Source organism: Macrotis lagotis, chromosome 6 (genome assembly GCF_037893015.1).
Source record: "Macrotis lagotis isolate mMagLag1 chromosome 6, bilby.v1.9.chrom.fasta, whole genome shotgun sequence".
Taxonomy (NCBI): Eukaryota; Metazoa; Chordata; class Mammalia; order Peramelemorphia; family Peramelidae; genus Macrotis; species Macrotis lagotis.
In genome coordinates this window covers 92,698,546-92,770,634 of record NC_133663.1, presented here as the reverse complement: position 1 = coordinate 92,770,634, position 72,089 = coordinate 92,698,546, and the positions used below count along the sequence as shown (strand labels likewise).

Genomic DNA, 72,089 nt, shown 5'->3' with positions numbered 1-72,089 from the left:
CATTTTACAGAAATTGAAGTAGACAGGGTTGTGATTTACCTAGGGTCACAGAGCTAATATGTCTAAGGGTGATTTGAATTCAGTTCTTCCTTACACAAGAAATCAAATGGGATCTTGAGATAAATAATTAGATCAGACAATGTTGGTATTCTCCTGGACTACAAACTCCCAAGGTCATAATTCTATATCTCTTTTCTCCCCTTGGTCCCTCTCCTAGAAGCCTGATGAAGAATTTTCCCCTGAGATGAAGAAAATTTGTTTTATTTTTTTTTAGTTTGTTTATTTGAAATGTTTTCTTTGTCTTTTAAAATAACACCTGAATGACAAGATTTCCAATAAAAATAAACTGTGGGGGTATATTTTTATTAGAAATATAGTTGGAAGCACACAATTGAATAGGGAACATTGCCTTTCAGAGAAAAGGGAGAGTCGAAGTAACATTAAGGATACTATCTGAGGACTCAGAGCTTTACAAAAAGATCATTTTGCTCTATGCCCTTTGAAATATATCCATGGTGGCAATTTATAGATGAGGAAATCAAAGCAATCCATAGTCATATGAAAAATTGCTCTAAATCACTACTTATTAGAGAAATTCAAATTAAAGTTTCTCTGAGGTACCACTTTACAGCTCTCAGACTGGTCAATGTGACCAGAAAGGACAATGATCAATGTTGGAAGGGATATGGAAAAACCTGGGACACTACTACATTGCTGGTGGAGCTGTGAACTCATCCAACCTTTCTGGAGAGCAATTTGGAAATATGCCAAAAGGGCAATAAAAATGTGCATACCCTTTGATTCAACAATACCACTACTAGGTCTATACCCTGAAGAGATTATGAAAAATGGTAAAAACATTACTTGTACAAAAATATTCATAGTAGCCCTGTTTGTGGTGGCAAAGAATTGGAATTTAAGTGAATGTCCATCAATTGGGGAATGGCTTAATAAATTGTAGTATATGCATGTGATGGAACACTATTGTTCTATTATAAACCAGGAGGGATGGGAATTCATGGAAACATGGAAGGAATTGCATGAACTGATGAGCAGAACCAGAAGAACATTGTACACCCTAACAGCAACATGGGAGTGATGATTAATCTTAATGGACTTGATCATTCCATTAGTCCAACAATCAGGCACAATTTTGGAATATCTACGATGGAGAATATCATTTGTATCCAGAGAAACAATTGAAGAATTTGAACAAAAGGCCAAAGAACTTTAATTAAAAAAACCCCAGGGGCAGCTAGGTGGAGCAGTGGATAAAGCACTGGCCTTGGAGTCAGGAGTACCTGGGTTCAAATCTGGTCTCAGACACTTAATAATTTCCTAGCTGTGTGGCCTTGGGCAAGCCACTTAACCCCATTTGCCTTGCAAAAACCTAAAAGAAAACCCCAAATATCTTACTATGCAATTTTGCTATTTATTATACTTTATTTTTCTTCCTTAAGGATATGATTTCTCTCTCATCACATTCGACTTAGATCAATGTATACCATCGAAACAATATAAAGACTAACAGGCCACCAGAATCAGGTAAACTGAAAAGATAAACTCTGAATTCTCTTAGGTCTTTATTTCTGTAACAAAGTTATGTGGGCTTGGACTAGTTATTTGATCTTTCTGAGCTCTAGTTTTCTCATGAAAAAATGGATATAATAACATCTATATTACATATCTCACAGAATTATTATACAGAAAAGTTTTGAATACTTTAAAGTGTTTAAGAAATAGAAATCATTATTACCTCCAAAGACACTCTCTCACTCAACTTTTGGATAAATCTAATTATTCTAAATTTTTTCCTTTAATTGAGTTAATACCCATTCTTCTTCCCTTCAGTGTTGCTAACTTTCTGGGTTCAACCAAAAAAAAAATCTCATCTGACTTCTACATTACACCTTTTAGAATAACTGAATATAGCTTTCATGTCCCACCTCCGTCTTCTTGCCTCTAATCTAAACATTCAAAGTTCTTTGAACTGATTCTCAGATGGCACAGACTTCCAACCCTTCAATATTGTGGCCATCCTTCTCTAAATGTATTTTATTTTGTTAACATCCTTCCGAAAATGTAGTACCCCAAACCAAACACAGTCCTTTCACAATGAGTAGGGCAGAATACTATCACTTTTTTGTATTTTGCTCCTATTCACACTTCCAAGATAAAGTAAGATTTTTTGGCTATTGTAGTTTTTTAACTTTTTTAGCTGCCTGTTAGACCTTAGGGTTCCAAGGTTACACTGTTGTCCAATCTAGGGTCTCTTAGGAGAGAAGACTGCATATTCCTGGCCTAAATAAACACAAGGATATCACCTGAATCTGAAAGAGAATGAGAAGGCAGTATGTGGCTTTAGGAAGAAAGAGGGGAGGGGAGGGGGTAGGGAGAAGGAATAAGAAAGAAGATGGATTTCAGTCAGAGATTAGGGATAAAAAGCTGATGGAAGGCAGAGAAATGTAGAAGGAATAAATAGTACAGCAAAAAACAAAAACAAAAACAAAAAAACCAGAAAGAAGGCAGCTCCTGCTGAGAAACAGAGAAGGAGGGGGTGCCTATTCAGAGGAAACGGCTTCATCTGCCGTCAAGTGAGCAAGAAAGGAGGGGGGGGAGAAACAAGAGAATTAAGGGAGGACAAAGAGGAAGACAGCAAGCTCAGTATAAATGATATTACAAAGAAATAAGAAAAAGAAATACAGGTGGATGAATATCCAAGTTCTTGAGATGAAAGGGAAAGGGCAAAAAGAAAGTAATCTAAGTGAAAAGAGAAAGAGGGTCTTCAAAAGAAGCTATGAATAACTAATTAAATACATACCAGTATGATATATAGTGTAATTGAAAATAAGAACATATAATATGAGGAGCACAAAATTACAGAAGACCAGAAACAGTCTGAACAGAGTCATTACTATGCTGGAGGACTTGCCCTATAATGGAATGCTTAAATTAATTTATTATCAATTAATCTAAAATATTATTAAGGGTATATAAGGGTGAATGGCAGAATAGATTGAATACTAAACTTGGAGTTAGGAACACCTGACTTTGTGTCCTTTGACATCTAAGTACTAACTGTGTGAACTTGGGTAAGTCACCACTTCAATGTATCTTAGGACTTATCTATTTAGTTATAGACTACTTAATTCTCTGTGGAGGAAGATCCCTTTAATGACAAGATCATAAATCCATAAAACATTTATATACTCTGTGTAACCTACCACTAGACAATGAGGTTGAATGGGCATAATTTCATATCACCTTGGCTCTAAATGAAAGTTAGACATGCTTTTTGGTACTATATAATTATGTCTAGAATCCCAATAAGACAAAATTTCTATCCTAATTGCTTTACTTGCTCTTAAGGCAGATGAAATAAGATAAACAGGAGAAGAAAGGGAATGGGAAGGTGATGCTGTGGATACAGTCCTACAACTGAAATTATGAAGATCTGAGTTCAAATTCAACCTCAGACTGCCTTACCTGTTGTTAAATTTTTATTAGCACATCTTTGCCCAGGGTTGATATTTGAACCCAAGTCCTCTTGCTCCAGATCTAGTATGTTTTCCACTGTACTATGCCTCCTCCAACTGATGGTTTTATGAATCCAGTTATATCGAAAATACTCGTGGTTCCTGGGGCAGCTAGGTGTCGAGCGGATAGAGCACCAGCCATGGAATCAGGAGGACCTGAGTTCAAATTCAACCTCAGACACTTAATAATTACCTAGTTGTGTGATCTTGAGCAAGTCACTTAACCCATTGTCTTAAAAAAATTAAGAAAAATATTCCTGGTTCCTGATTTTTGCCCAATATGGTAATTGATTCTATATTCCCCTTCAGTGTCCCCTAAAGAGAATTTTGTCATTTATCAAGGTACAGTAATGGTGACCTTGGCCAGAGGAGGAGGAGGAGGAGCTGCCTATAGTCAACAGAGAATTGTTTGAGCCAATACCAATGAATCATTATAATAATTTGTCCTGATAAAGTTATTTCAGCCCCAATAGATTTGAAGATTTTTTCTTTAGTATTAAATTACCTGTAATCATAACATTATTGTAATAGTAATTGCCTCACTTAACTCCTTTACAGTTATTTTTATTTATTTATTCCTCTAGTTAATACCTCCAGTGATGCAGAGCATGATGTGTTTGAGCATTGGCAGACAACTGGCATGAGTTTCTGTGGCCCCTGTTATAGTTACCCCTCTACATACACACACACACACACACACACACACACACACACACACACACTCTAAATAATTCTAGGGCAAATTTCTGTTGATAAGTCTTTGCTCTCCTTCCTAAACTAGAGCTCAGAGTATATAATCTACATATTCAAGGCCTGTTGAGATTAGTTAAACTAAACATAGATTTTGTTCTCTGATAAGACAGTCTTTGAAAACCCAGATGCAGCTTTCATATCATTAATTCAGGAGTTCTCTCCAGATGTGGTTCACAATGCATCCAAGTTTACTTTCCCAAAAGTTCACCACAAAAGATCTCTTCAACTTGCTGAAAACTTTCCTCAATTTCCTCCCAGCATTATGAGGGTACCACTGGAGTATTCTGACTGCCCATCTGCATCTCAGTCCATCTTTTCTTTCTGTCATATGATTCTTTGTTGGCATCCTTTATTTTCATTCCTCTTCAGAGCTCCTCATTGATTAATTTTTGTATTCTTCTTGCCACATCCCCCAGGCACCTGTCCATGGTCCTCTGTGTGATTCTCCTTTGGAGGTAGAGGTATTCCAAGTCTTGATGTCATAGAGCAACAGCTAGCATTTGCTTGTATGAGAAATTAGGAATAAGAGGGCAGCTAAATGGTATAGTGGATAGAGCCCTGTCCCTGAGGTCAGGAGGATCTAAGTTCAAATTCAGTCTCAGACACTTACTCAATTGTGTGATTTAACTCCATTGCCTTATAAAAAAACAAACAAAAAAGGAATAAGTTAAAAGTATTTTGTGCTTTTCTGAAAGCTACTCAGAGATATCTCATTGTTCACTTATATTGTCTATTTCAGATAAAAGACAAGATCTTTAGGAAGTCTTTTCAGATATATATTCTTCATCCATTTTGTCTTTCCTGTGTGAATGAGGAGGCTAATCTCTCTTGATTGATGAGAAATACTTCCAAGAAATACTTCCATGTCCTAAGGCCCGATACAATTAGCATACACCCATGATCCATAAGAAATCCCTTTTGGACCTGTACTTTATGGTGGATTTACTCCATCTCAGTGGCAAATGATTTTGACTAGTTTATATTTTACTAGTTTACTTTTTGTCTAGTGTTTATTCTTAGGCTCAATGAACAGAGTTATTTATTTCTATTTTATTTTTCGAAGGGATCTTGAATTAGCTTGATATATAGAAATAGAGATAGATGGGGCAGGAGTCAACTTACGGTAAAAGAATATGTATCTAGTCAAATGCTTTTTCATAATCAATAAGAAGCACAATGGAATCTTATGCATTTTCAAGTAAATGTTCTAAAGGAAAATGGTCCATGATTGAATATTATTTGTGAAAGTCTGTGTTCCCTACTTAATTTCCTCAAGGAAAATGCCCTCAATTTGTGAATAGATGACTTTCAGGATGATTAATGCAGATAGGAAAGTAATATATAGATCAGTAGTTGTTGATTTGCTTATGATTACCTTTTTTGATTATCTGTGAAGTCTTCCCTCCATTGGATACCTTGTCTCCCAATTATATCATTTCCAGCTTATGTATCCTCCACATATATTTTATTCTGTCTGATTGCTTTTTCTCTCTTTGTTCCCTTCAGTGCTTTCTATTCTTTCTGTAAACTTCTCAAGGACTGTGATGTTAGGGTTCAGTTGTAGCAGTTCCACTACCCTGCATGGAAAAAGTGGTTTGTTGTAAATTTTTTTTGCCAACCTTTTTATTTTTCTTATGGTTGTGGACATCTTTGCATTTTTATCTTTGAATGCCCTGAGGATGACCTTGCTCAGTTGCATGTCTTGCTAAACTTTCTTTAGACTGTTTTTTACCTTTCACTATATTTCTTTGTTTTATGAGATCATATTGCTCATAATTATCCACCATCCTTTTTTAGTAAGCTTTTACAAAAGCTTGTATTCTGATGTTACCTTTGACAGTCATCTCTCTCCATTTAGCAAGTAGATCAACTGTTTGATATCTAAGATATTTTATGGATTCTTTTGGTCTCCTTGTGATAGTAATTAATTTTCATGTGTTTAACTTCTGAATAACATTCTAGTTAGTATTGGCATGATTTCTTTTGTCCATTTGTAATTTTAGATTTTCAATAACTTTTTGAAATAATTCAGTTAAATCTTATTAATTTTATATGATATATTTTTTCAACACTATATTTTCTTCTTGTTTATTATATATTCTGACATTAACTCTGATGAGTCAATGGTCTGATTTTATGTAGACAGTTGACTCAGGGATAACTCCCACTTGCATAATAAGTCTTTTCCTGTCTGTTAAAATATAGTTAAGTTCAACCCACTATGAATAGTTATGTGTAAGAAAAACTAAGCACAAAAGAGAACACACACAAAAAGAAAATTGCCTTTAAAAATAAAATATATTTTCTAACAAAATAATAAATAGAGATTATAAATAACCTGATCTTAGAAAAAGAAATTAAGCTAGCGTCAAAAAAGGCTGTAAAGAGAAAAAATGAATTTCTGGTCCTGATAGATTTGCAGGAATAGTCTATAAAACTTTTAAGAAACAATAGTTTTGCTACATAAATTATTCATAAAAATTGTGAATAAAACCACTCTAAGATATTTTATGACAAAAAACAATTTTTCTAATATCCAAACCAAGTAAGGATTAAATATAAATAGAGAACAGTAGACCAATATCATTAAGGAATAGAAAGTCAAAAAAATTTTAATAAAAATCTTGCTAGACATAATTTATCTAAGAAATCATTCCTTGGTCAGGTTGTATTCATATCAGACATGCAAGGATGGTTAAAAGTTAGGAAAACAATCAAGAAAATTACTTATATCAAAACTTAAAACATCCTAAATCACATATTTTTTTCCAATAAATGCTGAAAAAGCTTTTGAGAAAGAATAATATTCATTTATGCTAAAATCCATAAAAAATATTGGACACATTTTTGGACATAATGAAAAACAAAAGGAAGCATTAAAATTCAATGGGGATATACTAGAACTTTACTGAATAAATGTTCAGATAAAAGAAGAATGCCCTCTCTCTCTCCACTATTATCCTATATAGTCTTAGAAATGTTAGCAATAGTATGAAAACAAGACTGGCAAACTGATGCATTGGTGGTGGGATTGTGAATGCTTGATATTTTATGTAAATTAATACACTTAATAAAGTGTATCTACTCATTGATCCAAGGAGTCCATTGCTAGGGATATATTCCAAAAAGGTCACTGACAAAAAAGAAAGAATCTATACATCACAGCACTTTTATGGGAGCAAAGAATGGGAAATAAAATGAATACTCTTTGATTGGAGAATGACTGAAAGTATTGTAGTTTGTTGTTTAATTGATTAGTTGTATTCAGCTCTTTGTGATCCTATTTGAAATTTTCTTGGCAGAGGTACTAGAGTGATTTGCCATTTCCTTTTCTAGTTCATTTTACAGATGAGGAAACTGAGGCAAAGAGGGCTCAGTGACTTGTCCAGGTTTACACGGTTAATAAGTATCTGTGGTCACATTTGAACTCAATTCTTCCTAAGTCAAGCTCTGATATTCTAATTCTATAAATAGGTGGGTGATGCAGTGGATACCAGCCCTGGAGTCAAACAACACAGAAAAGTCATGTGGTGAGAGATTTTACTGAAGGTTGAAGTATTTGGTAACAAGAATTATTAAACAAAACTGCCAAAGAATTGCCTTTCTTCTCTTGTGCCTCAGTGCTCAGGAAATGACCAATTGAAGACTAAAGGCATGGCTGGGTACATCATTAGCCTACATTTGCCAAAAGATGGATTTCTAACAGTTTTTGTTGGTTTTTCTCCTACAGTTTAAAATATTCCTCTTCTTCTTACTAAAAAAAAAACCCCAAACAAAATAAAAACAACCAAAACTGTTTCTTAGTTAAGTCACGAAAAGTTAGATGTGACTTTTTGTCTGCTATGAAATCCTGGAAACTATTGGGAACAACTTTGAAGGTATAACTCAGTGATTTATGAATTTGAAGACCTATAACAAGTACAGTATTGGGCATTTAGGCTTACTCTGCCTCCAGATAAAATTCTTTCTTATTCTATTATGAGAAAAAGTCAATGAAGTCATCCCTCAAAAGTTTCAAGAAGAAACGAGGTCAGATTCATACACTTCTTTAAAAGCTTATAAAGGTTTTCTCCCTCAATGATCTGGTAACAAACTTATTACAATTTTTTTTCTTTTACAAATGAAGAAATTGATTAAATTAATTGACTTACAGGAGATCACAGAGCTTATAAATCTCACAGCCAGGCTTTAAGCTTCTAAGTCTAGTCCTTTTCTTGTTACATTATCTTGGAACAATTAGTGATTATCAGAAATATAAGGATGTGATATTGTTGAACACACCATTTGTAAAGTGATTTACACATATATGATAAATATAAATATATGCTTTTAACAAATGTCATTTGTAAAATGAATTATACCTATATGATAAATACAAATATCATATAAGATATATGGAGCATTTTCACTCATCAGTTTTAGAACTCTTTGCTATTCTAGGCATCAAATCAAAAGAGTATGCTGTCCTTCTCCCCCACCCCCCAGTTTCAATGCCATATCCTTGATTCCTATAGTCTTTAGTTGGTTCTTGCCACCTCAAATCTCACATAACACTTAGTTTGTACTACTTATGTATCTTTTGGGATGATTAGAATTGAGATCTATTCCATTTATAAGACTGTGGGTTCTGTAAGGGCAAAGACTAAAATATATTTAGTCTTAACACAATATTCTGCACATGGTAGGGACTTTGTAAATAATTGTAAATAGATTTTCAATAATGGACCATGTTGAAACTTGATCAGAGTTGAACATCATCAGCCTTGAAAACAGTTTCCCAAAATCTTTAGGTCTTCAGAAATTCTGTATTTCTGGAAAACTTCACATCTTCTCACATCTTCCTTCTCTCTTCCATTTTTTAAAAAGACTAGCTCTCCCTATCAAAACCCAGGCTAGAAATGCAACATACAATCATGGTTTTAATCCTAATACTGATTGGAGTGCAAGCTCTGATCTCCATTTTTCTTTCTTTCTTTCTTTCTTTCTTTCTTTCTTTCTTTCTTTCTTTCTTTCTTTCTTTCTTTCTTTCTTTCTTTCTTCCTTCTTTCTTTCTTCCTTCCTTCCTTCCTTCCTTCCTTCCTTCCTTCCTTCCTTCCTTCCTTCCTTCCTTCCTTCCTTCCTTCCTTCCTTCCTTCCTTCCTTCTTTTTTGCAAGGCAATGGGATTAAGTGATGTGCCCAAAATCACCTGCTTCATTTTTCTAACCTGAATTGGTTTTCCCTTCCTTTGTCCTCCACTCTTGTGGAGGTTCACAATATAGGTGCCTATACAACCCCCATGTTAACTCAGAGCTCCTGAATTTAAGTCATCCACTAGCCTCAACCTCTTTCTACACCACCACACCCAGTTGCCCCTCCTCTCTCTGGCCCCCATATCATTATGAAAGTCCTCAAAGTTAACACTCAACATCCCAACCCAAAATGTAGAAGAATAGATAAGAAATATATAGAATAGTATGGATGAGAAAAAGAGAAGAGTGTATATGATTGCTAAAATCTTTGCTTTAAGCTACTATGATTTGTTTATTTTCATAGCCAGCGTGGTCCATCAATGAAATACTCTAAACTATTTAATCACTTCATCCTTGAAATCTGAATTGAATTAAGGTAGAACAAGAAAGACAATAACCTATAATTAGCCAACATAACACTTTAAACACAACCTCAACAAACTGTGACTTTGTTGGAATTCTTCAGTAGTCATGTTGTCTTCCCCATTAGAAGATCCCTGAGGACAAGGACTGTATTTTAGTATACCCTTTCTAGTATACCCAACACTTAGAAGTTTCTAGTATTCAGTACACTTAATATTCAGACACTTAATAAATGCTTGTTGACTAAACTGCTATTTTGAGGGAAAGGTAGATAAGATGGTGAATAGAATTGATGTTTGTCCTTTGAAGAAGACCATGACATCAGTGAGGTGATGTCATGACAAGTACATGAATTGAATTTGGGTGAAGGGTGTTGTGCTAAATTGCCTGACTTATTTTCTGGGTCCAGTGGCCAGATGTGAATCAGGGCTACTGTAATTGGCCCTGGAATCGAGGCAATCAGGGTTAAGTGACTTGCCCAAAATTACACAGCTAGTAAAAAATCAAGTGACTGAGGTTGGATTCAGACTCCTGACTCCAAGGTCAGTGCTCTATTCACTGAACCACGTACCTGCCTTGAATAGAATCACACAAAATTAGTATGGGTTTGTTGTTCTTCCGTTGTTTCAGAATCTTTTGACCCTTTGGGTTTTCTTGGTAAAAATGCTTGAGTAGTTTTCCATTTCCTTCTCTAGCTCATTTTATAGCTATGAAAGAGGCAAATGGGGTTTTTGCTCAGGCTGACACAGCTAACAAGTGTCTGAGACTAGATCTGAATGCTTGAGGATCAGTCTTCCTGATTCTAAGCCCACTGCTCTATCCACTATGCCACCTAGATGTCCTAACTGGCTTATATTTGAATACTATCCCTAATATTATAAGGTCTTTAGAATTATTCATCAGAATTAAAAAGGGCTACATCAAAGGGACAAGAGCTGTATATCTAGAGCCAAGCAATAAATCTGGGAAGAAACATCAAAAGTATCTTCCAGTCACTGACCTCATTCCCTTCAACCACCACAAAAAGCCAGTTCCTCATTTATACTCTGATGACCTTTGCGAAGCTAACCAGTAGAATTCAAATCTTCCTGGTTTAACAAACAGAAATTGTAGTGGACAGGATATCAGAAATAATTAACATCCTATAAAATGTAATATGCTTTTCAACAACCTTCATCACCTGCATCCTATTGCACTAACAATATTTGCTTAGCAAATGTTTATCTTTCTAATTCATATATATATATATATGTATATATATATATCCATCTATATTCATCATAATTATTTGGGTGTTTCCTTAATATGGGAAACACCCAAATAATTATGCAGAAAGGATGTTGACTCAGAGTGAATTTCTCAGGGGGATAGAAAATTTAAATGGGAAAGATGGGGCCATTAGTACTTGTCTATGAATACTTGGCTTCTTGGTTACTTTTTTCTTCTTTTTCTTGGCTTCTTTTTGGTTTTTAGTGGTAAAGATATATATATATATCCATATATGTATCTTGTGAAGGAAAGGGAAAGGGAGAGATTGGGGAAAAGAGAAGGAAAGAGAGAGAATAAAGAGCAAAAGGGGAGGGAGAAGGGGAGGGAGGGAGGGAGGGAGAGAGAGAGAGAGAGAGAGAGAGAGAGAGAGAGAGAGAGAGAGAGAGAGAGAGAGAGAACATAAGCTCATCCTCATTGAGATTTTCCAGAGAATTGCTCCCTCCCTTTTCCTTCAGCCTGAGGTCCAGCCTTCCCTTTCTCTGCCTACTCAGCAAGGCTGAACTCATCCTGAACCAATCCCTTTCTTTCTTTCCCTTTAGTTCAGCAAGAAATTATTCTCCATTTAAATTATTCTTCATTCTCCTTTGTATATTAGCTAAATTATATATTTCCTTTCCTTTTGCTGTCATTCCAAGTTCGTCTTGGATGAGCCTTGGGATGGAATTGGCAGAGGTCATCTCTATTGCTTTATCCTATGTGCCTCTTCATAGACAGTTTTTGTGACTAACTTTTCTAGCTAACCATAAATCAAGAGTGATCTGCATAAACTAGTGAAAAGTATGCATGTTGGTTTAGGACTAGAAGAAACTGGTTCTTGCCAACATCACTTGTGTGTCTCAACTTTGTTCTGGTCATCCTATAATTGTGAACCAATCAACTTAAGGCTTCTGTTTCTTACCCTTCTTTGAGCTAATGAGTTCAATTAGAAGCGCCAATGACTATGTTCAATAGACCAACCATGGTTGATCAGTAGGTATGCTCATAGGAAGCACTAATGTTTTGCAAGAGTCAATTACCAAAAGAAAATAGATGTTAAAGTTCTTTCTAAAACAGGGAAACCTAGATTTCACATTTCACTGCATAGATCTAACATGCCTATAGATGGCCAATGAAAACAACTATATTAACATCTCTGTTAAGTTCAGACCTCAGTGACATACCCTTCATAATCACTGTTAAATAATTCATCGCAAACTATTTTGGCATATTAAAATATGTTTAAATCTCAATATTATGGGGGAAGAATTGTTGATCACTGATGAGAGTTTCTGGGTATTAAAATCAAACGAGAATTTTGTCTAAGTGGCAGAGAAGCCAATGTGCTACAAGGCCTGAGTTCTAATCTGATTTAGACATTTAACTAGCTGTGTGATACTAAGAGAGTCATCTGACTGAACCTCAGTTTCTTCTTTTGCAAAATGAGGGGCTTGGAGCCACTGGATTTCAAGGTCCCTTCCAGCTCCACACAATTTTAAAAGGAGTCATGAGACCAGATTAAATGCCTGTTTATGTGAAAAGGGGAAGGGAGGGCTGAGTTTAGAGCCAGAGGACTTTGATTTAGGCGTACCTTTTACAGTTTCCAGGCATGTGATCTGAGAGGTACAAGTTCCATGCAGTGGGGCAGGGAGGAAGCCCCCTGGATGTGGAATGAGAAGACGAGGGTTCACATCTTGCCAGGAGTCGTTTTTTTGTGTGACTTCATACCAATAGCTCAATGTCTCCACTGTTTCTTCCTCTGTAAGATGTTCGATGGAGATGGAGGGAGGATCACTTCTGAGGTAATGTCTGGGTCTAAACCAATGAAGCAATATTCTGATATTACCCTGCTCCCCACCCTCTCTCCCTGTTGTAATATTATAGCCCCTTCACTACTGGAGCTTTCTTTGCCCCTTTAGGGTTGCTAAATTAAGATATCATGGTACCCCTTCCATACCTGCCTCATAAGTTGGAAACATTTATTCTTAGGTCCTAAACCATCTCTAAACTCCTTAAATAAGAGTGAGGGGAAGAGGAGACCACCTTGAACCCATTTCAGCCACCAGTGAAAGTCCTATGTATGACCAAATTCCATCTCCACCTATCCTCATGTTGGCCTTTTCCCTGATCCAGGTGTTACTGGTTGTAAGCTTTTGCTAAAAAAAAAAAAAGACAAAACATTTGCTCCACTTTTTGTAATGTTCTTGGATATTCTTGACCTCTGAACCTGTATTAGAACAGGATCTTATACTTATAACAACTTATAAGCACCTCACATTTTACATATGTGTGTGTGCATATATAACTTACAAACCCTGGACAAGGGGGTTGAGACTCCCATACTTTGTAGATTCCTTTTAAGGTTCATCTAAGCAAGACCTGGGAGTATGACACATACCTCTCAAAGACCCCCTCAGTCTCTAATCTATAGATTCTCAAAATGTGATTCAAGGACTCCTAAGATTTGCCTATTAAAATACTCTTTCCTTTTCCAACTTCTTATCTATGTGAGGCTGAATTTTCCTCACATACTTTAACCAAAACAATGTTTGACTGGAGAAACTAAATGTTTCAGCAGATCTTGTAATGAACATGGAGTTAAAGTTAGATCCAGGTTCAAATTCAGACTCAGATACTTAGTCGCTGTATGATCCTGGGCAAGTTACTTAATATCTATCTAAATTTCCTCATCCATAAAGAGAGGATAACAATAGTCATCTCACTCCTATAGTTGTTGTGAGGATAAAAGGAAAGAATATTTGAAAAACACTTTGTAAATCTTCAAGTCTTATGCAAATGGTAGCTATTATGTGAGAATCCAGCTGTCTTCTATTAAACCAGACATTGAAGAGATCATAAAAATATGTAAAACAATGCCACTCTTCTTACTGATTTTTTGTTTTGTTTTGTTTTGGAAAATGGTTAAGATGTATGTTATTTCTAAATGATGTAATATTTTATGCATTTATCAGTTTACATTTCTGATCTGGTAGATATAACCCATATAAACAAAAGCTATTTAGGGTGCTTAATCATTTTTGAGAGGTTTAAGTGGTCCTGAGACCTTTAAGTTTTAAAACCATGGCTCTGACTAATGGACTAGGGTGTTTGCCCTGAACCTGCTGCTTCACCTTGGGTTGTCCTCATAAATATAATGGGAATATTTCCCCACTTCTATTATACTATGATACTATCATTCTATTAAACCATCATTCTAGTTTCTGTTATGAAGAGGTAAGGATATTTCCAATAGCTTCTAAAATATAATGGGTTAGGGGATTAAAACTTAAGCCTTTCTGACCTTTCCTATAATCAAAAGTAACAAGGGCTGAACCCTATCTTCTACCTCCCTTTCAGTCACACAATGAATGATGTTCTACATGGTGGGGATAAGCCATGAAGATAGAAGGTTGAAAAGGGACAAAAAAGAGGGAGAAAGAGGAGGGATCAGGATACTGACAATGAGTATTGTGGAAACCACCTTGACTTGCTTTGCAAGTTGGAGATTTTTTCAACTTTCTGGTCAAAAGAACAGGACTGTCTCCTCCCAAAGGAAGCACCTGGATGACTGAATTGTTCTCTTTTTTCCCTTGATGCTGGGCCAGGGCTGAAAGGGAGGTGAAAAAGTTCAAATTTCAGCCCAAGCTGGGCTGGGGCTGATGCCATGGTCCATACTCAGTCCAGAGAATCCATAGGCCTGGGGGCAACTCAGCTGGAGCTGGCCCTTTCTGAGCATCCTTGATTTGGTTAGTTCTCCTAGCCAGGCCCACAACTTTGAATCAAGGGTCCCAGGCTGAGCCAACCCTTTGATCTCTCCCCATCTCTCTTTGTTAGCACTGGGCTCCTCTCACAGCTTGGTCATATCCCGAGGAAAAAAAAAAACCTGTTTGAACTCTGGGGGCTGTGGGAGGCTAATAGGGAGTTTCTTCTTTCTTGGCCTAGATAATCACTTAACTTAAAGCCTTAGGCAAGGCTGCCAAGATGTCTTTTCTGGGACTGATCAGCTAATTATTGACTTCAATTTCAAGCTTCCCCCCCCCCTTTTTTGTCAGGATTACTTCTGAGGAGGACCCAAGTCACACTGTACTTCAATGAGAAATGATCAGTTCTCATTCATCGACTGTTTAAGCCTCACCCCCCACTTTCTACATGAAGAGAGACTTAAGTCACAGGCCCGCTGGGCAAAACAGCATGATCTTCCCACTGAAGCTGGAGATTTTACAATTCACAAATCAGAACGAATGTATTGCTGTGGGTAGAGAAATCCAGAATGTCCTGCATTGCCAGGGATCTATTGACATCTCCTCCTTTCCCCTTTGCCTTTGAAAAATAAAATTCGAAGCATTTAGGACTATGTAGTTTAATAATAATTGACATTTAGAGAGCTCTTTACAGATCCACCCTCTGAGTTCGTTTCTACTGGCATTATTTCCCCTGTTTTATAAACAAGGAAACAGGTTCAGAGTAGATGAGGTTGCTTGTGGTCATAGAACAATTGTCATAGACAGAATCTGAATACAGATCTTGAGGATCAGTCAGAGGGAGCTAGTTGGTATAGTGTACTTAAAGTGATAGTCTATAAAGTTCCCCCTACTCCCCCACCATTTATTAATTAAATGACCTGGCAAGTCACTTAACCCCATGTTTCTATTTCCAAATCTGCAAAATGGGTATAATAATAATAATAATAATAATAATAATAATAATAATAATAATGATAGTGATAATAGTGATAATAATAACACATTATCTCATAGAATTTTTGTGCCAAATGAAATAACCTATAAAGAGCTTTTGCAGACTTTAAAGTGTTATCTAAACGTGCTATATAAATACTATTATAGAAGCTGTAAATAGCATTTATATGTGCTAGTCACTGTGCCAAACACTCAGTGTGAGTTATTATTATTATTATTATTATTATTTTGTTAGATGTTATAGCTAGAATTGATATATTGCCTACTATGTGCTTCACAAACAGTAACTAATTTGAGTCTCACAACAATCCTGGGAGGTATTATCCCCATTTTACAGATGAGGAAATTGAAGTAAATAAATTAAATGACTTGCTAAGGTCACATAGCTAGCAATTCTCTAAGTTTGGATTGAACCCAGGTCTTCCTAATTCTTGAACCAGTACTCATATCTCTTGTGTCAGGGGCTGCTAGGTGCCATAGTGGGTAAAGCACTGACCCTGGAGTCAGGAGTACCTGGGTTCAAATCCAGGATCAGATGCTTAATAATTACCTAGCTGTGTGGCCTTGGTCAAGCCACTTAACCCCGTTTGCCTTGCAAAAACCATATCTCTTGTGTCAACTAGCTGCCCACCATGCTAAATCTCTGGAAGTATATAAAGTGTTAAAATCTTTTAATTTCTGTTTATCTTCCCAATTTCCTGTTCTATGACTCCTTCAGTCAATCAATAAACATTTATAAGTGCTTAGTATTGACCAGATGTTAAGAAACACCCCCTCAAACACTTGCTTATTCAATTAAATAATGAAAACTTTTTGCATTTAAATAAAATGAAAATATGCTTTCAACTCTAATAGATATACTCAGAGACAAAAAATGAAGAATGGGTCTGTGGAAACTTAATTCAGTTATATTTCCATGTTCCTTTTGTTCAAATTTGTGATTTTATTGGGGATAGGGAGCTTTCTGGGAAAGAAACTCTCTCTACCAAGGCAGTAGTTGTTCCTCTTTAAAGTCTTGCAAAGAGGTAAGTGATTATTGAGGTAAAAGATTATTAACTGTTTTTGGTGGATTAAAAAGGTAATTTGACTTGCTTAGAGTCACACATCCACTGCATTTCTCAGGCAGTTCTCAAATTCAGGTCTTCCAGTCTTTCTCTCCATTCTCATGGGGATTATATCATATTTCCCTGTATACTCTAAAATAAGAGCAGAATAATACCAATATGTATTGGCTAGCCACTAGATCACAGAGAAGAGTCTATATAAAAGATCCTTCCAAGAGTTGCTCTCCAAGTTTTTTCTTAGAGGACTGTATTATTGATTTTTTAGGATATAGCAATCAAAGATATTCATTGTGAATAAGATCCACTCTAATGGCATCCCATTCATAACAAGAAAGAATATTCCAGGCAACTTCTCATTATTGGTAGCCAACTACATGGGGAGGAGAGAATGAATAGCCAGTTAAGCAAGACTGAGTGGTCCTCTACCACATTATCCCACTCCTGTGACAGAAAAGAAAGGAAATTAAGAAACTAAAGTTCAAATCTGAGAAAGAATAGCAAAGGAGAGTCATATTGCCAAAGAAAAAGGATTGACTGCACTGCCACATAATACAAGAGGAATTCTTTTCCCCTCTGCCTCCTTTTACAGAATTACATAACCATGAGGTCCACTTTGGGGGACATTGCCTTCCTGTGAAGCATCTGTAGATGGGCCTTTCCAGGAAGCAGGATTCCAGACTCGATTAACTGGTACAGCAGACCAATTGTTTCCAATTGTTTGTGTCATGATTTAATTGTTGTAGGATGAGAAGTGCTCTGTTTTTCTCGGGGCAGTGGAGTGTGGGAGAGGAAGGAGGCACATAAGAAAAAGTTTATAGAAACAGCCCTAGGTTAGGGACGATTAATTTTATTTTTTTATGATGTGGGAGGAGGAGGGAGGGAAAACAGAAGATTGAGACAGACCATGTCTTCAAGGACATGGATTGAATCCAGCCTAACTGGGAAGCATTATTTTCTCCCAGCAGTAAAGGAGCAGGTCCTACAAAAACATTGATAAGGAGAGTTTTTGGCATAGTGGCTAGAAGTTAGACCTGGAGTCAGGAAGACCTGAATTCTAATCCTGCCTCAAAAATTTAGTAGCTGTGTGGGTTCCTTAATCTCTCTCTTTGTTTCCTTGTCTGTAAAAGGGAGCATTTACTTCCTAGCATTGTTGTGAGGATCAAATAACATTTAAAAACATCAAGAACCCTGAAGTGTGAAATTGATGGTAGTTCTTTTTATTGTTATTATAAAGGAGTAAGATACTTAAATCCCAATAGATTATCCTTCCTGTACAATTTTAGGTTTTCTTGGTGTAGTTCACAAGTTGTAGTCTAGTTCCATATTATACCTTTTTGGTCCTTTACGCTTTAGGGCTAACTTTTCTTGCCTCTGTAACTGTCATTGCATACATTTAGAAGAAGAACTCAGGTAAGTTTTAACAGCTGATGGAATAATGTTGGGGAGAGAGCAGGGAAGGATTGTGTAGCTCCTTGACAGTATCAAGATTCAAGACCTGCTTCTCACAAAAACAATTCTCTAGACAGTTGAAGTTGGGTCTATTAATAGGCAAGTCCATGATTGTACACATATATCCTATATGTTCTCATGGAAAAGAGAGAGGAAAGGGATGTCTATTGAAAAATGTGGAATTCAAAAGTTAACAAAAAGATGAATGCTGAAAACTATATTTGCATGTAATTGAAAAAACAAAGTAAAATAATATTTGAAAAACTGGCATGTCTGAGAGGTGGAGCTAAGATGGTGAAAGGAGAAGAGCCTCTCTTAGGTACTCTCACCATAATATTTCAAAAATCATAAAATTATAACTCTAAATAAATTTTTGAGAGACAGAACCCACAGAGGGTTCCAGTGAAGCAATTCTCCAGTCCAAAGTAACCTGGAACCTAGTGGAAAGGCTTCACTCCATAGGGTTAGAGGGGTGGCCCAACAGAGTTAGGGAACTTCAGCTTCCTGGAGGCAGCCCCTGGGTGCCTGGGAGCCGTGGCTCACAGCAGCGGGGGGCAGTTTCCTGACCTACATCCCTGGGAGCACCGGGAACAAATTGTAAAATCAGTGGGGGGACCTCTGCCAGAGCGACCAAGTGAAGTCCAACCTTCAGGGCACTCAGTGAGCAGAGGTGGCCGCAGTAGCCCACATCCATGAATGGAAGCAGGCACAGCTGGTAAGCAGGAGCCCCCAGGCAACTGAGCCTTGAGTGCTCAGCCTACCAAAGGTAGGGTAGTGGAGAGAGACTTCTGAGGTCTGTCCTATGTACCTGGAACAGACGCTAGGGCTCTGACTATATTCTGATCCTGATCACAGTCTAGGACACACATAGAACAGTAGCCCCCTCCCCAACCTCAGCCCCATGGCAGAGGGGTATGCTTGTGGTCATTCATAGACCAGGAGGGAAGACACACTGAGATCCTTGTGGGGGGTGTCCCAATAATACTCAAAAGCTCAGGAAGCACCCCAAAACCAGGCACAGGCTGGGGAAATGAGTAAACAGAGAAAAAGGAGGAACACCATTGAGGAGTCCATCATTGTCTATGATCCCAAGAAGGATCAATATACTCAATCTGAAGATGAGGAAGTACAAGCTCCTGCATCTAAAGACTCCAAGAAAAACTGAGATTGGGCTCAGGCTATGATGGAGCTCAAAAAAGATTTTGAAGATCAAATAAGGGAGATAGAAGAAAAATTGGGAAAAGAAATGAGAGAGATGCAGGAAAAACATGAAAAAGAAGTCAGCAGCCTAGACAAGGAGATACCAAAAAATGCTGAAGAAAATAACATGTTAAAAACCAGCATAAGTCAATTGGATAAAACAGTTCAAAAAGTTATTGAGGAGAAGAATGCTTTAAAAAGAAGAATTGAAAAAAAAATCCTTCATATGTAGAATGGAGCTAAAGGAAGCTGTTGACTTTATGGGAAGTCAAGATACAATATTCAGCACCAAAAGAATGAAAAATTAGAAGAAAAGGTGAAACATCGCATTGAAAAAAAACAACTGATCTGGAAAAACAGATTTAGGAAAGATAATTTAAAAATTATTGGGATACCTGAAAGTCATGATCAGGAAAAGAACCTTGACCTCATTTTTAAAGAATTCCTAAAGGAAAATAGTCCAGATATCCTAGAAGCAGAGGGCAAAATATAAATTGAGAAAATTCATCTATCTCCTCCAGAAAGAGATCCCAAAAAACCAAGCCCCCAGGAATATTATAACCAAGTTCCAGAACTCCCAAGTCAAAGAAAAAATATTAAAGAAGCAAAAAGGACAGAATTATAATATCATGGAGCTGCAGTCAGCATCACTCAGGACTTAGAAGCAACTAAATTAAGGGTTCATAGGGCTTGGAATATAATATTCTGGAAGGCAAAAGAGCTCGGAAAGCAACTGAGAATCAACTACCTAAAACTGAACATCTTCCAGGGGAAAAGATGGACTTTCAATGAACCAGGTGAATTTCAATTGTTTTTGTTGAAACAACCAGAACTGAACAGAAAGTTTGACCTTCAAATACAGGACTCAGGTAAAGCATATAGAGTGAAGGGACTTAATGATGATTGAGCTGCATGTATTCCTTCTTAGAAAAATGATACTGATAATACTCATATGAAACTTCTCATTTAATAGAGCAGATATAAGGAGCTTTTAGAGATGAAGCACAGGAGAGAGGGGAATTTGAAAATATAATATATTATAAAAATGGAGTGAATGGCTAAAAAGGAAATGTATAAGAGAGAGGAGAGGTGGAATAGGCTAAGACATTTCATATAAGATTTTTTTTTATTATTGCAATGAGCTATTGCAATGATATGGAAGGGGGAAGGCAAAGGGATATGAGGGAACCTTCGCTCTCATCAGAGGTGGCTTAGAGAGGAAACAACATTATATACTCAATGGGGTATAGACATCTAGATTAAAAAGGAGAGAAGGGGGACTGGGGAAGGGGGGATGTGAATGCTGGAGGAGAGGGTGGACCGTGGGGGGCAGTGGTCAGATAGAACATATTTTCTTTTTCACTTCTTGCAAGGGGCTGGGATTGAATGACCTGTCCAGGACCACAGGACCAGGTGGTTGCTAGGCCTAAGGGGTGGTATGTGGGCTTGGGGTCTCTTGGCCCCAGGGCCAGTGATCAGTCTGCTGTGCCACTCAGCACATTTAAGAAGAGAAATAGAGTGAAAGGAGAGAGAAAATATAGTTTATGGTAGTGGGGAGGTATGAATGGAGGGAGTTGCGATCAGTGGTGGCAGTGGTGGAAAATTATGGAAGTAGCTTTTGTGATGGACTTATCATAAAGAATGTGATCCACCCACGACAGAGCTGGTGGTGTTGGTACACCTAGTGAAGCAAATTTAAAAAATTTTAATTTTAATTTTTTCTCTTTAATTTATTGTGCATATTTTTTTGGGAAAGGGGGTATTATGTTTACTCTTAAACAAGAATATTTTAGTAATGAATAGAAAAACATCATTTGTACAAAAATTAAAAAAAAATTTAAAAAGATAAAAGAAAAAAAAGAAAAAATGGCATGTCATTTGGCAGTCCCTGGTTCCCTGCACACCTTCACAAAGATGAAGCCCAACTATGCAAAAGAGAAACACTTCCTGACTTGCCACATTCTCATCATAAAAAAATACGACATTTCTAGTAATACAATGAACTTGAACTCATTAAAAGATCTAACTCCTTAGTCAAAAGAAGATTGGGGCCCTTTGTCATGATGCTGGAATGGGTTTTATTTTTTGGCAAATATAGATATGCATCCAACTTTCATATTGGTGTGATGGCTTTCTAGCTATTTGGAGGGTGCCTGTTCACAGATTTTTCAGGTATCGGCTCACTAGATCTTCCATAGCTATATATGGAATCTTCTGTATCTCCCCTGTGTGTTAGCTCCATATCATTAACTTCCTACTGGATATTTCAATCTAGGCATCTTAGACTCAATATGTTCATAGCAAAACTCATCATCTTTCCTCCCAAACTGACGACTCATCTTCTGAGCTCTCTCCTATTTCTGTTAAAAGATACCACCAAAATTCAGTCTCTTAAAATTCAAACACTGTATCAGCCTTGATTCCCTTACTCTTTCTCTTTCCATCGTATCCATTCTCTTTCCAGATCTTGCCATCTCTACAACCACAACAATCCTTGCATTTGACCACTTTTTAACAACTCACATGGCTCCTACCCTAACGCAAACCCTTATCACAGTGCTGCATATGTGATATGCATTTCTTGACTGCTTTGTCATCTTTCACCTGGATGACTGCAATAGCTTTATAACTGATCTTTCTACTTTCAAATCCATTTTTTTAAAAAAAGTAAAACTAAGACTCCCTATTTCAGCTAGGCTGGAGGTGAAATTTTCACTCAACTAGCTGACCCCACAACTGATTGTGTCTCCTTAGGCAGTCTGGTATCCCTTTCTCCTTCCCAGGGACTCACCACATTGAGGACAAGTCTTAGGCTGCAATTCTACAGCCTTAGCCTTCCTAATAGCAGGTGTTTATTATTCCGTACAGTTTCAGATCAATTCTTCACACAGTTGCCAATGTGAATTTTTAAAAGCCTGTATCTGGTCATATCATTCCCTTATTCTATAAACTCTAGTAGCTCCCTATTGCCTCTAAGGCAAAATGAAAACTCTTTTTAAAGTCCTTCATGACCCACATCCACCCTACCTTCCTAGACTTGCTATACATTATTCACTTTCACTTACTTTACAGACCAGCCAGATTGACTTTTCTGTCTTTCAAAAAGCACCTCCCTCTATCTTCTCCATCTCCCATTCCTAAAATTCTCTCTGCTTAGCTCTATTTTATGGAAGAAAATGAAGCACACTCTCTACTTCTGCGTTTTTCCTTCAAGTCTTATCTCAGATACCATCTTCTTCACAAAGGTTCTCCTAATTCATCCCAAAATTACATTGTAGTCACTTTGTATGTTTTCTGTAAATTCTTTGTAATGGCCAGTTATGCAATAGCAGAATGCCCCCCTCCCCCGGCACTTTCTAAAAACTTCACACCTTTCTCCTGAGGAAAAAAAAATCATTCTTTGGGCTGAGAGATTTGCTCACTATTGCTCACTTCAAACTGCCTTCATTCTGTTAAGTCCATCATCTTATCATTATACTCAGATTCTCTCAGGGTCAAAAGGATAATCCTGGTGGAAATATGTCACTTTAGCTCTTGGTCTTCCACCAAGGTGTTTCTAGTTGCACAAAACAGTTATTCATTGTAATGACATTTTTAAAAGATCTTAAACATTACTATTAAATCAGCATAAAACAAAATAATAACAGCAGGCTATATATTAAAATAACTGCAAAAACACATCATAATCCTGCATATATCTGAGTCCCCTTCTCCCAGTGATGTACTTAGTATTTGGGATAAGGGGAGGGAGAATGGATAGACATTGAAAGGAATTTGACAAGAAAACCTGCTCAAAATAATTTAATGCTCTGGACTTTTTTCAGGCTTCAATTTCATTGGTCCTTTTGAGGAACATCTACCACACATAATCTCTACTCCTCCTCACTGCTTTCCAAATTGTCTTCTTTTCTAAATGTCACATTTACAAGCTTCTTCAACTTTGTTGTTTTTAATGAGTTGTTTCAGTCATGTCCAACTCTTCACGATCCCATTTGGGGTTTCTTCAACTTATAAGCACCCTTAAAAGTACATTCGAGGGGCGGCTAGGTGGATAAAGCATGGGCCCTGGAGTCAGGAGTACCTGAGTTCAAATCCGGTCTCAGACATTTAATAATTACCTAGCTGTGTGACCTTGGGCAAGCCATTTAACCCCATTTACCTTGCAAAAAACCCCTAAAACTAAAAGTACATTCGAAAAATTGTATATCCTTAATTTGAATTACAGTGTTCTTTTAGCCAGAAAAACTGAGAAGCTCATCAGGCTGGCTGTCTTCTAAGCTATTAAATATTAGTCTATTCACTCAACAGGATGCCTGTCTTTTCCAATCAGAATAGCAAAACATCTTAGGTCAACACTCTGAGCAAGGCAAATAAGCTTAACCTACTCTGCTCACCAGGATGCTATGTCCTCTAATTAAATCTTATCATCAACTATAAAACCTTTCTTCTATCCGCTTTTCCCTTTTAAACCAGAGACTGCAATTCCTTACTAAGCATCCACTGGGCTTATTGCTTATTAAAATAGGTGACAGACTTGACTCACTTTGTAAGTTGGAAAATATTTCAGAATATCTGCCATCTGGTTCATTGAACTTCAAAGCAACAGAGTTTTTTCCCCTAAAAAAAATAAGACACAAATTTAACATGCCAATCAAAGAGAGGCACATTGGTTTAAAATTATGAGGGAAAACAGTTTCTTTAAAATTGCCTTCACAAAAATTAATGTTTACATAACATTATGTAAAGGAACAGATGTGGAATTCATAAGTTGTAGATGGAAAATTGCATCTCTTGATGTCCACTTTTTAATAACTTTGTTTCCAAAGGTGAAGATGAGGCAGATAGCTAAAGAAACTTGAAGCAATGATAAAACCTGGTTAGGAACAGGAGTTGTGATTTCATTAGCATAGAGAATTTCCAAGGAAGGAGACTGAGTGATTAAACAACTTGACCAAAGCCACAAAACCAATAGATGCCAGAAGTGCATCTTGGAGCCTAGTCTTCTCTATTTCATTTTTTTTTAGTTTTTTTGCAAGGCAAATGGGGTTCAGTGGCTTACCCAAGGCCACACAGTTAGGTCATTATTAAGTGTGTGAGACCAGATTTGAACTCAGGTACTCCTGACTCCAGGGCCAGTGCTCTATCCACTGTGCCACCTAGCTGCCCCCTGAGCCTAGTCTTCTCAACATTGGTGCTGGTTTTCATCATGCTGCCTTTCAATGATAAAATGATCAATGATGATGGTGATATTTAACAATAAAAACAACAATTTTATTTATATGTAAAGTGTAATCTTAAATTACTACAAATTAGGCAACAACCCAATATGAATATTAGATTATTTTACTAAGAAAAGACAAGGTGAGACAGCAAGTTCTGGGGTGATAAGGAAGTTGAAGAGATAGAATATAGGCTGGGGCACTGAAGAAACTAGAAATCATTGGTCTTGAGAAGACTTGGTGGGGAAGGGAAATCCATGATAATGGTTTTCAAGGACAGCCATTCCTCTCATGAAAGAAGGTTTAAACTTTCTTTATTTAAAGCCTATTGGGAAGAACTAGAAATGTTTTAAAGAATCAAGTTAAGACTTGATATATAATGTTTTTCTAACAATTAAAACAGTCTAAAATGAGTTGTTTTGTAGGAAAATGAGTCATTCTTCATGGATATTCAAATGAAGCCCTGTGACAACTATTAGGTGTATTGTAGAAGTGATTCTTACATGGGTCTCAGATAAACTAGAATGAATTCCCTTTCAGCATTGAGATTCTATAATTCTGTGACAGCATTATCGGTTTAAGCATTTTAAAGGTAAAGAAAGAAAACCAATTTCTCAAAAATATTCCCACCTTTCTTTGTATCCCCACCTCCCCCCACAGATCCTCTATACTCCTATACTTTTACTCACACTAATCCTTATCTTCTTTATTCCTCTTTGTTAAATTTTAGCCAATCCTTTAAAAATATTTTTAAATTCTCTTTTTTTTAAATCATGAAATTGACAAACATGAAGAAAACTACTGACAGAGTAACATGGAATTGATTTTTGTTTCTCTCCCCAATTTAAAGAAATAGGTTCAGAATTTCATGAAAGCAGTTTGACTTAACTAACAGGCTCCCTTATTTATTGACTTCCCAGTCTCAATTTGTTGGTAACAGCTGTGGATGTTGTCTCTTTCAACACCCCAACTGAACATTGCAATTAAGCCCATGATGAGAAATCACTGTGACAGGTACACTTTGGTTGGCACATCTGTTGAATTACCCATTCTATTTACTGAAGATTAAAAATAGAGAGAGGATAATGGTAGCACCATCATAATAATTTCATAATTTTGTTCATTTCCTTGAATTGTTATAATCTGAATGTCCTCTTCAGATTTAGACTTACAAAATAGCAGAATCTAAAGTCACTTTTCATAGAGTCAGTGATCAATATTCTGGAACCATTTAGTTGGTAGCTTTTAGTTGACCCTAATGTAATTTCATCAATATGGAAGCGCAGTTGATAGAGACCCAAGCCATATGGATGACCAGTGACAGCTTAAATTTGTAAAAGTTTCAATTGAATATGAAATATGAAGATACATTCTGAATTTAAACTATTTTAATTAATAAGGAACATTTCTCCAGAATACCTATTTGTTTTCCCCAGCCAAGGAATATTTCATATTTGTAAACAGCTAATGCAAAATGAAAATAATCCTAGATTTCAAATTTAATGATTGACCAGAGTTTTAGTTTCGACCCTGCCATCTGTGTGAGAAGTGTAGATATTACTCTGGTGAAATGCAGAGAGAGTTGATGATTGGTTGACTGGGATGGAAAGAGATGAATTCTTTTTCAAATGAATTACCTCTCTCTATAGTGTATTAAAGCTCTCTTCTGGATTCCTTCATCAGGTCTCTCCCCCATGATAACTTCACTCTGTAAAATAGAAAAAGACAGAGAAGATGGGATTTCTCTCTTCTCCCCCACCCCTCCCATGTCAGGAATGAATAATGGCTTCCTTGACATAAGAAGACACGAAGGTTGCATGTACTTGCTTATAGTTCATTGACCACTCTTCTTTGAGAGTAGACTTTCTCAGTCCAAGAGATACCAATATAGGTCCTGCAAAAGCATATGGAAGAGATCCATTTCTCAGCTTGGGCTCCAAGACAGCCAAAGATAGTTCATCTCACTCAGAAACTAGATCTGTTGACTAGAGGGAAAGTAATTTGATTTTAGACCCACTTAGAGGATACAGTCAGTGTTTTGTGACAATTTAGGGTAGAAATGTAACATGTTTCATAGGAGAGGAAGTGATAGAGATTGGAGAAATTAAATAAAGAGAAAAGATTAAAAAAAGAAAAGAGAAAAGGAGAGGGGGACTTTAGAGGAAATATTTGCCATACAGCAGATATAATCATTTATTAATTATAATTATTATTATTCCAAAGCAGCAGAAAGGAGACCAGTCATTTTTATAACCTTTAAAGAAGTCTGTCTGATCTAAGATAAAAGGACTGAGTTAATTATTAAGAGAAAGTTACAATTGTTTCCAATCCAAGGATGCCAGTTATAATATCAAATTTCCATGTCCTTCCATAGTTGACATTTCTTCTAATTCTTTTTTTTAGATGTTTTCAAGGCAATGGGGTTAAGTGGCTTGCCCAAGGCCACATGGCTAGGTAATTATCAAGTGTCTTAAGTCAGATTTGAACCCAGGAACTCCTGACTCCAAGGCCCATGCTCTATTCACTGCTCCATCTAGCCGTCCTTATTTCTTGTAATTCTCTAGTTGACATTTACTTGCATATATAATTTTCCATGGATGTTATTGGACATGTATTGAGACAAAAGCTGTTCCATTCCTGATATTCATGTACTACCTTTAGGTCTTGAACAAGGACTATGGAATCATTAATTTATATTTGAGAAAATGTAGACATGAGCTACACCAGGAGCTACACTATTTTTTAATTTATCTCTCCCTCCTAATGCTCCCCCCTCAAAAAATTAAAGATAAACAAAATACTATAAAAACATATACATATGGAAAAAATAAATGCCTAGATTGATCATGTCCAAAAATTGTTACATTTTATATTTTAAGTTCATCACCTCTATGGCAGGAAGATGTGGGTAGAATGGTTAATATTCCTTTCCCTGACTAATGGTTTATCACTGCATTAATCAGAGTTCTAAAGTCTTATGAAATCATTTTTTTCTCTACAATGTCATCACTATAAAAATTATTTTAATTCATCTCACTTCCCTCAGTTCACAAAAGTTCTCCCCAGTTTCCTCTTGAACAATTTCCTTTTTTATGGCAATATGGTTCATTTTTGAGATTTCCTAGAATAATTCCAGGTGGGGGCAATGAATAAAAGACAGAAATTGATCTGACCCCCAGGCTCAGTTCATGTGAGCCTAGTGTCTTGGAAGACCCTGTGCCACAGGATTGTTTTGAAAATTAGATAATGTCCAAAATGGTGTTTACTACTTTTCTCTTATACCTGATCTTAATATTTTCTATTTTTTTCATTGGCACCACCATTCTTAAATTCTTCCTGGTATAAAATCTTGGAGTTATCTTTAATTTTTTCCCTCCCTCACACCTCACATTTCTTTTTAATATCCAAAAAGTCTCTCTCTCTCTCTCTCTCTCTCTCTCTCTCTCTCTCTCTCTCTCTCTCTCTCTCTCTCTCTCTCTCTCTCCCTCTCCCCCTAACCTGTCCTATTTGTCCTACCTTGAGCCCCTCGGCAAACTATTCTTTATGTTCATGTTGTAATTATCTTCCTTTTACACAATTATATTCATATCACTTCTTTGTTCAAAAATTTCACATGGATCCCTATTGTTGGCTGAGTAAAATCCACTCTTTTTACTCAGCCTCAAATAAACTTCTTTTAAGCTTTTCCCTTTTTAATTTTGTTAAGCATGGTCTTAGTTGTATAGGGGTGTTAGACCAAGAAACATAGAGGAGTAAGATGTAAAATCGTTTTCTTTGGGACTGAAATTTGACTATTGCTTTCCTTATTGTTACATTGACAAAGTAAGTCCTGACAAAAGTCTAACAAGGTAAACATCTAACTTACAAGATGATTATAATTAACAACCATATAGTACTTTATCATAACTTCTTACCATCTTAACATATCCTTTGATAGTGGCATTCTATTTTTCCTTCATTCACATATATCTTCAGGAATTTTGTAGATATTGTCGGACATACATTGGAATAAGAGAGGTCCTATAACTTACATCCATGTGCTACCTTTAGTTTTTAAACAAGAGCAATTCCTGGACTTACCATTGGACCCAGACTGAACCCAAGGCTGTTTGCATCTTATTGCATATATATTTGTATATAGAGAGAGACATTTATATATATATATATATATATATATATATATATGTGTGTGTGTGTGTATGTGTGTGTGTGTGTGTGTGTGTGTGTAGATGGTCTTTGTTATACAGATGAGGTTTTTAACCTTTTTTGGTAAATATTTTGATACTTATTTCAACATAATGAATTTTCTTGAAAATTTCATATATTTTATTTATTTTAAACCATTATTCTGAGAAGGGGTACAACTTGACCAAACTAATTTTCTTATAACACATATGTATTTCATTTGTGAGTATAAATCATTTTTAAAATTTGATATAATGCCTCCTTTGACTTCATTCATAGAAAAAATATTTAAATACATATCTAGACAATGGTGGAGTAGAAGAGATGATGTGTTAGTGGATCTACTTCAGTTAAGAAAGATAAGCCTAGCATATTCGATGTTCTGTAATCCTTTGGCCTAGATGATAACTTCTCAGATTTTGGATCAAATTTCCCTTGGAGTAGAAAGTACAGGTTTAGGACCAAAAGCTTTTCATAATAGATAAATGTTTCTCATTAGACTATCCCAAGATACAAGAACCTGGTCTTATTACTTAATAAATGTTCTCAATTTGATGTTTTGCACCAGGGAAATAATCTTTCTGTTCTATCCTAAAATATGGTAGCATTAAACCTTAATGATGTACCTGCCATGGGGCCCAGCCAAGCATATTTTAATTGAGTGTTGCCTCTCACACAGAAGCACTCCCCAAGATTTACCTTTTCAAAAAGCCATAAACTTTAATGAACTCTCAGGCTTCTGTCTATTATTTTTTATATAGCCTCTGATTTATATGACTCTCCCTCTTGCCACTAAGCAGAAGTCATAACTGGAATTCTCTTTGCTCTTAAGAGATTATTCTGGGTCCTTTGGCTCTACAACTGGAGAGGACTATAATTATTGCATTGCATACATTTCAGTTTACAAAATTCAGCAATTCCTCCTGAGAAACAAAAAAACCTAATTATGTCAGAAAATGTGACCTTTCCAGAAGTAGTAGAACAGTCCCCAATCTTACTTATTTGATAGGTAATGGTGACATACCTCCAATTATGCCTAACCACATGAAGTTTCTTGGACATATAAGGATGGGGTTGAATACTTTGTCAATCAAGTAATCCCATCCTGCTTCCCATTAAAAGTAAGTGATTAAATCCTCAATCACTCAATCTCAAACACAAGTTTAGATTAAATATCAAAAGCCAAATTAGAATTGAAAGAATTAGAATGAAAGGAAGGAAGGAGAAGAAAGTGAGAACAAAAGAAGAGAGAGAGAGAGAGAGAGAGAGAGAGAGAGAGAGAGAGAGAGAGAGAGAAAGAAAGAAGAGGAAGGAGAACAGTTTTACGCTGAGAGTCAGAAGCAGGTTTTATGTTGCCTCATTGAGCCATGAGAAGAAATTTTCCACTCAATAATTAAAGCAGAAAGAAATGGCCAATTCAATGACAGTCTGTAGTCTGACTGGCTTCTAACATAAGTCAATGCTTTTTTTTAGATTTGCTTTATCCAAGAAATTTCATCCTTTTGAAATTTGATCTTTTGAATATTCTGTAACCTGGAAATTTTTCCCTTTTAAAAATTCTAGAGAATTCACCAAGACTGATAATTCTTGGTAAAGTTTCTTTATTTTTGTCTTTATATCATGAGTGATTTAAGTATATAGTATTTTAGACTAGTAACTAAAGAACAAAAAATCTTGACCCTCAAAGGGTTTCCTATGATATTAGAACTTTAATACTTGGTACACTCATAAAAATTTGAGCACATTTACTTATAACAATTGTTCATAAAAAATATTTCCTGGAACACAATATAAATATCAGAAAAATGTTGATTTAAGCATGACTTTTTAAAATAATAGAGATTTAAATTGTAATGGGCCTCCAATTATGACCCACTAATAACTTACTATAACAATATCATTTCTCCTTTTTTGTTTTTGTTTTTTTTTCTATTTTTCCTAAGTTTTGTCCTACTGTGCTTCATTAGTGTATAATTCTACAGATAGCTACAGTACAATGCTCCTTTGATCCTATTATTTCATTTGAATTAGATATATTTTCTTATGGGTATCTTCAGATTATGAGTCCTATTCCATGGTATTTAATAAGTGAGTTGATATTTGCAAATCAGTAGGTGAGTGACCACTGATATATTATTTTGTAATATGCCACATGGAACAGCTAGGTGATGCAGTGAATAGAGCACTGGGCCTGAAGTCAGGGCAGAGCTGAGTTCAAATGTAGCCCCAGGCACTTTCAAGCTTGGGCAAGTCATTTAACCCTATTTACTTTAGTTTTTTCATGTATAAAATGAGCTCAAAAAGGAAATGCCAAACTATTTCAATATCTTTGCCAAGAAAACCCCAAATGGGGGTTATGAAGAGTTGAATATGACTAAAAACCACTGAACAACAACAAAAACAGCAATATTATATATATATATAATGTAATATATTGCATAAATTATATTAATACATAAAATATATTATATATATGTGTATGTGTGTGTATATATATATATATATATATATATATATATATATACATATATTGGTTTGTTCTCAATGACACACAAAGTAGATTTATTTATGGGTTTCACCACTGTCTCATCCTGATGCCTTCCTGTAGCATGGTGCTGACCCTTAGTTTCTTGAAAGCAAGACTAATAGGGTAAATCAGCCCTGAAGATGGGCTACGTTTCTTTCCTAAGCAAAACTCATTTCTCGAAGCACCACCGAGATAACAACACTAGCTAGCTGCTTCACAAGCAGCATCCTATTTAACCCTAGAGGTGGGTGCTATTATTATTCCTATTTTCCAGATGTGGCCAGAGTCACATAACTATTAAGGGTCTAAAACTAGATTTGAACTTGTTTTCCTGCCTTTAGACCCAACATCTCTCCACTGAACCAGATAACTGCCTCTAAAGACCCTATTTGGGATTATGATCTGCATTAAAGGAGGATGAAATCAGAGGTCCTTGAAGAATCAAAAGTGATCAGATTAACTCTTTTGACTTGCCTTCTTTCCGTCTCCACAATGGTCAGTGCCTTCCCTTTGAGGTGACCTCCAATTTTCACTGTGCACATGTATATGTGTTGTAGGTATAGACACATTGTTTGCATGCTATCTCCCCCAATAGACTGTACAGTACCAGAGGTCAGGGAATAGTTTTGTCTTTCTTTGTATCCTTAGGGCTTAGCAAAGTGCCAAAGAATGAACACCTTTAATGATTTAAAAAGACGTTTAAAGTTACCAAACAGGTATTATTTATTACACACCTCTCAGGAGAGCTTATTTTGTATGAAGTAAAATTACCTGTATGCAGAACACCTAGTCCAGAAGCCTCTCTATAATACCAAACAATAATATCTTCCTTTTACCAAAAGGGTTCCTTTACATTTAGTGTTGTTTTTTTCCAATATCTCGTTTGAACTTTCCCACAACCCCATAACATAATTTCTTTTTTTCTCTTTTTTAATGTTATTTTTCCCCAATTACATGCAAAGATAGTTTTCAACATTCAGCTTTTTTGTAAAATTTTTAGCTCCACATTTCCCCTCCCCCCACCCCATGACAGAGGTCATCTGAAATAGGTAATGCACATATAATTAATAACAAAAGATTTCCAAATATTTTATCCCCACTTTTGAGATGAGAAAACTGAGGTTCAGAGATGTCAAATTACTTATAGAAGCATAGACTTAGAGCTAAAAGCAATCTTTATAAAATTCCATTTTACAAAGAAACTAAGACCTAGACTAGTTAATTAACTTGCTTCAAGTCCCCAAGATGTAAATGGCCACAACAGAATTCAAATACTGGTCTTTTCATTCCAAACTCTGGGCTCTCCAAATTGAAAGATTTTTTCTAAAACAGCGATGCGAGTTCTTCAAAGCAAATACTGACTGAAAGCAAGAATCCATCTTGTATTTTTATGGTCTGCTGTCTCTTTGTGTCAGAAAGACAGACCAGCTTAGGTTTTACTCCTTCAGCCTCCTCAATTATCCAGTGACTTAAAAAGATTAACAATTGAAAAAACTCTACTAAGGAAGCAGTTTATCTAGGGAAGTGTTGACTTCTTAAAAAACTTGTATTAAATTGTAAGCATGGAAATATTTCCATGATGCTCTCTTAGGCTCTATAATTTACTGAGGATCCAGGAAAGGAGGAGAGAGAATAAAATAATTATACAGCTGGAAGGAACCTCACAGTATCTAGTCCCCTGATATTGCAGCTGGGGAAACTGATATCTATAAAAGATGTTTTCAGTTTTAACAAAAAATCCTTCTGCCAAAAGATAACATTTTTTGATATAGTTATATAAATGGGGATTACATGGAATGGGGGATCTAAAAATGATTTGACTGAAACAGTTGTGTCAAAGACTTTGCATAATTATCCAATTCTTCAATGAAATTCAATATTAATTTTTTCTTGCCCACCAAATTTGTTTGCATATGTAGACAGTCCAAGTTTTTGTCTAGAGTAAGGAAGCTTAATAAATATTATTTTAAAAAACACAACCAAGATTTCTCATTCACACATTTATTTTCTTCATGCCTTTCTATTCAGGGCCCCATATCAACTCCATAGTTACAAAATCTTTTTTTTTTCTTCTCCTCCTCTTTTTCTTTTTTCTTTGATAATTTCCCTTTGCAATTAAATGACAGGTTTTGCCACCTCAAAAATTGTTGTAATTATTACAATTGTAATAATTTTCTTTGTAATTGTAAGTAATTTTCTTTCCTCTTAAAATAATAAAAATGGTAAAGTAAAACAGCTTTAAGATTGGCTAATATGACAGAAAAGGAAAATGATAAATATTGGAAAGGATGTGGGAAAAACTGGTACACTAATATTCTGTTAGTGGAGTGGTGAACTGATCAAAGCATTCTGAAGAACAATTTGGAACCATAAGGGCTATACAATTGTTCATACTCTTTGATTCAGCAATATCCTTACCAGATTTATAATCCAAAGAAATCATGAAAAAGGGAAGAGGGCCCACATATTTATTCATATAATATTTATGGAAGCATTTTTGTGGCAGTAAAGAATTGAAAATTGAGGGGATGCTCATCAATTGGGGAATGGCTAGACAAGTTGTGCTATATGAAAGTAATGACAGACCAGTATTGTTCTATAAGAAATGATGAGCAGGCAGATTTCAAAGAAAACCTGGAAAGACTTACATGAACTGATGTTTAATGAGGTGAGCAGAACCAGGAGAACACTGTGCATAGAAGAATACTGTGCTCTTCTCAGTGATACAGTGATCTAAAACAATGACAAAGACTAATGATGGAAAATGCTATCTATGTCCAGAGAAAGACTATGGAGTTTGAATGCAGATCTAAGCATATTTTGAAATCTGTCTTTTGTTTTTTTCTTTCTCATGGTTTTCCCTTTATGTTATGATTATTATTTTACAATATGACTAATACAGAAATATGTTTAACATGAAGGCGCATGTATGATCTATATAAGATTACTTGTCTTAGGGGGGAGGAAGGAGAATGGGAGAAAAATTTGGAACTGAACATTTACAAAAAATTAAAATTGAAAACTCTTTACTTGTAATTAGAAAGAAAATACTATTAAAACAATAAAAATGCAGACTATATACATTTATTTTGAACAGAAATATAGTACTGAAGAAAGCATCTCAGAGTCTTCTTAAAATAAGAAGATGCTTGCTTTCCATGTAGAGTTGCTGAGGAGACTAATTAGGTAGTGTCTGTGAGACATTTAAAACTCCTTAAGGAAAGGTACTACATAAATAAGAAAGCAATGTTATTCCTATGGTATGATAACCTCAGAAATCTCACTGTCAGCAGGAGGGATTCTCTTTGTTAATCAAATTTGAGATAACCATTTTAGAAATGTTCTCTCCAGGGCTTGCTATTATAGCTTCTAAATTAGTCTGCAAACTCTTCTTCCTAAAAAGAAAACTGTTGTGACATTTCTGGCCATTTCAACAAAACAAAGAAGGCATGAATAGTACCTTTATTCAACAAGATGACAAGTTCATAATCAGTTAGTGAAAGACCTATTGGAGCTATTAAAAGTGCTATTCAGATGTGTGTGCATTGTGAAAAAAAAAAGAATATAAAAGCTAGAATATTAAAAAGGAGTCCAAAGTTAATGTACCTGCACTCCTGCACTGATGTGAATGAACTGATTTTTTTAAAAAAGTAACTAACTAATTAAAGGCAGTATAACAGGGGCACTCCCATGGAGTATACCTAGGGATGGGTTGATGTTTGGGACCATATACATCCATTGCTTCCGTATCCGTGTGTGTGTCTCTAGGAGTTGAGTGGAAGATTCTTGGTGACTGAGCCAGAAACAGTAGCTCCTGTAGTAAGATAAAAGAATTATAGTATTCATTTCTCCTTCTCTTCTTTTGGATACATCTAGGATGATGTTGCAACAAAGGTGGGTATAGGGTGTGGAGGATTTCAAGTTCATGACAGCTGTAAACAAAAATACTTGCCTAGAAGAAATCTGAAACAGGATGTTGGTTCTTCACTGGATCTTCTGATTTGTGTTTCTTTTCCTGAACACAGGTCACCTCTAGAGTGATCCTTCTCCATAGATATTTTCAGTTTTGAGGTTACCTCGTGAGTTCAAGAAGTTCAGAGTTCTTGAGTCAGGGTTGGTTACCCAATAAGAAGTGCCTCTTAAAACCACACCTCTCTAAGAAGAGATGATAAATGCCAAGATAATACTAAAATTAAAGGGATTTAAGAAAACACAATCAGAACAGAAGATATGGATTTTTTGAGTTGCTTGAATAGTACAAAAAGAAGCAAGTATGAATTATAAGTTTAGTAATCCTACAAAACTCCTGGGAGTCTTAACCTACTCAAAAAATATAATAAAGGTGATGTGTTTCATGTGTTAAGTACATATTAAGGTTGCATCTTAAGTATTTTATCTGAAATGGAGATAATAAATGTTGTGTCTAACTTTTTTGACTCCATTTGGAATTTTCTTGGCAGATACTAAAGTGGTTTGTCATTTCCTTCCCCAGAACAATTTACAGATGAGGAAAATAAAGCAAAAAAGGCTAATTGACTTGCCCAGGTTCAGATTTGAACTCATTATTCTTTATTCTAGGATTGATGTTCCATCCATTGTGTCTACTAGCGGCTCTTAAAAATTGATTAATTTTTGAACAGTGAGTACACTCTTCTAAGAGTTATACTATTAATTTCTTTTGAATGGAGACACTAAACATGCACCCAAACCTAAGAGACTTTCTCTAGACCTGCAAGAGGGAGTGCAATGAGCCAGAGTTTCAAAGAAAATATGTGATCTTTTCTCTTTTATTGATCAACCATCAACCTTCCCCCAAACTAATCTCGGATCCCTAGATCCTTTTGGTTTTTGGAACAAACATGCCTTGCCCCAGGTTAAGCAGTGACAAATATCCAAATAACATTTTCATTTCTGTTTTGCTTAGTTCATATACCAAATAATTACTTTGAATCCTCATACCATTTATCTAAAGTTTTTTGCTGTTTTTTTTTTTAACTATATACAGAAATGGTCTTTTTTTGTTCTGGATTCTGCTGATGTGAACACTCCCTCCACTGATGAATATAGACAATAAACTCATTTATAATTTATCTTTTAGAAAGTTTCCTGAGGTCCTGAGAGGTTAAATGATTTTCCCATGGGAACATAGGTTCCATCAAAAGCAAAATTGATGGGTATTCACTCAATTTCCAATTCTTTGCCACCACAAACAGAGCTACTATGAATATTTTTGTACAAGTTATTTTTGTTTATTTGTTTGTTTAGGCAAGTGATGCTTTTACCCTTTTTCATAATCTCTTCAGGGTGTAGACCCAGTAGTGGTATTGCTGGATCAAAGAGTATGAACATTTTTATTGCCCTTTGGGAGCAATTCCAAATTGCTTTGCAGAAAGATTGGATGAGTTCACAGCTCCACTAACAATGTATTATTGTCCCAGATTTCCCATATCCCTTCCAATGTTGATCATTGTCCTTTCTGTTCATATTGGCCAGTCTGAGAGGTGTGAGGTGGTATCTCAGAGATGCTTTAATTTGCATTTCTCTAATCAGTAAAGATTTAGAGCAAGACTTCATATGATTATGGATAGCTTTGGTTTCTTCATCTGTAAAATGTCTCTGCATATCCATTTGTCAATTGGGGAATGGCTTGGTTTTTTTTTATAAATTTGACTTGGTTCTCTATATATTTTGGAAATGAGTACTTTGTCAGAAATATTAGTTGTAAAAATTGTTTCCCAATTTACTACATTTCTTTTGATCTTGGTTACAGTGGTTTTATTTGTGCAAAGGCTTTTTAATTTAAAGTAATCAAAATTATCTAGTTTGTTTTTAATGATGTCCTCCATCTCTTCCTTGATCATAAACTGCTTCCTTTTCCAAAGATTTGACAGGTAAACTATTCCTTGATCTCCTACTTTGCTTATATTATTGTCTTTTAATTCTAAATCCTGTACCCAGGATTATCTTGGTATAGGGTGTGAGATATTGATCTAATCTAAGTTTCTACCATACTAACTTCCAATTTTCCCAACAGTATTTATTGAAGAGTTTTGAATTCTAGAAGTTGGACTCTTTGGGTTTATAAAACAGCAGATTACTATAATCATTTCCTGCTATCACTTTTGCACCTAGTCTATTCCACTGATTCATCACACTATTTCTTAGCCAATACCAGACAGTTTTGATGACTGATGCTTTATAATATAATTTTAGATCTGGTAGGGCTAAGCCACCTTCTTTTGCACTTTTTTTCATTAAATCCTAGAAATTCTTGACTTTTTATTTCTCCATGTGAATTTAATTACAATTTCTTCTAGCTCATTGAAGTAATTTTTTGGAATTTTGATTGGTAGGGCACTAAACAAGTAGTTTAGTTTTGGTAGAATTGTCATTTTTATTATATTAGCTTGACCTATTCATGAGCAGTTGATATTTGCCCAGTTATTTAAATCTGATTCTATTCATGTGAGAAGTGTTTTGTGATTGTTTTCAGAGTTTCTGAGTCTACTTTGGCAGGTAGATTCCCAAGTATTTTATATTGTCTGAAGTTATTTTGAATGGGATTTCTCTTTCTAACTCTTTGCTGCTATTTCTTGGTAGTCATATACAAAAAAGCTGAGGATTTATGAGGGTTTATTTTATATTTTGTCACTTTGCTAAAGTTGCTAATAATTTCGAGTAGTTTTTTAGATGATTTCTTAGAATTCTCTAGGCATACGATCATGTCATCTTCAAAGAGTGAGAGTTTTGTTTCTTCCTTCCCCGGGTCTGATTCCTTCAATTTCTTTTTCATCTCTTATTGCTGAAGCTAACATTTCTAACACAATATTGAATAGCATTCTTGTTTCACCACTGTTCTTATTGAGAATGCCTCTAGCTTATCCTCATCACATATAATGCTTGTTGATGGTTTCAGATAGATACGGCTTATTATTCTAAGGAACAATCCATTTATTCCTATGCTCTCTATTGTTTTTAGTAGGAATGGGTACTGTATTTTGTCAAAGACTTTTTCAGTATCTATTGATATAATCTTATGATTTCTGATAGGTTTGTTATTGAAATAGGTAATTATATTAACAGTTTTTCTAATATTGAACCAACCCTGCATTCCTGGGATAAATCCTGCATGGTCATAGTGTATTATCCTAGTGATAACTTGCTGTAATCACTTTGCTGAGATTTTATTTAAGGTTTTTGCATCTATATTCATTAGGGAGATAGGTCTATAATTTTCTTTCTCTATTTTGACTCTTCCTGGTTTAGCTATCAGCACCAGACTGATGTCATAGAAAGACTCAGGCAGAGTTCCATCTTCACCTATTTTTCCAAAGGGTTTATATAGAATTGGAACCAACTGTTCTTTAAATGTTTGATAGAATTCATTTGCAAATCCATCCTGGAGATTTTTTCTTAGGGAGTTCAATAATGACTTGTTGAATTTCTTTTTCTGATTGAGTTATTTGGGTATTTAATTTCCTCTTCATTTAACCTGGCCAATTTATATTTTTGTAAATATTGAGCTATTTCACTTAGATTATCAAATTTATTAGCATAGAGTTGAGCAAAATAATTCCAAAATATTACTTTAATTTCCTCCTCATTGGTGGTGAGTTCATCTTTTTCATTCATGATAACTAGTAATTTGGTTTTCTTCTTCATTTTTTTAATCAAATTAAGCAGAGGTTTATCAATTTTTTTTTTCATAAAACCAGCTCTTGGATTTATTTACTAATTCAATACTTTTCTTGCTTTAAATTTTATTAATTTCTCCTTTAATTTTTAGAATTTCTAATTTGTATTTAATGGGGGTTTTTGTTCTTTCTATAATTTTTTTTGCAAGGCAAGTGGGGGTAAAGTGGCTTGCCCAAGGCCACACAGCTAGGTAATTATTAAGTGTCTGAGACCGGATTTGAACCCAGGTACTCCTGAATCCAGGGCTGGTGCTTTATCCACTGCGCCACCTAGCCGCCCCTCTATAATATTTTTAGTTGCGTATTTAGTTCATTAATTTGCTCTTTCTCTGATTTATTCACATAAGCATTTAAAGATATATCCCCTGACAACTTCCTTGACTGTGTCCCATAAGTTTTAGTATGTTGTCTCATTATTATCATTATCTAGGATGAAATCTGAATTCTTTCTATAATTTTCTGGTTGGTCCACTCATTCTTTAAAATGAGGTTATTTAGTTTCCAATAAGTTTTAGGTCTATCTCTCCATGGCCCACTATTGCAAGTGATTTTTAATGCATTATGATCTGAGAAGGATGTATTCACTATTTCTGCCTTTCTACGTTGGATTATAAGGTTTTTATGCCCTAGTACATGGTCAATTTTTGTGTAAGTACAATGCACTGCAGAAAAAATATAAATTCCTTTCCATCCTCATTCAATTTCTTCCAAAGATCTATCATGTCTAGGTTTTTAAACATTCTGTTTATCTCTCTAACTTCTTTCTTGTTTATTTTATGGTAAGATTTATCTAAATCTAAGAATGGGAGGCTGAGGTCTCCCATCAGTAGGGTTTTGCTGTCTATGTCTTCCTGAAACTTATTCAACTTCTCCTCTAAGAATTTGGATGCTATACCACTTGGTGCATAAATATTTAGTATTGAAATTGTTTCATTGTCTATGGTACCTTTTAGGAGGATTAAGTTTCCTTCCTTATCTCTTTTTAATGAGATTTATTTTTTGTAGCTGCTTTATCTGAGGTGGGGATTGCTACCCCTGGTCTTTCACTTCAGCTGAAGCAAAATATATTTTGCTCCAACCATTTACCTTTACTCTATAGATATCTCTCTGCTTCAAATGAGTTTCTTGTAATCAGCATATGATAGGACTCTGATTTTTAATCCACTCTGCTTGTGGGAGAGTTCATCCCATTCACATTCAAAGTTATAATTACTAATTCTTTATTGTACTCCATGCTTTCTTCCCTCTGTTTGTATTTTTCTCCTATTTTTATCTTTATCCATATTCCCTAATATTTTGTTTCTGAATACTACCACCTTCAGTGTGTTGCCCCTTATATAAAACTCTCTCCTCTTTCTTTCCCCCTTTTCTTTGCCCCTTCTTCCTTCCCTTCCTTTTGTTAGTTCCTCTTTTCCTTCCCCTCCCCCTCCCTTATCCTTTTAAAGATAAGATAAATTTCTTAAGTTAGCTGAGTGTGTGTATATTAATTTTAAGGCAAGTCTGATGAAAGTAAGATTTAGGTGATTTTCACCTCCTCCCTCCTTCCCCTGTATTGCAATAGGTCTTTTGTACCTCTTTGTGTAATGTGATTTACCACATTCAATCTCCCCCATCCTCCTGTCTCTTTACTGTCCCCCCTTTTAAAGGAGATATTGTTTTTTAAATCATTCTGTCAGAGTCACGGATAAGTCATGAGTATCCATCACTTCTGGCTAAGTATATTCTTTCTAATAGATTTACATTTCTCAAAAGTTATGAGAATATTTCTCCCAGGTGGGGATGTAGCCAGTTTCATCTAATTGGATACCAGTTTTTTTCTTTTCCTTTTTTTTTTACCTTTTCATGTGTCTCTTGCATCTCTTATTTGACATCCAAATTTTCTATTTAGCTCTGGTCTTTTTATCAGGAAAAGTTGGAAGTCTCCTATTTCATTAAATATCCATCTTTTCCCCTGGGAGAGAAGACTCAGTTTTGCTGGATAGTAGATTCTTAGCTCCATTCCAAGCTCCCTTGCTCTTTGGAATATAGCATTCCAGGCCCTTTGATCCCTTAATGTTGATACAGCTGGGTACTGTGTAATCTTTACTGTGGCTCCTTGGTATCTAAATTATTTCTTCTGGCTGCTTGCAGGATTTTCTCTTTTATCTGATAGTTCTGGAATTTGGCCACAGAATTCCTTGGTGTTTTCATTTTGGGATCCCTTTCAGGAGGGGATCAATGTATTCTTTCAATAACTATTTTTCCCCTCTGAAGATTTCCTCTTTTACCAAGATTTCCTCAATTCCACCAAGATTCCCTTGGAACTCCCAAGGAACCAGATTAAAATGTACTTGGAAAATGTTTAACAAAAGAAATAAAAATATAATACAACATATATAATATTAATTTGTGACATTATGAGTCAATATAAGGACTAAAGGGATCTGTTTCAGTTTAACCCACTAATATAGGTTAATACTAAAGCTCATAAAAACCTCTTAATAAATGAGATAATGCTATATAGTAGTATATTTAATATACTACAAATCTATATGTTCATTATAACAAGTATACATTGGTTTTTTATTGTTAACAGTATTTATTAAATAATCATTGAATTGCATGTTATCCTTCCCAAAATCTAATATCTGCAATGATTTAAATCTGTATTGGGTTTGTTACTGAGAAATTTGAAATGAAAAATCCCTATTATTTTATCCTTAGAAAAATTATTTGCAAGACATTATTTATTAAATTATTATTTAACAAGAAATTATTTCCTTGTTAAAAAATTGGCTAGACTCCCCCCACCAGAGATGAATTTAATGCATCAACTAAATCAAATTTGTTTATTGTCATTTATGACAAAAACTCGTTATTTCCAGTATCTTCTTCAATGTTAACTGTATGTAGATATATAGGAGATATAGGAGAAGTAGATATATAGGAGGGTATTGACTTCCACAGAATCTTTTAATGCAGCACCATATCAGTTGTATGCACTGTCCTCTACATCCTTGGGGGGTTTTGATCCTTTCATTTGTAATTAGTTATATATTCATTGATGGAGGCCAAAGAATCAATCTCTTCTGAAACAAAGTACCCCCTCAAGTGGACCCTTTAAAGAAACAATTCAATGTGTCAAGAACTTTCCTTTAGGTAGAGGTATTCTGTGACATTTAAAGAATATCCCTTCTCTCCCTTCAAAAAACAAACCTGTTCAAGCTAATGGACACTAACTGTCCCTGAGTTATACATTCAGCTATAATACTATATAATAGATCATGGGGGAAAAAGAGAACAACAGGCCCCGCCTAACTTAATTCCAGTCATTTTGCAGAATAAACAAACTAGCTATAATAATGGCTTTTCTTTCCTCATCCTATGTCAGGGCTGAAGGCTTATTGCCTAAAGAAATCCCAGCATATTAGTTTTCACATCAGGGTATTTTAAGGTTATATCTGACGCTGCTTATTCTAGCTAGGAAACGATTTCACCAGATTATCCTAATCTCTCCAGCACTCATTGACCTTTCATAAATCCCAGTTGATGATTATAGTCCAGAAATGTGCTCAACTTATGTGAATGATGGAAAAACCAAGAGAGTGGGGTTGGGGGGGGGAGGATTTTAAAAGAAACTAATTTTCACCATGAAGTTTGAGAGATAGTCCTGAAACTCAACAACCTATATGTCACTGCCCATTTTGAATTTTCATATCCAAGAAGGTTCCATCCCTTAAGAGAAAACCTCAGATTTATCTGATATTAAAGACAAAGGGAAGCAATTAAATGCAAACACCTGAAGCAAAAGGAAGAAATCTGAAGAGTGGGGAAGCAGACCTTGGACTGTGAAAAAGTGAAACCAACATCTGTTGTTTTGAGAAACTCTGAGGACACAGAGTTCTTGCATTGCATCATCAAGGCTATACTGATTTATTCCTATGATTTGTGCTATGGGAGAAAATAATAATACTACTACTAATAATAATAATGATAATGATAATAATAATAATAATAATAATAATAAAGATTAAATGGGCTATGTGCATTTTTCCCCCCTCAGAGAGTCAGTTGTTAAATTATTCCCTTGAAGATATTGTTGGCAATTCCATTTTGAAAAGCAATTTAAAACTTTGTTCAAAAAGTTATTAAGTTGTGTATAACTTCTGTTTCACAGACATCATTCCTAAGTCTATACCTCCTAGGAAATGAAAGAAAAAGGGACAAGACCCTATATTGACAAAAGATGTTTTTAACCACACTTTTTTGTGGTGGCAAAGAACTGGAGACCAAAAGACACCCACCAATTGGAAAGTGATTGAGCAAATTATGATATATGAGTGTAACAGAATGATATTGTGCTGTAAGAAATGATGAAGATGATGGCATCAGAGAAAGTTGTCAAGATTTGTCTGAACTGATGCAGGGTGAAGTATGCAGAACCACAAAAGGATGAATATATAATAATAACAATAATATTATCAAAAACACAAACAATTTTGAAAGATCCAAGGACTCTGATTAATATGATAAACAATATAATTCCAGAGGAATGATCATAAAATGTATTTCTCATCTCCTGACAGAGAGGTGATATATTCAGTGTGCATAATTATATATATAATATATATTATTGGATATTATATATATATCATATATATATTATTAGACATGACCAATGCAGAAATTATTCAACATATTTGCCAAAAGGATTTTACTTATTTTTGAGATTTTTCAAGGGGGCAGGAGAAAAATAAACTTTCAGTTTTTAAAAATTAGGAATTTTTTTAAAAAATTAAAAAAAATTTAACATTTCTTAACATTATTCTGATATGGGGTCTTTAAGGTTTACCAGATTGCCAAGAATGTTCACCTCTCACACGCAAAAATGTTAAGAATGACTGATAGAAGATAATCACATACACTGAGATTAAGTGGTAGAATTAAGGCAAGCTAACTTGAGACTCTTCGAGAAGAACATCAAACTTGATTGATGTTCCAGAGATCCTGATGATGTTGGGTTGTTGAGAGGTACTGGGACAGTGACACCTATTCTGTTCTTCACTAAGAGGTCCCACTGTTTAGGAATTTGGCACAGTTCAATCCTAGGGGATTCTGACCTCTCATTGTTTCAAATAATTAAGCTCTCAAATTCTGCTACCTTGAGATATCTCAAACTATTCAAAACTTTTCCAAAGGTAGGAAGTAAAAAGGAATTACAATTTGAATAAATTATGGGACAAGTATTCACTCCCCATACAAAAAAGTAATGCTGATGGAGATAAAAGACTCAAAGTACATATTGATGGAACACTGTAAAACCTATAATGTCCTTTATGCTCTTTGAGGAGGGTAACAACTTTTTTTTGAAAGTCTGTTATTTATTTTTCACTTATTAAATTGTTTTGTTACTTAAAATGAATCAGAACACAAAGTAGTTTTCCAGGTCTGTTTTCCGGAAAAGGGTCAGACTTAGGACAATCTTCTGCCTAGTGGTTGTACAATTCAGGAGACTAGAGGAGAGTTGTTAAGGACCCCTCCACTTGTTTTCATTTAAGTTCTATCAAAATAGACCAGGTATCTTCAAACCTCTAGAATATACCAACCTTTAAGCAGCAGAAATGAAAGAGAAAACTTAGTGTCTCCTGGAGATACTCCTTTTTAAACATCTGCTACAACATCAATTCTTCCTGATTTGTAGCCAATAAGGCAATTCTTCATCATCTCAAAAAACAAGTTTCACATGGTCAAAAGCAAGTTCCAAAATTTCTACCTTTTGGTCAAAAATCAGGAAGAGAAGCTCTAAGCATGCTCCCTGGGATGACCCTCATTGTATATGCATCTTTTAAAATTTTTTATTTATTTTATTTTTAGTTAATATATAAATAAAACTAGCATTTCCATAACATGAAATGATAAAAAAGATGATTGCACATAAATCTGAAAATCTATCATGTACTTGATATTCCTTTTAAATATATATACATATATATATATACTATAGTTATGTAATTTTTTCTTTTTTATTCCCTCCCCACCTCATAAAATACTGTGACAATTATATTGTGATAGTGTTGACTTAGTCCACTTTTTCTTTCTAATTCTTCTCTCTTAGTGAATTGAAGGAAATTCACACGTAAATTTCATCCTTTTCCCCTCCTCCCCATCCCCCAGATCTGATAGTATACAAATGGACCTAGCAGCTTCGTTTTTGTCCAGGTGTTCTGATGGGGAAGGCTGTGACTAACACCGTCTGCTGAACACCAAAAAACTGATGGGGGCAACTTTAAGATTCTTCCCCCAAAGTTTCTAAATCCTGTATAACCATACAATGGTTTTTGATTGACTATTCACAAATGCTTGCTGACTGATTTAGTTCAAACCAATTTAAATGAACAAATATTAAAAGCCTCCTTTTTGCAAATATTCAAACTAGGAAGACTCTGAACAAATCCTAAACACTAAAAAAACTGACTATTTACAAGTTATTATATGGAAGAAAAAAGTAAGTTTTAGTTAATGAGGACTAGAGTCCAAAATTTTTCTGCAGAAACCTATACTAGATCAAGGACAAGATGGAAAGGGCAGGGTGAGAAGAGATCTAAAGTAGGAGTTTTAACCTTTTTTTTCTGAGTGTCACAGCTTTTAGTAGTCAGGGAAAGCCCATTGTCTCTTCTCAGAATAATCTTTTAAAAGTAAAACAAAATGCACAGGAATGCAAAGGAAATATATTTAAATAAAATATTATCCATTATTATAAATGATATATGTGTATAATATATATGCATTTATTTATATGCACATAAATATTAATTTTTCCCCATCCAAGTTCTCCGATCCCCTAAAAGTCTGTCTAAAGATTGACTAGCGATTCAGTCTCCATGTTAGGAACTCATAGTCTAGAGGCTGTTCTCATTATTGGTTGTTTGTTCACCCCTCTCAAAGAAGACAAGTGAAAACAAGAGCATGAGGACTTTCATGTGAACTAGATTTCAATGATCTCAATCTCTCTTCTGGAGTCTTTGAATCCAGTAGCAAGGCAAAGGTAATGACAACTGGCTAGTCTAGAGATTTTGATGATACAGATGATCCCAGAGAGGTCTACAGTGTTAGAAGGAGGCAAAATAGGTATTTAGTTCAAATTTGTATAGCTGGCATGGTTATCCTTACTTTATATGTGAGGAAATAAAAAATGAGATATAAAATGACTTGGCCACACACAAATGTCAGTTGACAGAACTAGAACTCAACACCAGGATTTCTGATCCCCAGATCAGTGCTTTGTATCTATGATGCCACTCTATCTACTCCCACTGGCCTAGTGTAACAACATATGGTTGATTTGGCAGGTTGGCACAACTGGAAGAACACTAGGTTTGGAGTCACAGGATTTGGATCACTTAAGGTCTCCCACTGCATCTACAATCCTGTCCAGTCATCCTGATCCATATGTAGTCACTGGACCCAGATAGCCCCAGAAGAGAAAAGGAGACATATGACTTTGCACAGCACCCCTTCACTCAAACCTAATTCACATGCACGTCATGGCATCACCTCCCTAATGACATGTTCTTCAAGAATGAAGGACAAACATCATGATCTTGAGCAAGGTACTTTTAGGATTTCAGTTTCCTCTTCTGTAAAATGAAGGAGTTAGACTAAACTCCAATCTTCAGCTATAGCTATGTGGCCTCTTGCTAGAGGGATTGCCACAATTGGGAAAAAAACAAGTTTAGAGAGAGCTGAGAATTGAGACTCAGAGAGGCAAAGAATGAAGGTGGTGCTTAGATTGAAAGTTGAATGACTAAAATTTATATACATATCCTTTAGACTCCCAAGGAGTTATGTTTACTGATCAAAGAAGGGATTCAAGCTTAGGTAAAAATTGTATTAAGAACTTTGAGTTTTTGAGTCAAAATTCTCTGTCAAGGAACAATAACAACAAACTGACATGACAACAGCAACAACAAAAACACAATTATGTCCAAAATCCTGATGCTGGCATGCTGTTCTCCAGCTACAGAACATGAGGACTTCCCAGTTCAATAGAAATCAATTGCTATTTTCTACCCTACCTTTCTTAAAAAACAAAACCAAAAAAAGCCCACCGATTTCAGAAACAACTGCTTTGGTGGGGGTGAAGTGTTTCACCTGAAATGATAGGACTTTAAAGGAAATCATTTAAATGAGGCCCTTTACCCTTAATGACCCATAATAAAAATGCTTCTATTCCCAAGCTGACTGCAGAGTCCTGTACTTGTTGCCATGGTAACCCTCAACTGCTATTCAACACTGGCTTAATAATCAGTATTTCAGGCTCTTAAGGTAACCACAAGCTTAGTACAACCTTTAATAGTCAGATTCCTTCCAAGTGGGACTTTAGGTACAGATAGGTGAATATTCCTAAGTCTCAGGGAAGATTCAAACCACTGGCTATAATTCTTCAGAAATGATGAGGAAGGATTATTATCCTTCTTGCCTTCCTTTTTAAACAAATTCTGTTTATTCCCTTTCATTTTTCTATACTGGCATCTGTCTAGTTATAAGATAGTCATAGCTCACCACTACAAACAAACAAAGGAATGAATGAATGAATGCATAAATAAATTTATAAATAAATAAAAATAAGCTTTTAATAAATCAACTGGCAAAACTGACCTCGTGCCTGGTGGAGTAAGTTGTGCTTTTTCATCTGGACTAATCTGTTTATAATTTATTCCTCATTGTCTGGTCATAGAACTGAGGTGGAATAAGAGGATATGCCCAAAGTCAGGGTGATACACCCCACTTTGAATAGAAAAATTCTATTTGTTATATAATGGCAGGGACCACTAGCTCATCATTTTCCTATCCAGCATTACTGGTGTTTTCTAAAGGCAAATTGAAGATTCAGGGTCATTTGCATAGCGAGGCATTAATTTCTGGGAGTATGGCAAAGTAAAAAGGATAAAGGAAGAGAAAAATGGAGTTCAGTAGAACTCATTCCTCAGAAGGAGTGGCGAGACAGAGAAGTTCCATAGCCAACAGAGCAGAGACTAAATAACTGTTCAATAACAAAGCTGGCAACTAGCAAGACAGCTTGAGTAACTCATGATAATATGAGGAGGGTTCAAATCAACCCATCTTACTGAGCACTGATACCTTTATCAAGTGAGAACACGTCTCTAGTTCATTAGGTGTGAACAATGCCTGCACACTTCCCTGAATCTGGGGAGTGAGAAATGGACTGAGGGTCTGGAGCCTACCTTCTCTGGTCAGTATGAAACCATTGAGAATGAAGCTACTTATTGGTTTCAAATTCATTGAGTATACAATAGCTTAGAGGTGGGAACTTTTCCAACCAACCCTTCACAAGTAATTATTTTTGGGTGGAAGAGACAGTTGGCCCTCAGTCTTCTCCCACATAGTCTTTTTTTGACTGGAAGAGAAACTTGAGATCTTTAAAGGACTATAGACTTCCCAATTTCCTATCCATGTCCCACAATAATATCCTGGACAGTCCTGGCTAGTGTTAATGTCTGCATCTTAATTTTAATACAGACTAGACTCAATGAGGAAAGTCAGATTTAGGGTTCTAAAAAATGACTCATGAGAAAAATATACACCATAATTAAAGGGATCATCTTGAAGACTCCAGCAAATGGACTTTCAGAAGCTATCAATTAACACTTTACTCTCTAAACATAAGCACATCCATCTAAGACATAATTTAAGTGTTGACCACTTGCTCTTTGTGTTGTCTCATGTACATATGCAATGCATTTTTATATCCCATCAGCTATTAATATTGTAATTACCATTGGAATTATTGGCTTCAAGTTTAAGAAAGAAAAGTAATCTTTCACTTTTTGTCAGATTTCTCAGCAAAGTTTCATTTTAAATAAAAAAGAGGAAAAAAATTTTAAAAATCACTGGAATCTCTAGATCCTACTGGGATAGCGGTCACAGATTTTGGAGTAGGCAAAGATGTTTTGGTCCCAACTGTTCTTAATACATGACCTGAGTAAATGTTGATTTAAAAAAACTAATTGTCTAATTGATCAATTGATATCACTTATAGTTAGAGAGGGAACACACCAGTGTGAACTTGGGAATTACAGAATTAGAACCCTGATCCCCCCAAACCCTTAGTAGATGACATATTTATGACACGAGAATAGGAGAAAAATCATGCTTCTCAGCCTCAGTGTATAGAAGAATCCATAGACCATATGAATAAGTTATGCAAGGTGTTCAGGAAGGTGTTTCTAGTTTTAGTGAAAAGCTGAACCTTTTGTTGGAACCAGAATCTTACAGTGATGTGGTTATAAGAGACCATGGGGATATGGGACCTTTAAATCTGCTTTTTCTCATTGAGTTCAGCTATTTACAACACCTGATACTTACTCTACCAGTCACTACTCTCCTGAGGAAAAATGACACCAATGGGCAGATGAGAAGTCAAAAATCCTTCTGACAATTCCTTCCTCAATAGAAGGATTAGAATCATTAATAAAATCCTCACCCGAGGCTGTTCATATTATTGTCTCACACTCTTAATGACTACGGAGCCTAGATTGTTTCTTTTGGTTAATTTTTCCCTGTTGTTTATTTTGCTGGCTATTTTGCCCTAATTAAAAACTTGGCAACTTGAAAAAGAAGTCCTGCCTGGTCTGTTGGTAGATGGGTTGGGAATATAAACTGAACATTAGCCTGAGTAGCAATGGTGATTCTAGAGTTGTGTGAGACCCATTATCTAGCATTGACAAGCCTTTACATGTTTCACAATTTAGCATTAAACAATTGATGAACATTTATAAAGTGTCTACTATTTTCAGTTACTGTATCATCTATATTCTTATAAACAAAAGAAATGACAGAAAACTTAAGTAAACATGCTAAATCTTCCAGACAGTTATTAATTCTATAAGCGACATTCCAATGACATGATTCTTTAACTCCCTTTCCTTAGTTCCTATAGTTCCTCCCACTGCTTCCTTTTACATTTTATTTTTAATTTGTGAAATAACATAAGCATTTCCAAGGCAGAATAAAAAGATAATTACACATGAAACTGCACATCTATTATGTACAAATTGCTATTCCTTTTAAATATATAATAAAGTTAGCATATAATTCTTTTTTTTCATTTTTTTCTCTTGTTCTCCCACCCTAGAGATTGCTACATGTAATGGCATCACCTCCTTGATGCCATGGTCTTTTTTAAAACTGAGGGACTAACATCAATCAGCAGTTGCATATATAAATGTACATAAGATGTGCATATGTATAAAATTATTCCATACATACTTCTATTTATTAATTCTTTCTATAAATCTGTGCTTATTGGAATAAGGCTTACTTTTCTGTTACATCCTTTAAAAAGAGACCATTAGGTTGAAACATTTGGCATCTCCAGCACCCTGGTCACTAGATGATGAAGAATGATCTTCAGAAGGATCAATGGATGATCCATACAATATCTACATAACGATTTCCATGACAGAAATTTAGCAAAAGTTTTCAGAGACCTGGAATGTGACAGTGAGGTTGAATTTGTCAAACAATATTAGCATGCCTATCTGATGTTGGTCTGGAGATGCTTGGCCCCTGTGTTTTCTTCCAATTTCTTATAGTTTAAAAGTTTAGTATTGAAAGTAAGAGGCAGCAAAGGGCAACAAAAATGTGCATACCCTTTGACCCAGCAATACCACTACTGGGTCTATATCGTGAAGAGATGATGAAAAAGGGTAAAAACATTATTTGTACAAAAATATTTATAGCAGCCCTGTTTGTGGTGGCAAAGAATTGGAAATCAAGTAAATGTCCTTCAATTGGGGAATGGCTTAGCAAACTGTGGTATATGTAAGTCATGGAATACTATTGTTCTATTAGAAACCAGGAGGGATGGGATTTCAGGGAAGCCTGGAGGGCTTTGCATGAACTGATGCTGAGTGAAATGAACAGAACCAGAAAAACACTGTACACCCTAAAGCAACACGGGGGTGATGTTTAACCTTGAAGGACTCACTCATTCCATCAGTGCAACAATCAGGGACAATTTTGGGCTGTCTGCAAAGGAGAGTGCCAGCTGTATCCAGATAAGGAGCTGTGGAGTTTGAACAAAGTTCAAGGACTATTCCCTTTAATTTAGAAAAAAACAGATATCTTATTGTCTGATCTTGTCACCTCTTAGACTTCTCTTCTTTTTTTTTTATTTTGTTTTATTTTTAATTCTCATTTTGTACAAATTTTTTTTGCATTAATAAAATATTCTTGTTTAAGAGTAAACAAAATACCCCCCCATGAATATAGACTTGCTTGGGCAATAAAGTAAAGGGGAGAGAAAAAAATTAAAATTAAAAAAATAATAGTAATAATTGTAGGTATGGCCAGGTGGCTCAATGGAAGAAGCACCAGCCCTGGAGCCATGAGCACCCAAGCCCACATCCAGCCCCATAGACCCAACAACCACCCAGCTGTGTGACATGCAAGCCACCCGATCCCCACTGCCCTGCAAAAACCAAAAAGAAGGAAAAAAAAAAGACCCAAAATAAAATAAAATAGTAATCATAGTATGTATGGCTGGGTGGCAGACAGAGCATTGGCCCTTGAGACAGGAGCACCAGGGTCCAAATCCAGCCTCAGACACACAAAGATCACCCTGCTATGTGGCCCCAGGCAGGCCACCCAGCCCCATTTGCCCTGCACCCTCCCCCAAATGATAATAATAAAAAATATGCTTCAGTCTTTGTTCCAACACCAACAACTCTGTCATGGGTGGATTGCATTCTTTATGATAAGTCCATCGCAAAAGTTGCTTTCATATTTTTCCAGCGTTGCCATTGCTGATCACAACTCCCTCCTTTCTTATTTCTCCACTACCATGTACTATATTTTCTCTCTCCTTTCACTTTGACTCTTCTGTAGGGTCACTGAGTGGCACAGCAGACAGATCCCTGGTCCTGGGGCCAAGAAGTCCTGAGCCCCCATACCACCCCTTAGGCCCAGAATCCACCAGGCCCTATGGTCCTGGGCAGGCCATCCAATCCCAGCCCCTTGCAAGAAGTATAAAAGAAAATGTGTTATATCTGACCACTCTCCTGCCATGGTCCATCCTCTCCTCCTTTATTCACATCCCCACCCCTCCCCCCTGTTCCCCCCTCCTTCTTACTCCAGATGCCTATACCCCATTGAGTATATATGCTGTTTCCTCTCCTAGCCATCTCTGATCAGAGCAAAGGTTCCCTCATTCCCCCTTGCCTCCCCTCTTCCATATCATTGAAATAGCTCATTGTAATAAAGAAAAAACTTATTATATGAAATATCTTGGCCTATTCCCCCTCTCCTTTTTCTTTCTCCCATTACATTTCCCTTTTTTTCTATTGACTCCATTTTTACACTATATTTTATCTTTGAATTCAGCTTTCTCCTGTGCTTCAACTATAAAAGCTCCCTCTACCTGCTCTATGAACTGAGAAGGTTCATATGAGTATTATCAGTGTCATTTTTCTATACAGGAACACATGCAGTTCATCCTCATTAAGTCCCTCATATTTCCCCCCTATCCTCCAATCTCCATGCTTCACCTGAGTCCTGTATCTGAAGATCAAACCTTCTGTTCAGCTCTGGCCATTCCAAAGGAACATTTGAAATTCCCCCTGGTTCATTGAAAGTCTATCTTTTTCCCTGGAAGAGGATATTCAGCCTTGCTGGGTAGTTCATTCTTGGCTGCATTCTAAGCTCTTTTGCCTTCCAGTATATTATATTCCAAGCCCTATGAGCTTCCAATGTAGTTGCTGCTAAGTCCTGTGTGATCCTGACTGCAGCTCCACTATATTTGAACTGTGTCCTTCTGGCTGCTTGTAATATTTTCTCTTTGACTTGGGAGTTCTGGAACTTGGCTATAATATTCCTAGGGGTTGGTTTTTTGGGATCTCTTTCTCGGGGGGGATCGGTGGATTCTCTCCATTTCTATTTTGCTATCTGCTTCTAGGATAGCAGGACAATTTTCCTGTAGTAATTCTTTGAAAATGATGTCAAGGATCTTTTCCTGATCATGATTTTCAGGTATTCCAATAATTTTTAAATTATCTTTCCTAAGTCTGTTTTCCATATCAGTTGTTTTTTCAATAAGATATTTCACATTTTCTTCTAATTTTTCATTTTTTTGGTTTTTGAAGTATTGATTCCTGATTTCTGGTAAATTCATCAATCTCCCTGAATTCTATTCTTTGTCTGAAGGATTTGTTCTCCTCAGAGAGCTTTCTTATCTCTTTTTCCATCTGGCCAATTTTGCTTTTTAAAGCATTCTTCTCAATAACTTTTTGAATCATTTTATCCATTTAACCTAAGCTGGTTTTTAGCATGCTATTTTCTTCAGCATTTTTTTGGATTTCCTTGACTAAGCTGCTGACTTCATTTTCATGTTTTTCCTGCATCTCTCTCCTTTCTTTTCCCAGTTTTTCTTCCAACTCCCTCATTTGATTTTCAAAGTCTTTTTTTGAGCTCTGTCATAGCCTGAACCCAATTTCTGTTTTTCTTGGAGTCTTTAGATGCAGGAGCTTGTGCTTCCTCATCTTCAGACTGAGTATTTTGATACTTCTTGGGCTCATTTGCAAAATATTTCTCAATGGTCTTCCTCTTATTTCTCTGCTTGCTTATTTTCCCAGCTTGGGCCTGGTTTGGGGGTGCTTCCTGAGCTTTTGGGAAACTCCCACAAGGGTCTCAGTGTGTGAGGCTCTGTCCTCCCTCCTGGTTTGTGAATGACTATAAGTGCCCCCCTCTGCCATGGGGCTGAGGTGGGGGGGGCCCTGTTGTTCTATGGGGGGCCTAGACTTCAATCAGGATCTGAATGTGGTCAGAGCCCCAAAGTCCTGTTCCAGGGGCAGAGGACAGAGCTCTGCAGTCTCTCTCTCTTCACTCCCCTCCCTCAGCTCAATGGGCTCATGCCCTGGGGGCTCCTGCTTTTACTGGCTCCACCTGCTTCTGTTCCTGTATCTGGGCTGCTGAAAGACCACATTGCTGGCTGTGTGCCTTGAGGCTGGGCTCCACGTGCTTGCTCTGGCAGAGGTCCCCCCACTGTTCCCTTACTTTGTGCCCGGTGCTCCCCGGGGTTCAGCTCAGGAGACTCCCCCGCTGCTGTGAGCCATGGCTCCCAGTGCCCTGGGGCTGCCTCCTGGAGGCTGAAGTTCTTTCTCTCTGGCTGGCCGCCTCTCTGATTCCGGGGAGCAGAGACTTTCTGCTCTTTTCACCTTCTCTTCTCTTCTTTAAGGATATGATTTCTCTCTCATCACACCCAATTTGGATCAAGGTACAACATGGAAACAAAGTAAAGACTGACAGAGTGCTTTCTGGGGGGGGGGGAAGCAAGATAGGGGGGAAAATTGTAAAACTCAAATAATATCTTTAATAAAAATTAATTTAAAAAAAGAAAGTAAGAGTCAGGTAGATGGAAGGAAAAGCAATAAGATTGATTGGTCTAGAAAAGAGTGAGGAATAGGTGACTTCATGAACCCTTACCGACAATTGCAAGTAGATTGATCCATGGGTGACCCCATGTCAAGATGATAGGTACTCAGAACCTTTGCAAGAAGGATTGGGGACTAGACCTACTAGGGTAGTAGAGACTTCCTTCTGTCACATGTTAAGCTAATGGAGACCTAACCAGGAGATGAATTGAGGAATGTATGATATCATTCAAAATTACAGGTAGGATTCAATAGAGCAACATTTTTGTATGAACTTGGGAAGTTTCTTGACTGTCTACATAGTGCTTAATTCAACATAGGCAGGTAAAATAAAAATGTCAACAAACTGATTTATCAAAACAGGAATTCTCTATGTCATACCCTAATGTTGGATCTGGATGGAGAATATAGAACCATCTTCTTGTTCAGTAGAAACCGGATTTTAGAGGTTCATATTGTCGACTGATTGAGGGAAGGTGGGGTTCAAGCATTATTCTCAACCATGGGGAGGAATTTCTCTGCCTATTTCTTATGATTTGTAAAATCAGGAATAGTCCTGTTAACAGCCTGTCCCAGCAAACAGGATATAAATAAATATACATTTATATGTTCACCTTGTTCAACTTTATCATATTACAAATGTGGACACATAGTTGAAATCAATATAGACAACTAAAATGGAAGCAAGCATTAAATGCCTACTGTTTACCAGGCATCATGCTAAGTTGTTGTTGGATCATATCTAACTCTTCACGATCCATGCCAATATTGTCCAAGAGATTTTCTTAGAAAAGATACTGGAATGGTTTGCCATTTCTTTTTCCAAAGATTAACAGAGGTTAAGTGACTTGCCCAGGTCACACAGCTAGTAAGTATTTAAGGCTAGGATTGAGTTCAGGTCTTCTTGACTGCAAGCCAGGTTTCTAACCTATCTCTGTCATTATACTAAGTACTAGAGATGCAAAGAAAGGAGGAAAAAAACCAACCTCAGTCCTGGCTCTCAAAGAGCTCACAAACTAATATATGAACTAATTGCAAGTAACTAAATACAACTCAAATATATGTAGAATAATTAGGAGATAATCAATGAAGGGAAAGCATTTGATTTATCCAAGTTCATGCAAGAAGTAAGTGACAATGATGGCTATGAGACTCTGGGTTGAAAGTCTGTCTCAGTTCCTTCATCTGCAAAATGGAAATAACAATAGTACCTATCTCCCAGGATAGTTGTATGTTATTTATAAAGTATTTATAAAGTACAATGCCAGTGACTGGCAAATACGTGGCACTTAATAAATGCTTGTTTTTATAAAAGAGGCTTTTTGAATTCAAATCTTGCATTCTTTTGATTTTACCACATGACCTCCCAAGTTGGGAGCCATGGTTGTCCCCAGAGGTACAAGAACAATTTGTATTCATCCAGAACCCCAGGAGACAGATTTGCTGATCTGTTGGAAAAAATTAAGGGAAATTTTTTGCATTGCCAAGAAGGGCAACTGACTCCACCTGTTTCTGAAACTATTTGTTCCATTTACATAACTGTAAACATGCCCTGGGGCAGAGCTAGTTCTGAGAAACTGCTTCATTTGCTATTGAGGCCTTCCAAGATAACAAGTTGCAGCCATTGTGGAGAGCTTGAGTAGGATAAGGAGTAGACTAGATCTCTCTCTCCTCTCTCTCTCTCTCTCTCTCTCTAGACTAGATCTCTTAAAGAAAAATACTTTTGAATACCAAGTCCCAAGCCTAGGGGAATGGGGCTGAAGCTAGAAGATAATTAAAGGAAATCCTCAGGGTCTGAGAGAAGAGCTCTACAGAGAAAGAGGTAGAACCTGAGACATCATCGGAAAGTAAATAATTTATACATATCTGTACATGTAGAAGTGTATTTGGATCTTTATGTGTATATATTTATGGATAGATATGTATATATATATATATATATATATATATATATATATATATATATATATATAGAGAGAGAGAGAGAGAGAGACTGCATATATGTGTATGTGTGTGTGTGGATTGTGTGGTTTTTGGATGAATTGTCTTTTCTTCTTGAAGAAGACCATGACATCAGGGACATGATGACAAGACATGCAAGTGATTTGGATTTGGGTAAGAAGGTTCTGTATAAAGTCACCAATCTCACTTTCCAGTGGCCAGATATTGATCAGGACAATGGGAGATGACCTGGATGTAGTGAGAGACCCTGGCCTTTTTAAGCTATGGTCTTTCTCAGGTCATAGTTTGACTGAGGCAACACCCATTCAATGATTAAGACTAGGTAAGAGAGAGATCAGGCAAAGAGGCCAAGAATGACAACTTTTACTTAGTCAAAAAAAAAATCAAACTGGGAGGGCAAGACCCTCAGCATTTCTCAGTGATCAGGTCAGTTTGTTGTTTGTCCTTCCTTCTTGACAAGGACTATGACATCTGTGATGCCATGACATGTTAGTGGATTAGACTTTAAGTGAGGGAGGGATTGTGCAAAGTCACCAGCCTCACTTTCTCCTCCTGAGCCATCTAGGTCCAGAATAAACCTGCATGCATGTGCATATAAACATGTCTGTGGGGATATAATGTGCATGTATGTGTGTATGTATAATGTGTTTATATTCCTTTAAAGTTTATAATTCCTTCATATGTATTTTCCTCACAACCTTGTGAAGTAGGTATGATGATCTTTCCCATTTTACAGCTAAGGAAACTAAAAGTAAGATAGGGTTAGGTGACTTCACAGGTTGAGGCTTGCTAAGTAATTAAGGAAAATCCTCAGGGGCAGAATGAAGAACACTTTAGAGGAAAAGAGGGTGTGATCTAGTCCTTTAAGGTGTTTGGAAGTTTGACATCAAAATGTATATTGCATATATATGTATATATATATGTATATATATATATGTATATGTATATATATATGTATATGTGTATATATATGTATATGTATGTTTGTATGAATATATATCATAGCACGTACTATGGGTAGCTTCATGTTCAGTGCTTTCTGATTCTATTCCTGAGGAAAGCATTCCTAGTGAACATGTGTGATCTCCTGACTCACCTTCAAGGAGACTATACTCTTATCTGACCTGCAAGGCTGGTTCTATTAGCTACCTTTTATAAATTAAGGTAGCCAGACCGAGAAAAGAGAGATGGGTTGCTCAGCATCATAGAGCTAGTAAAAGTCTGAGTTGGGGTGGCTAGGTGGCGCAGTGGATAAAGCACCAGCCTTGGAGTCAGGAGTACCTGGGTTCAAATCCGGTCTCATACACTTAATAATAATTACCTAGCTGTGTGGCCTTGGGCAAGCCACTTAACCCCATTTGCCTTGCAAAGAAAAAAACACCTAAAAAAAAAAGTCTGAGTTAGGAGGTGACTTCAGGTCTTCCTGTCTGCTGGTCTAGCTTCATCCCCAAGGTCAAACTATCTGGTTCTCTGGACCAGAGTCCTTTCTGGAAGAAAGAAATAGAGTCTGCAGCAATGGTTACCAAATTAGGGGAGTTGGTACAGGTTATGTGAAGGATAAAGCACTCTACAATTATGGATAGTTGAAGAGATGGCTTAGATTATGTGCTAACTTTCATTATCAGGATTGTCTGGAGCAGTCTGGTTTAAGGTAGCACTTCCTTCTCCCTCTGATGGGATTCACCTTGGGGTCAGATAAAAGAGAGCAGTTGTCTGGAAGATAACTCAGGAGTCTCACACATAGTCACTGTGAATGCCTTCCTTAGGAAGGGAGTCAGAAAGCAGTGAACATAGGAAGCCTTGGATAATAGCAAGAAAAAAATGAGATAAAAAATGAACAGGCAAGAAATAATTGTCTACAGATACAGCAGTCATTAAAATCAGCTAGCTCTGTAATAGAATGATCAACTGGTTAGAGCAAAGGTCAAAGTAAATACCAAATTAGAGAAAATGATAACAAGAAAATGGAATGTGCAATCACAGTAATTCAATTAAATGCTAGAAACATTGATCAGGCATTCTACTAGAAACTAGACACTGTGCTAAGTCGTGGAGCCATAGAGACAATAAATGAAACTGTCTTTGTCCTCAAGGATCCTCTATTCTGCTGGGTGGGTGGGTGGGTGGGGGTATTACATTTACACTGAAAGTGAAATGCAAGCATATTCAAAGTAAATTTTTATGAGGGCACAATTATAATATTGTACCAAATGTTGCTCTAGGATCAACTGGCACCCCCATTACAACTTTCTTTTTCTTTTTTTCTCCCCATTTCTTTTTTTTTTACTTTTTTTTCACAATCAACAAGCATTTATATCAGTATTTATTTTTGGAAAATTTTCTCTCTCCCTCCCTCTCACCATTTTAATGAAAAGATGGGGTCCATCAGTGAAAAAAGAACCTCTTAATCTTCCTGAAAAAAAGTCCATCTCAGTTTCTGTTACTTAGCAACAATGCAACTCATCATCCAAGCATGAGTCATAGACCTACAAATCATAGCATAAAAGACTGTCTTCGCTTACATGTGTGCCACACCTTTCTCCTCCATTTTGCATGTTGTGTTCATATCTGTGCTCAGAACAGGATACCTCCTATTCTATAGCTCTTCACCATGACCTCTACCTTCATGCCATCTGACTCTTGCACCCCTATGCCATCTGGCAACCAAAGATTCGAGTTGACCCTCATTCCCTGGATTTCCTGATCTAGGGTTATCCTCTTGGGTCTCCTTCCTCTCAAGCCAATTCAACTTGTTTTCTTCATTGTATATCTCCAAGTATTTAACCAGAGCTATCATTTAAAAAATGGTAACACCTTGAAACTTCTCTCAGCAATTCTTACTCCCCAAATGCTGATCTGTACATATATGGAGCTTTAAAGAAGAAAACCACCAATTGGAGTTCAGAAAGCTTCAAAATAGACAACTCTTATGGCTAGAGAATGTCATATTTTCTCTTTTTTAACGCTATAGAATATAATTCTTCAATTTCATATAAACAGGCAAGCACATCTAGTGCCTGTTTTGTCATAACAGCTTATGCTATAGCAGCTAAAGTCTAGAAAACCATCCTTGTTGCAAGAACTGTGGTCAACAACAGACTGGCATAATAGGAAGATTCTGTCCACTCCTCTAGGACATAATAAGTGTCTCCAAGGCCAGTGGTTACTACTTATAAACTCAAAATAATAATTTCTGAAGCATCTGTAGCTTTCTAATTACCTATGGTAAAAAGCTCTTATACAGTAGTCCAATTGCCCCCCCAAATTCCCTTCTTTTATGCCTAGCTTCATTTATAACAATGGGCAAAATATGACATACTTTAAACTATAAATAATGGGATTTGTTCCTATCGTAACAGAAGGTGTAGTTTCTTAATAACAGAACAGGGATCCTTGAGGATGCAATGGAAGGGAAAGGGAAACAATGAAAATTTGTTGAATTAAATTGATTGGAAGGCTGTAGAAAGTTCAAGGAAGATGAAATTAGATTTAGCAACTAAGAGATCATTGGTAACCAAGAGAGTTTCAGTCAAGTGGTAGAGTCAGAAAGTTTAGTCAAGTGGAGCCAGAGTTAACTGGAGCAAATAAAGATTTCTCCAGGATAAAGAAGAAGACAGAAAATATGGTTTCATATCTTGGCTTTTTCACTCACTAACCGTATGTTCCACATCTTTTCTCTTCTATAAAATAAAGGATTTTGATTCTGAGGGATAACTAGTAGTATTTTAAAAATAGTGGACATGGTAGTGGCAATATATATATATATATATATATATATATATATATATATATATATATATATATATATATATATATATATATATATATATATATATCCACATGATCCACATGTTGTTATCCCAGGAAAAGGAACAGACTAGCTCTCATCCCCATAGGAATGGGAAATAATGGGAGCTCCTCAGAAAGTTACTATGGTAACAGGTGAAGGCACACTGTCGAGCATGGACTGAGGACAGTTACCCTTTGGAGGGTTGGGGGACAAATTGAGAAAACAGTCACTATAGGAAGGAGTAGAGTGCCTACTCTCCAGGATTTTAGCTCCTTAGTATAAGCCCTTTTAGTCCACCAGTTGGACTAGATGACCTTTGAGGTTCCTTTCATCTTTAAATTCTATGATGGGAGCATAGCTTCTTGAGCATAGAGGAAAGATGTAAAAGGGTAAATGAAGGGATAGTTCAATCTATGATGTGAGATCTGAATCACTCATGATGTGAGATTTGAATTACTTCCAAACTCAGCTAAAGTCTTAACTTCTAACTCACATGCACTGGTAGTTTAGAGTTTCGACCCCAGGTGTTCACATGGACTATTTGTGACCGACTTGTAGTAGAGTTTTCTGAACTCATATTGGTCTGATCAGCCACAATCAGACACACTGTAATTTGTCTCAAATATAGTGATGTCATTTTGGTCTTCTTCAATAAGGAAGGACAAGGACCACTAATATGAACTGCTGCAAAGTGAAATGAGAAGAACCAAGAGAATATTTTATGTAGTATCAGCAAAATTGTATGATGGCCTGCTGTTAATAACTTAACTATTTTCAGTAATACAATGATTCAAGACAATTTTGAAGGACTTATGATGAAAGATGCTGTTCATCTCCAGAGAAAGAACTGGTGGAGCCTGAATATGGAGCAAAGATATTTTTTCTTTACTTTCTATTTTTCTTCTGTATTTTCTTTCACAGCATGACTTACATGGAAATGTTTTACATGACAACACAAGTATAGCTTATGTCAATTTGCTTGCCTTTTTAATGAGGGGGTCAGGCAGGGAGGAAGAAAACTTGGAACTCAAAATCTGATAAAAAAGGTTAAAATTATTTTTTGTATAAAAGTGGAAAAAATAAAATATTAAATTAGTCAAAAATAAAGCCTAATTCTCTTTAATGCTTGTACTTTCTATCTGTTTTTATTTCTTATTTCTCATGTATACATCTTGTTTGTACATATTTGCTTATTGAGGGCAGGAAGTGTCTTTTGTCTTTCTTTGTATCTCCAGTGGTTAGCATAGTATCTCTCATGCAGTAAGTGCTTAATAAATGTTAATGGACTGACTTCAACAGGGCTGAGTAGATGTAAATTGGATTGAGGTATCAGGTAAATCCAGTCATTGGGGGAACAAACACGTTAGGGTAAAAAAAGCCACTATTGCAACCAGAAATTCTGATGTATCTGATGTAGACTGGTCATCTGTGAACTTGGCATCTCAAAGGGCAGTTAAACTGTATCATTTCTGCAGGATATGTGTCTACCCATGTCATATTGCATAGATGAATCTTATCTATAGAACTTTTGAAAACATGTGGACAGAAATATACCAAGATAAGAAGGCAAGGATGGGTTACAAGAATAACCACATTGCATGTGGAAATTATTAAATTGATCATATCACAAATCCACCAATGTCTCAAATTAAGTTTTTCCTTTATTTAAATTCATTCCTCTTTAATATTATTCCTTCTGATGATTAAAGGTTTGGAGGGGTATCATATTTTTATTTTGTCAGTGTCCCTTTGAAATCAAAGAAACATATAGCATCAGATTCTGCCAATAACCACTTTTTACTATGGAAATATATCCTTCTCCTGTCCTCAAGGTCTCCAACCAGAGTTTGCTGGCATAAAAATTCACCTTTCCACTAAATTTATAGATGATTCACTTAAAAAGTATGGTGTGTTCTCCTTAATTTACAGTCACACTTGGTGTAGTGTGGGAGAAATTTCATTTGGTTATTTACTAGGGGAGAGTTAGAGTATTATTGAATTTCATCTAATTTGAAAAGACCATCACTCTCCTTGAATCTGTTGTAAATAGAATGATCATTATCACAACTCAACTTTCTTAAGCCCCATAAATCTGTGAAGGGATGAAATTGGAGATAGTTCAAGGATAGAAACTCCATTTCTTTTCCCACAACAATCTTCTGGGTTATTTAAAAATAGTTTAATTTGTTTCTCAGAATCTAATATTTCTCCCCCAGCATCATTTTAAACATGCATAGCAAAGATTCAACTGGTATTCATTTATTAAATGCATATTGTATACAAGACAGTAGGCTACATTCTGGGATACAAAGAAAAAGTAAAAAAATAATGAAGCATAAAATCCAAGAATTAGAAAGGTCCCCAGGATTCCTCCTACTACCTGATGCATTGACTTGTTCTTCAAAGTACTTGAGAAGGGGTCATCCAACTTCTTGAAAATCTTCCATGAAGGGAAAATTAATTTCATTTTCAGGTTACTTTATGAGGACAAGTTAGGGGACTCTTCATTATATCCAATTACACGATACCTCTTTAAAACATCTACTCTCATCATCTTTTTTTAATAGCCAATCCCTCTTTCCCATTTGATATTTAAAAGTGTCTTCCTCTGCTTTTCATTTCTCCAGACCACAACTCTTTCTAATCTAATCTATTTCGAAGTTGTTTCACATCCTGATTTCCCTCTTTTAGATAGGAAGAGCAGGGTGCCACAATAGATACAGCACCAGGGCTGAAGAAGATGAGTTCGGACACTTGCTAGTTATATGATCCTGGGCAAGTCACTTAGTTCTTTTTTGCCTCAGTTTCCTCATCTGTAAAATGAGTTGGTGAAGGAAATGAAAAATAACTCCAGTATCCTTGCCAAGAAAATTCCCAATGGAGTCTGAAGTGTCAGATCGACTGCAATGACTGAATATCAACACAGGCATTAAAGTTGGGTTATACACTCTCAAAATGTGGTACCTAGAAGAGACCATGATGTTCCAGATGTGATTTGACCAATCCTGAGTATGAGGACACTATTTTTACTGCCTTTTTCTTTAGATGGCATTTTTTTTTCTGATGTAGTCCAAAACAGTACTTTTTTAAAATGCCCATTGAAGATTCCATAAGAACAAAAAGGGTAATTGTGTTCTCAAGGAGCTTGCAGTTTAATGAGAGAACAACATACAAGAATCATGTTCTTTAACTGGGTAATATTGGAGATAATTTCAAAAGGGAGGCAATAGAATTAAGGGTGATTGGTAAAAGATTTTTTGTTTGTTTTTTTATTTATTTTACAGAGGTTAAGATTTTTAGTTAAGACAAAGAAAATTAGGGTGATCAGGAGATAAGTATAATAAATGAGAACATTCCATCTATGGCACAAGTAGTGAACCTTTTTCTTCCAAGGACCAAAACTTAAAGATTAGCCTGCTACATTTGATCAAACATTAAATTAATTCACCCCTAAATAGCTCTTAGATTTATTGAATTTTGAGAATCGTCTCTGGTTACCTTGGCAGTGCCTGATCTCACCCCTAATCTATGGCATGATTAACTCTTCCTATATTTCTGCAGGAAGTTTTGAAATATAAATTCAAGATTTGATATTTACTACTATTAAATTTCACCTTGCTAGAGTCAGCCCCTGTTTCATGACTGTTGAGTTACTTGGGATGCTGATTCTACCATATAATTTATTAATGATTCCTTCCAATGATGATTTTTTTGTCCCTCTGTAAATTTGATAAACATGCCATTTGTTTTTTCTTTTACGTGACTCAGAAAAATATCAAGAAAAACATGACTGAGGTTTGAGTCATGTCATACCACTCAAAATCTCCCTTGAAGCTAGCATCAATACATTAATCAACAATCTTTGGGCATAGATGTTTGCCTGGTTCCAGATGCAGCCTACTAGAATTAGGTGGAGTTGGATAATATAGATCTGGAAAAGATAAATAGGTTTTAGTATGTGTTAAGAAAGGCATGGCTTCCAGTTATAAAAAGGTGATGGTCCTGGTACCTCATGCCCTGGTCATAGGACATCTTTGATATTCTGTTTAGCTATTGAAAGCACAGTTTAGAAAGGACTTTAAGATGGTGGTATTCAGAGGAAAGAAGCTGATATTGTGAAAGGATTTGATAATAGCCTATGCCATAGGAATGAGTGAGTAAGCATTTATAGAAATGCAAAATGGAAGACTGCCCCTCCTTTCAAGGAAGTATATATAAATATGTACAAATATAGGTATATCTCTCTCTATATATATATATGTCTATATACATATAAATGTGTATATTTGTGTATGAGTGTTTACATAAGTGTGTAGGGATACATACATTCTTATGGGAATGGTGGTCAAGGAGGGTTATTTTGGTCTGAGAAATTACAGAACCACGGGGATGGTGAATTAAACTATAGGAAAATTCATTCACAGGTTCTTTAAAAAAATGGTACCATGATCATTTGATCACTTTCCTCAGGACTATAGTTGAGAAAGGGAAATGTTAATGGGAAGGGAATGAAAGCAGGTGGCACAGCATAGCATGGAAGTGACCAAGGAGCAAAGTGGCAGATCTGGGTTCCTTCTAGAGAGGGAGAAATCTCACCAATCAAGACCCTAGGGAAGAAAGGCAGCAATTTAGTGTGTCTGGAGACTAGATCAAGGAGATAAGGACAATGGCATGAAGACTAAATAAAGACAAGTTGAATTAACTGGGGTGAAAAGAAGACTGGGGGGGATTATCTTCAAGTATTAGAGGTAGGATTAGATTTAACCCCAGAAGACACAATTGGGCGTAATGAGTGGATATTGCAAAGAAATCAGTTTCCCAACAATTGGAATTCCCCAGAAGTGGAAGGGAGTATTTCAGGAGGGAGGAGATTTCCCTTCATTAAAGCAGAAGTGAAGAGGGGTTGGATGACCACTCTTTGGGGAGGTTGTAGTGGGTTGGATTAGATGGCCATTGATGTCCCTTTCAAATTTAAAATCATATGTTGTGGTTGAATGACCCAACCTACATTTCTCTATCTGGTCCAAATGTTTGTCATGAGAAACGCTGTCAAATATCACATGGTGGGCTAGATGGCATGTGACATAATTCTCCAGCCTCAAAAGAAAGAACTATTCACTCAATATTAAATTATTTTAAAGTTGAATCAACAAGATAACAACTTAGAAATACTGCACAAGTTAAGAGTCCAGTGAAACAGCTTTTAAGAACATATAGACTTAAAACTCCCTATTGCCTTCCCCATCCCCCACCTTCTGGTATCCGACACACCCGGGTCAACAACCTCACAAACCCGTGCTTTAGGGCTTTGTTTGGTCCTCCCATGACAGTGACTCAGTCTGAATTACTCTCTCTCTCTCTCTCTCTCTTTCTCTCTCTCTCTCCCCCATATTCTCTGGATTTCTACAGATCTCAAAAGAGGCAGAGAACATTGACGATGGCAGGCCAAGAATTTGTCAAATGTTTTGAATTCAGGAGAATGATGAAGATTCAGCAAATGTCAATACAATTAAAGTCTCTTTTAGTGTTCTTGGTTTGTCCCTTCCCCAACCCCCAAGTATAAGCCTCCTTCATTGTCATTTCATTTTCTATACTCATTGCTGTGACAATGTGCTATAATACAAATTGTCCTGGATTTGGAGGGAGAGACCCTGGGTTTGAGTCTCAACACCTGCCTCTTGTTTTATGTGTACCCTAGGACAACTTGCTTCTCTTGATCTCAGTTTTGGATTAAACAGTCTCTAAGGCATCTTCCATCTCCTTGCTGTTGTTCAGTTATTTCAGTCATGTTTGACTCTTTGTGACCATATGGGGTTTTCTTGACAAAGATCCTGGAGTGGTTTACCATTTATTTTCTTCTCCCAGCTCATTTTGCAAGTGGGGAAACCGAGGCAAACAAGATTAAATGACTTGCCCAGGGTCTTCCTATCTCCAGACCTGTTGGCACACTATCCACTATGTCATTTAACTTTCCTTCCATCTCTTAAATCCAATTAATTAAGGATTAATTAAGGCATACATGGGTATTTAAAGTGGACTAGTGCTTTTGTTTTGAGGGCTTCTTGAGCCCCTGTCAGGGCTGCTTATTCACCCTGGGTATACAACAATCACCTGTGACTCCAAGTAGTTTAGTAGGCCCAGCAGTTACAGCCAGGTAAACCATTTCAGCAGAAAGGCAAATCAGGTTGAGGGTAACTGGCAGGCCTTAAGTACATACAAGTATTTTTTTTTAATCCTTGATTTTTTTAAAATATCTCTTTAAAAGTTTTTTTAGTTTGGTTTGTTGAATAAAAAATGTTTTAGTTTGATAAATTAAAATAGGATCATTTACAATGGAATATTTTAGTAAAGTGTATTTCAAAAAAGTTTGAGATAAAATTCCTGAATGAACTCCCTAAAGAAGTATGCTGTGCCCATAGTTTATGGAAAAACCTCTCTTCTCTTTAGTACTTTCTCTCTCTCTCTTTTGTTTTTCTTCTCTTGGCCCTTCTCTATTTGGAGTTCAAAGAAACAGAGAGTAACCTCTTTCTTTGGCCTCTGGGGGACCATCCTAAAGTACTCTCTCCCCAGTAACATACAAAGGAAGGACCAGATGTCTGTCTTTTGGGCTCTTTTATAATTTCTCTATCAGGGAAAGCAGGAAAGGAGAACCACTCCCATCTTCCCTTCAGAGAGATTTGCATGTCTTGTATCTTTTTTTTGTTACTGTTAAAAGCATATTTGTTACTTACAGGAATTATTTTTGATGGATTTTCATGTTTATCTTAAACCAGAAATGAAAGTCCACGTGGTTATTAACTCCCATTAAAATCTTTCTCTCTCAAAATTGTTTATTCAGGGAAGTCCACCCTTTCAAATAGCTTATTGCTCATTGCTGAAAGGATGTAGAGATGATGAGAACATTAGCCTGGAGCAGTTCTGGGTAGAAGAAATAGAACTGGAGAATTGCATGTTAAGAATTATTCACTTATATGGAAGAAAGATAACAGACTTGAGTGTTCCATCCGTGTGCTACACTCAATTTGTTCAGAACAAACAATTTTAAGACCGATCTCCTGTCCTGCCATTCCTAGAAAATAAGGGAAATGTGGTAAGATTCTGGTAACTAATTGTATGCTGGGCCTAGAGTTAGGATGCCTTGAGTTTGAATCTGGCTTCACTTAACCTGTCTGCCTCAGTTTCCTCATCTGAAGAATGGAGATTAATAATAGCACCTAAATAAAATAAAAATGAGATATTTATAAGGAACATTGTAAACCTTAAAGCACCACAATTTTTCAATTTTTTTTATTATTTTTTAAAGTATTTTTATTATTCTCCAGGACAATGTGGTCGAGTGGAAGATCAATAGCTCTGGAGCTAGAAACACAGGATTAAATGTCCACATCTGCTCCTTAACTTAACTTTACTTTCCTCAATTATAGAATGAGTGGGCTGGCCTAGATGGTCACTGAGGGACCTTCCAAGCCTAGATTTATGATTCTAGGAATAGACAGAGTTTGATTACTCTATTGTATACAACAATCAATATACTAAGAAGCTCTGTACCAGGTGGCACATGGGAGCTACTATTTGATGGAGATAACAAGGAAGTTATCTTTACACTGTGATAACAAGTTCGCAGCTGTTTGAAGGGGGAAACGAAATGTTCACACCCCAAGGAAGAGCAATAAAAAGTACTAGAAAAAAATTTCCCAGGAAAAACACTACTCCTTTGATTATATTTTCTCTTGCTTGGAGTATCCAGCCCCTTCTTTTCTTGATAATCTTCAAATGGAGTTGTGATCTCATCGGTTCAGAAGGTTACCTCCCCTTCCAAAGGGATATTTGTCCATGGAAAGTCTTTGAAAGCTATTTTAAAATTTTAATCTAGTGAGTCTTTATTATTCTCCTAAGATATGTTCAGTTCTGTGCTGGAAGCTAAGGAGAAAAGAAGAGAAGAAACAGTCCCCACCCTCAAGGTCATCTAGATGAGGGAGGAGTCTAAATTAATTCATTGGTATGAAACAGTGCAAAATAGTTATGGGTGAGGGTTGAATTGTGTAATACAGGTTGCACAGCATCAGCTCACTCAATTCCAATTCACGAGCATGTCATGGCATCACCTGCCTGATGTCTTGGTCTTCTTCAAGAACAAAGGATGAACATCGCAGGCTTTGAGTGCCAATAGATTTCAGGGAAGGAAGGGAATGGAGCTGTGGTTGTTACTCTTAAACTTAAAAACATGGAGAATCTAGGATTTTCAGTTGCTTGGGGAACTCCCTGTGTGGGGACTCCCTCCACAAGTGCTAATGAAATCTAGTCCATAATTTAGTAGGGGAGATATAGGAAATTTCCTTAGATTCAAAAAGGTAAAGTGCCTTGCCCAGGGTCACAAGTGATGGCATTTGAATTCAAGTCTTCCTAACTCCAGTTTAGCACTTTATCTAAGGCAAAACTCCTCAGTAATTCCAAACCAGATTAAAGTAATTGGGAAATGCTTAACAAAATAAAAAAAAACACACACTACCACATAAATAATGTTAACTTGTGTCTTTCTAAGTCAGTATGCAGGCAGATTTTTTTTCCTAGTAGAGTTTGGCACCATGCAATACTACTTAGAAATAAGTGTGACTTACCCCTTCTTTCCTCAAATGGATTAAATCTTAGTTCTAATGCTTACTATCCATAAGTATGAGGTCTGGTATAACCTCTCTGGTCCTCAAATAGATTCAAATCCTACATCTAATATTTACAAGTGAAGTATGATGTGTGACTCAAACCTCTCTGCACCTCAAGTAGGTTCAGATCCCACATCTAAACCTTACTAGCTATAAGTATAACGAGTAACTTAACCTCTTTAGTTCTCAGGGCTCCTCATTTTCAAATGGGAATGATAGCATCTGAACAACTCATCTCACATATTTGTTGTAAAAAAATTCTTTGATAATAAAATACCTTGTGTTATATAAAGATGTCATCATCATTATAAGTGAAGGAGCAGAGGCTCAGAGACCAACAAAGGATTGCCCAAAATTAGTGCCAGATAACTGCTCCTTTTCTGCCCACTAGGTTAAAAAATCTGCTTTGTACCTTCTTCAGTTGGGCAATGTATCTAGCAGAGATTCTTAAACATAATTGGCATTCCACAAATATGTGATTATTTGTGAGGTTATATAACTTCACAGGCCATTGTGGGGAGGACATTGAATAAATCTTAGAGTGGCATAAAATGTGAATTAATATTATTATTGTCAATAATGATTGATCTGTAATTAAAGTCTGATCAGTTCCTTCATCTCCCTGTATCTATATCTCCACTAGGTGGCATGACAAGGAACAAAACATCAAAGGCAGATTTCTATTAAGCTTTACATATGACTGTGAATATTGAAAATGGCATGTATAAAAGAAGAAAAAAACCCAAAACACTATGCTAGTGCTGAAATGCAGGCAATAATTTTGTCCTGATTAAACTGTCTATCATAAACTATCTATGATTATAATATTCATGATAAATGTTTTTAATAAATAGGAATTTGTATGATTTGAAAAAGAAAACAATGAGAAGTACTTGGTCTAGGCTGTAGGAAGCTGATAAATACAATCCAGAAAATGGAAAAAGAGATTAAGGACTGGATTCTACATGGAGATTCAACAATTTAACACATTTCCAATAATTGCTCATATTTCTATAATGCTTTCCTTACTATCACCCAGTTATTTAAGTGGTGTTAGTATTTACATTTTACAGATAATGAAACCAAAAGCTCAGAGGTTAAGTTGCTTGCCCAAGGTCATACAGCTAATGTAGTTAAGCCAGGTTTCAAATTCAAATCCAATGTTCTTTCCACTATAAAATATTCTCTTCTCTTCTAGCATCACCATCAAGGGTCCAGAGAAGGACTGCACTCTTAGCAAAGATTGCTCATTTATGCCCAACATTCCTTTAACAAACCATTGTCCATAAGGATGAAAAAGCTTTTCAGAGGAATGGTTCAATTGAAAAGGATGATACAGCTGAAAGAATTCCAGTCTGTCCTCCAAGGGTCTGTCACACAGGTGATGCAAGAGTAATGTAGGTGTTCAAGCCTAGATCCTCAGGTGCTAAATCTGGCATTCTTTCATCTATCTTACTGAAACCATTTAAAAAAAAATGAAGTTCTCTTCTAAAGCCTATTCTCTTCCACTTGGACAATTTTCAGGTAAAGGAATGTTGGGTATAGAAGGGGCACTCTTTCTCTGAGAAATTGGTGGTGATTCTACAAGAAAAGAAAGACACTATTTTTAAAACAAAAAGATTTGGGTTTGAAGCCTGGCTCACCTTCACTAGCCATGTGAAATTGGGCAACGTCTGTGACTTAGTTTCATCATCTGTAGAGGAGGGAGGGTAGACTAGCTCTCTTCCACCTCTAATCTAGGGTCCCATGGGGGCCTGTTGACTTAGTCAAGTTCTGAATGTTGTTGAAATGGCCTGTGCCCTAGAGCAACGATAACTTTTTGACACATTGTGTGACAGTGATGGAAAATGAACCCGTGTTAAAAAAAAAACCTCATCTGGTTTAAGAAAATAAGAAGTCTGTAGGAGACTATCTCTTAGCTAATAAAGAGAAGCTTTTGAATTCTTCCAGGTGGTAAATGTTTAACATTTTGGCACTGTCCAGTGTTGTCCATAACTGTTTATTCAGCTCTTAAACAAACTAAAGGAGGGAAAAAACCCACAGACATACATACTTGGAAAAAAAAAGCTGAATTTAAAGGGGAGACTTCAAAGAGAGAAGAAACCAAATTGATTTATAGTATTTTGGGGCTGCTTTGAATATGCAAAAACAAAAACAGAAATATTTCTAGAGCATTTTCATATTCAGTCTCAGTGGAGGAAAATGACTGTAGGAGAGAGGAGGGTTTGGGGAGAGAGACAGTGGATTCTCTAGAATGTTTCTCTCTGGCTGTTTGTTTCATCCGTCTTCCCCTCCCCTCCTTTTGTTCTTAGAGGCACAGGCCAGCCATAACAGGAAACTATTTTTTTTCAGTTAAGTGGTATGAAGATTCTTGAAGTATTTGACAAACATATTTCTAATCAGCAAATGTACAATTTTTTATACTTTACTACACAGTTCCCCTGTTTCCTCAGGCCCTGATTTTAACCCTTCCCTATTACCATGACAACGGGAACACAAATACTACCTACAAAGAATAAACTGAATCTGAGGAAAAATTCTGACTATATCTGTATGTGTGTGTATTTAATGTAGCTAATATATACATGCATACATCTTTGGATATCTATATTCTTATATATCTAAATTTGACTTGAGCTACAAACATCTGAAATAATTTTTAACACATGGTAAATTAGTTTTGTAAGTCATAAAATGGAAAATAGTATATAAGACTAGGGAAATTCAATCTCATAAACAGGCTGAGGGGAAAATTCTGCTTGATTCCCCCCCATCTCCATTTCAAAAAAAACACACAAAAACCACCACCTCTTGCTTCCCCCTCCCCTACACCTCCCTGGCAAAGAACATGAAACATGTCATGGAAAGTGCCATGGAAAACTTGGAAAAATTATCCAGAGACTTTGTTTTTCTTCTTTCTCAAGTCTAGGCCCAAAATAGGTGATTTATTTTTAGGCGAATCATAAAGCTGTAATCTGAGAGGCTGATCTTGCAAGAATACTTCAGCACTTTAGATTACTGGCTGTAAATTGTGCTTCTGTAAGACTGACTACACCACGTTCGCTAGTCTCTTTCTGGAAAAACAGAA

The 72,089-nt window shown here is 36.1% G+C and overlaps 1 long non-coding RNA gene across 1 annotated transcript; it reads left to right on the top strand.

Moving 5' to 3' along the window:
* Window positions 1-12,813: 12,813 nt before the first annotated feature.
* On the top strand, window positions 12,814-66,051 carry LOC141491748 (uncharacterized). Its single transcript, XR_012469743.1, has 3 exons — window positions 12,814-12,928; window positions 17,477-17,577; window positions 65,751-66,051. It is a non-coding gene; the product is annotated as an uncharacterized LOC141491748 (long non-coding RNA).
* Window positions 66,052-72,089: the final 6,038 nt, after the last annotated feature.